Source organism: Coenobita brevimanus, chromosome 90 (genome assembly GCF_032717465.1).
Source record: "Coenobita brevimanus isolate Jiangsu-jjx chromosome 90, ASM3271746v2, whole genome shotgun sequence".
NCBI lineage: Eukaryota > Metazoa > Arthropoda > Malacostraca > Decapoda > Coenobitidae > Coenobita > Coenobita brevimanus.
The window spans coordinates 24,980,931-25,040,930 of NC_137043.1; the positions used below are offsets into that span (position 1 = coordinate 24,980,931).

The 60,000-nt window shown below is 42.4% G+C and overlaps 1 protein-coding gene across 1 annotated transcript; it reads left to right on the top strand.

Moving 5' to 3' along the window:
• The first annotated feature begins 6,704 nt into the window (after window positions 1–6,704).
• Window positions 6,705–56,446, top strand: LOC145411638 (uncharacterized). The gene is made up of 5 exons (XM_080281645.1): window positions 6,705–6,741; window positions 7,034–7,167; window positions 26,153–27,282; window positions 45,490–45,661; window positions 55,457–56,446. Exons 1-5 carry the CDS (start codon window positions 6,705–6,707, stop codon window positions 56,063–56,065), a joined length of 2,082 nt encoding a protein of 693 aa, XP_080137771.1. The 3' UTR covers window positions 56,066–56,446.
• The last annotated feature ends 3,554 nt before the right edge of the window (window positions 56,447–60,000 follow it).

The following is a 60,000-nucleotide window of genomic DNA, read 5'->3' on the forward strand; positions in this document are numbered from 1 at the left end:
TGCTAATAAATATCTTAACTGGGGTGAGGAGCAATGGTTGTCAGTGTTGTGGTCTGATGAGGCAACGTTTAGCGTCACCTGTAACAGAGGAGCATGTGTGTACCAATGCAAAGGTAGTGACCCACTTGACCCACGGTATGTAGAAAGCACAGTTAAACATCTTGATTCACTCATGGTATGGGCTTGTTTTTTTGGTCAAGGTTTGGGGAAGCTTGTTGTGCTTCCCAAGAACATAAGAGTGAATCAGGATGTTTACCTGGAACTTCTGTGTGATCATTTACCAGACTCCTTCAAGCTAACAGGTGCACGAGTGTTTCAGCAGGACGGTGCACCTGCTCACAAGGCCAAATTGGTCACCAATTGGCTTCGTGACTGCGAGGTATCATTCATGAAAGACTGGCCAGGAAATAGCCCAGACCTCAACCCGATTGAAAACCTCTGGTACCTCGTAAAGAAGAGTCTCCAAGGGAAGGACATGAGCTCTCTGCCTAAGTTGGAAGCCGCCATTCGTGACTCCTGGGAGAAAATACCCCTCCAGCACTTCAGGAGCCTCGCCTTTTCACTTCCAAGACGTCTCAGGTCCGTGAAGAAGCGTAAAGGATACCCTACGAAGCACTAAAGGTAAATAAAATGCATTATTTATATGTTTTTTCAATGTTGAAAGGTTTATTTCGTAGGAGGGACGCAGGGCACTCTATACTTCTGACGAGTACTGTATATATACACAGTCTATATAATTGCGATATATGAGGTGATACCCAGAAGTTCCAGTAGTTTGAATATTGTAGGGAAAAAAGTTACCTTACCTCTAAGTTCTCACTGTCGCCTTCGAAGTAGTCCCCTTGGGCATGTATACAGTGGTCTCACAATTTTTTCCATTAGTCCATGGATCCTTGGAAGGCTTCAGGCATGATGGTCTTGAGCACCTCGTGTAATTCTGTCTGGATCTCCTCAATTGAGTCAAATTGACACCCTTTCAGTCGTAATTTCAGCTTGGGAAACAGGAAGAACTCTCAGGGGGCAAGGTGAGGCGAATAGGGTGGATGGGGAATGACTACCATTTTAGTGGAAGCCAGGAACTGCTGGACAACAATTGATGTTTGGATAGGAATGTTGTTATGATACAGGACCCAGTCCTTGTTCTTCCACTATTCTGGATGTTTGTGGCAGATGTTCTCCCTCAGATGCTGCAAAACTTCACAGTAAAACTGTGATAGAAGAAAACGATCAACATTGACGACATTGCGGCGAACTTGACATGCTTTTTTCAGCCTCAGTGAATTGGGAGACTTCCGTTGTGATGACTGCTGCTTTGTCTCTGGGTCATAACCACAAACTCATGAGCATCACCAGTTATGACCTTGGAGATGAAGGTGGCGTCATCTCTGACCTGATTCTTGAGCTCCCCACAGACTGCATTGCGATGTGCCTTCTGCTTGTCATTCAGCAATCTTGGCACAAATTTTGCAGTGTTGTGTCTCATGCCCAACACGTCCAAGAAAATGTGTTGCACGCTCCTGTACAACAGTCCAACGATATCACAAACATCATGGATAGTTTGTCTACGATCTGCAAGGATAGCCCGATGAACATTTCCAATGTTTTCTGATGTTGTTGCCATTGACGGTCGTCCAGAATGGTCATCGTCTTCGACAGATGTTTGTCCTTTCTTGAACCGCTTGTACCAGAAAAATGTTCTGCTTTGGGACATGGCATTGTCACCAAAGGCTTGCTGAAGCAACTGGTGAGTTTCTGCAGCTGTCTTGTTGATCTTCAAGCAGAACTTGATGCAGATTCTTTGTTCTGTGAGGTCCGCCACTGCAAAACCGCCAAACCACCTACTGTACACACAACGTTACAATAGTAAGCATAGCTCAACAACATGTTCTCTTACAGACACAGCCGGGGCCACACTGACTCACAAGGGATGCTGCTGACTACTCCTAGCGGCAAAGGCAAAACTACAAACGGTTGACTCCCTCTGTTCAAATTACTGGAACTTTTGGGTAGCACCTCATGTGTGTGTGTGTGTGTATATACAGGAGATATACTGTATATATATATATATATATATATATATATATATATATATATATAATATATATATATATATATACAGTATATCTCCTGTATATACACACACACACACACACACACACACACACAGATTCCACACTATACGATCCATCACTATACTATAACCCGTCCTTGCAATGTGAAAAAATTTACACACTTCCCCACCTATCATGGCCAGTCCCCGGTTATCCAATGGGTTTTATTTATTTTAAACCGATTTTGATGATATTTTAAATTTAAATTTTGTGTTTAACTTGATTTATAAACTGTTTTTAGATTTAGATTACAGTAATGCACTTTACAGTGCTCGTCAGAAGTATAGAGCGCCCTGCGTCCCTCCTGAGAAACAAACCTTTCAACATTGAAAAAACATATAAATAATGCATTTTATTTACCTTTAGTGCTTCGTAGGGTAGCCTTTACGTTTCTTCACGGACCTGAGACGTCTTGGAAGTGAAAGGGCGAGGCTCCTGAGGTGCTGGAGGGGTATTTTGTCCCAGGAGTCACGAATGGCGGCTTCCAACTTAGGCAGAGAGCTCACGTCTTTCCCTTGGAGACTCTTCTTTACGAGGTACCAGAGGTTTTCAATGGGGTTGAGGTCTGGGCTATTTCCTGGCCAGTCTGTCATGAATGATACCTCGCAGTCACGAAGCCAATTGGTGACCGATTTGGCCTTGTGAGCAGGTGCACCGTCCTGCTGAAACACTCGTGCACCTGTTAGCTCGAAGGAGTCTGGTAAATGATCACACAGAAGCTCCAGGTAAACATCCTGATTCACTCTGATGTTCTTGGGAAGTACAACAAGCTTCCCCAAACCCTTCCCTGAGAAACAACCCCATACCATGAGTGAATCAGGATGTTTAACTCTGCTTTCTACATACCGTGGGTCAAGTGGGTCACTACCTTTGCGTCGATACACACGTGCTCCTCTGTTACAGGTAACACTAAACGTTGCCTCATCAGACCATAACACTGACAACCATTGCTCCTCACCCCAGGTTAGATATTTATTAGCAAAGGAAAGCCTACGAATTCTCTGGCTCTTGGTGAGAAGAGGCTTTTTCACAGGCCTGTGACTTGTGTAACCAAGCTCATGCACCCTACGAGACACTGTTCTCACTGACACCTCACCAAACACTTCCGGGTTGCTCTCCTTAATTTTCCTTGCACTCACACGAGGATTAAACTCCACTGCACGTTTTAAAACATTAACAGACCTTGGGGAAGTTTTCCTAGGCCTACCAGACCACGGTTTCTTTGTGGGAACTGCACCACTGTTTTCCTCCCGAAACCGCGCACACCAACGACGCACTGTCGATCGTGCCACACCAACCAATTCACTAATTTCCTTTGTCTGGTGGCCTGCCTCCTTTAGAGCAATGATCTGGGATGTGATTTCACTCGATAGTTCACGGGTAGGTGCCATAACAAAGTTGTGAAGGCCAGAACACTGCGGGACACTCGGTAAAAAATGGCGCAATTTGAGAGGGACACTCGGCGGAGTTCCTCTCTCTCAGGCAGCCCGTGGGCGACTGAGGCGGGAACCAACAAGCGCGTCGGAAGGCCCCAGGCTACTGTGACGTCATGCTCGGAGCTCAAACTTGTGGCTCAATTCTTACCCCCCAGAATGGGTGATTCTTTTTGGGCCATAAGTATTGCGCACCTGGCGGACAACGCTGAATACTTCTGACGAGCACTGTAGTCATAGATGGGGTGAACACTGTCATTTTGGAGTATAGTTGATTAAATTTGATTTTTTTTCCAGACTTACTGTTGATTTTTGGGTTTGTGTGAGTTATAAACTGCTTTTAGGCTTTGTTTAGCTTATTTTAAAGCTATTTGGGGGTTTAGGTGAGCTAGAAACTTGTTTTGGGGCTCATTTGGGTGGGTTTTGAACTTTGTTGGGGGAAGTTATCATGAGGCTCCCAAACTCATCCCTATACTGTACTTTCTATCTGTTCTATCTGTTTATCTATTGCCAGACGCCTCAGTCCCTTTCTGGGTGGCCACAAACAAATTGCCTCCACGTCGCCCTGTTCCCCGCTATTTCACTGCCCTGCTCCCATCTCACACACCCCTCTCTCATATACCTCTCCACCCCATCCCTCCATCTCATCCTCATCCTCCTCCTCCCTCTCCCCCCCTCCACCTCACTCGCATACACTCTCCTCGTCAGTCTCTCACCCTCCATTCTCTCCGCATGTGCTGTAATATCCCCGTTTCGTGATACTCCGGCTCAACGATGGGTTTTCCCAAACGCATCTCATCATTATAGCGGGGATGACCTGTATCTATCTATCTATCTATATATATATATATATATATATATGTGTGTGTGTGTGTGTAGATAGATGGATAGATAGATAGATAAATAGATAGATACAGTATACAGTACACCTTTGATATAACAAACTAATTGGTACTATACCCTTGATGTTAAAGCCAGTAGTTCGTTAAAGCCAAACACCATGCTGTTTGGTAAGTTTCCATGCGTCATGGCTTTTACCAAAGATCATTAAATACGGCATAGAGCGTCTTCGGCTGTACTCTCGTATGCAATAACATATGGCTGCTGTAAGTGTAAATGGCTCATTTTCTAACTTGTATATTTATTCTTATCTTTCAGGAGGTAATTGCTCTGCAAATAAAGACTACAAGTAGGCCTTGAATAAATCTTTGTTCATTTGTCACACCACACTGCTCAGTGTTTTCCATGCGTCCATTCTTCTACTGAAGAAAATTCTTTAAATAAACATAACGTTCGGCAAGGTTTAGGTGGTCGTTAAAACTGAAATTCGTTAGGAGAGGGTTCGGTATATCGAGGGTGTACTGTATTTTAACCCCTTGGCTGCTGCATCTGAGAAGGGCCAGTTGACAGACTGCTACAAACCTCTCAGAAGGCTCTTAATGAATGTTAACAGAAAAGGGCATGACTTAGCTCTGAGCTTTCAGCAGCATAGAGGTTAATAAAGTTTTGTATTTGCTTCCATATGCCAGCCTATTTACCTTGTGTCTGCTCTTCATGCTACCCAGCATCTGGCAGCATCTCTGTTCAGTCCCATAACCTGCGATCATTTTGTAGGACATTATCCCAAGTCTTCTTAGGTTTACCTCTTGGTGCTTTACCCTCCAAATTCATGCTTTCAGATGTTTTCATGTAGTTTTCGTCTTCCATTCTCCTCTTATGTCCAGACCACCTCAGTCGCTCCTTATGTACAGTATCAGATCACCAGTGTCTTCCATTCCCAGCCAGTCTCTCTGCTGCTCATTCACAGTTCTGTCATTTGCAGCTCATTCATTAAGGGAAGCACCAGCTGTACCATAAAGTATTACACCTCTCATGCATGGAGCTTAAAAATTTCCCTTACCGTAAAGGGAAAGTCGTCTCAGTGATAAGAGAGAGTATTGTTCCCAAAACTTCTTCAGCCTAACCCTAGCTCCCCATCCCCCACAGCACAGTTCATATCACCCAGGTAACAGTTCCTCTGTTCTTTTTGAAGACACGTTTGCTAGGTCTGTTGTGGCACATCTAGCCCACTCCATGGTCATCCCTGTGCATTTGAACACTCCCACTTCATACAGGATACTTTTAATGCCACTGCCCATCTTTGTTTAAAAATAGGGCCAGGTTTCTGTGTTAAGAAATACTGTTGATAAGAGGTTCTTGGCAATATAGTTTTAGTTTTACTGATTACTGGTGATGGTATAATGTACTGTATTTGTATACTGGACCAGATGATGAATAAATGAATAAAAAAATTATTATTAGCCTTTATGTAATGAAGTTAATCATCACCTTTATCATTTTCATAGAAGAGTTCTGAGTGTATATTCTACAGCACTCTGTCAGATAAGTGAGTGTGAAGCTTCGTGCAGAATGTTTTTGACACGTGAAGTGGAGCCAGGATTCTGGGGGCGTGAATGGTGAGTGAATGGATGTGTGGCTCATTTAATTTAATTGGGCCAACCTTCGTTAGCATCTGCTTCTGTCAAGTTTTCTCAGGTTCTTTGAATCCTGACTCACCTACCTGGGGATGGGAAAGGAGGTCTGAATGATGATGGCTTTGGTAGTAAGTTAATTTGCATACAGTATTTATTGTTTTCAGGTATGAGGTTGAAGCGGCTGCGTGGGTGGAGGTTGGTGCGGTTGAGTGGAGTTGTGCTGGTGCTGGTGTGTCTGTGGGCAGCACTCACATATCCCTCCAATGCACGTTCACGTGCCCACACCTCGCGCACTCACAGTCAGTCCAGCAGCCCTAACTATACTTTGTTTGTGGTGATTAAGGCATTTATGTACTGTTCATTATACATTTGGATAATTATTGAGTATCCTTTTTGCTCTCTGTAGCATCTCATGCTCTCAGTCAGTCCAACAATACTTACTCTACTGTACTGCTGTTCGCTAAGGCATTTATTTACATTATATTACTGTATTAAGTTTACTTATTGCTATCATTAATGTCTGAGATTTATGTAATGGGGAGTACCATATCCTTATGCATACGATTTATTATCAGAAAGTAAATTGATGATGATACATCAGTTTCCTCTGCGCTAATTGTACTATGAGAACCTGCCTATCTAATGCAAGGATGAATACCAGGTGCAAAATGATAAATATAATTAAAATGATAGATTCCATTACTCACTCAGCCAAATTCAGATGTATGCAGGAATGTGTAGGGCCTGCTTTCCATATGAGGGAAAAAAACATATTAGTTGGTTACCCATGGTAGTGCAGGTTTGCACTGTCCACATCATTGACTATTTACCGGATGGTTATCTGGTAAAGTTTCATTGCTACTTGTAAAGTTGATTTGACAGTGTCCCCCAATTTTCAGTTACTAGATATATGATTTTAGACACATTCCTGGCTTGGATTGAGGACATGTATATGCATTACATTGTTTTCGATAGGGTACTGTACCAGTACATTAAATAGAAATTATACCCACAGGTGATTATTCTTCAGTGGATTATCCTGCCCTTCACTTCCATGCACCATTCACAACATCAGGTTCTGACCCTGACCCCGCCATCTTCCTATCACGCCCTCATGCCCGCCCACACCCACTTCAGGAGCCATCCAAGGTCAGAGGGTGAATAGGTGTTTGTCAGTTTGGGATGTGTGTGGCATGCTTGTCAGTTTGGGATGGGTGTCGCATTTTGATATTTGTATATGAGATTTAATCTCTTATACAACAGATTCTTGTTGTAAGCAGTCATTTTTATGTTCATTTTTTCTTTGTAAGTTTACAGTGAAATGTAGATGAAGCACATTTATTTACTGCATGGCCTGTGTTACCCCATGAAACTTTTGAGGAGGGGGTTAAAGAAATAGTCTTAAGCAGGTATCACACGGAGGCGCTTGTGCATTGTGTGCAGCACAAATTGACATCGAAACTGAACTTCGATGTCTCTTGATAGCGTGGTCTCAAGTACTTTTAGGGAGATTGGGAAGTCAGTTGTAGATTGTCAAGCCCAGCCAGAGTAAAGTCATGAGACGTAATGTCAACGAGGTGAGTTACAGCACTCTTGGGTTACTGAGTTTTTATTGCTCGGTTATATCAATAGTGAGTTACAGCATAACAGAGTGTGACGGCCTAATGACCCTAGTGTCGGGCCTTGATTCTAGCCCCTCTCTCCCCATTTTCTGATCTGAAGGGAATCTCTCTGACATTATATACAGCTTGGAGAGGATGTGTGTGTGTGATGTAGTGTCTGGTAGATTCACGTGGACTAACCAACTAGGGCTGGTTACTTCACGTGTTTGAATACGTCATGAAATTCGTGGTCGTCTGGACTACAAAGAGATTGTTTAAGATACATCATATGTTATGAATTCTTGATGGTCTGGGACAACAAAATTGTGGGTGTACATTATGTGGATTGACATTTGTAGTGAGAAACTGCGTATGTCCCCATCAGACACTACATCCTGTACATTGTGTTATGAGATTTACACTAGTGCCTATATAATGCCTGCATATTGCTTGATCACGCCCACTGTTGTACCAACAACAGTAAATATTGTCATAACATATTGATGCATACCATATACACATTACAATAAGCTAATTAAATGAAATACATAATATTGTTAAAGTAACATAACTGTATGAATATTGTACAATTGCAGTTACATCGTGTTAATGCTATTGTAGTCACATCAGTTTAACCCCTCAAGACCGATGCTGCACGATCGTGCTTTTGTGTAATTTGACACGCCAGCCTATCCCACACGATCGCTAAAGACACACAAAAAACTGGGGGAGGGTAACTCTGCCCCTTTGGTGGCATACATAGGATCAGACCAATGAAAGCTAAAGTGTCTGGGGTAGTATGGTGTGATGGCCTCCTAAGGTGGGGGAGAAGGAACCACTCCCCCCACCACTGTCATTTTACCTCCCTCAGCCCCACTGTGTCATCTCCACATTGTCCCTTCCCAACCAACCATACCCCAACATACCCCCTACAGTGGTGTGTGTGCATAGCAACCCTTCTCCCCTCTCCCTCCTCCCCCTGCCTCCTCCTCTATCCCTCCTCCCCTATCCCTCTATCATCCTCCCCCCTCCAGTCTCACACACTCCACCTCCACTTTTCGCCTGGCTTGTTTTCTTGCTATGGGCGTATGTCACACTGACAGCTTGTCCTAGGGAACACTTCACATTGACATTAGTTTTGTATATATGATTATTTACCGTAAATAATGCATTTTCTGTACATTTTCTATTTTCGCCCATGGGGGATCGGTAACTTTTTTGCATCTTTGATGGGCGATTGTGCGATAACTATTTGGTCAATCTAGCTGAAACATACATTTTCAGGTGTGTAAATTCAGTCTCTTGAAATGTGGAAGCAAAAGTTTTACCTTGGTGAAAGTCGAAAAATCGACCCTGTTTTGCGGCTTGAGGGACAGACCTGTGAGCGTATTGCGTACTTTAGGGGTTAATGCAACTGTTATGCAAGTGTGACTGGAACATAACATTGTGTTACTGCACCCGTTACATAATTGTGTTGGCCATAAAATTGTGTTTACATCTTGTTAATGCAACTGTTACATAATTGTGTTGGCCATTAAATTGTGGTTACATCTTGTTAATGTATCTGTTACATAATTGTGTTGGCCATAAAATTGTGGTTACATCTTGTTAATGCAACTGTTACATAATTGTGTTTGGCATAAAATTGTAGTTCCATCTTGTTAACCCTTTAACTGCGGGCTTGATTTGCTTTTTCTTGCGACACCCGCGGGCATATTCGCGCTCCGACAGACTCTCTAAAAATATTTGCCAAAAATCAGTTATTAGTCCTAGAATATTAAAATCACATATGCTTATGGCACATACCTTCAGCTTTCTCCTGGGGTGTTTGTTGAGCCTTCGTTGAGTACCGTAGGACTTGTGGAGACCTCTGAAGTTGGGTAACAAAGTCTCCTCTTTACACTTCCCGACAACCTGTAATATGATTATCACAGCCTGATATTATCACTAGAAACACTATTCTATGATTCTCAAATAGTTTGGAATCCATATTCCCCCCAAAAAAACACTGTGAAAGCAATGAAAATTACGAGGGCGTATGACCTTCCCACTTGCGCTAGTTTGCCGCTGGTGTTGTCATTTATTATTCATAAAAACACACAGTTTATATTTCTATTACTGTATAACACATATATATATCTACAGTCTTTATCCAGAAGTTTCCTTCAGTAATAGTAGTTTATTGTCACTCTAGGCATTCAATTCTTTCAGTAAAATACGTAGCATTCACTTTCTCGTCCTGTATACTAGCATTGAGAGTGAATGTCACTTTCACCTTTGCTCTCATAACTCATAGTATTCATACATGCTAGAGTGAAACTTTCACTTTCATTACTCGTAGTATATATATATATACTCGTATTCTCATAATACTACTCATTTACATTTCTATTTACGTTCTTTATTTTATTTACATTTCTATTTTATTTACACTGTGTTATGCACTGTCACTTGAAGTAACTTATAAAACTATTTTCCGCTGTTCACTTATATTTACATTCATTGCATTCACTTGCTTTTTACACATTATTTACAGTTCCACTTGCACTGTTTTATTCAACAGAAAGATCATAGTCACTCTCAATTGTCAGCCCTTTACCTCTTTCCACACGAGGTTTAGTAGGGGGTAAAGGTCACAGGGCCCTTTGCATGGGGGTAAAAAGCGGCGCAAGTTAGCAGGAGCAAACAGACGTACCTTCACCTTGGAAGATGACAGTGAATTGATAGGGGTGGGCTGGGGTGGCCTACCTAGGGAAAGGCATTACTGCCAACGTCAGCCTCTTGACAGCTGCTAATATATAGCAGTGAAATGATTGGCAGGAAATCTAGACAATGCATTATAAATTAGGTAGTTCCAGGTGAATGTAAATATCACTTAGGCTTCTCCCTTCCCTCCTTATATATGTTTTTAGTACGAGAATAGATTATACGGCATATTTCAAGGGGAAATAAACAGCGAAAATTAGCAAACAAGTGCACGTGAGGTGTTGTCAGGTGATAATTAGCCAATTTCAGGTGTATGGCAATCTCACTTACCTTATTCCTTTTTGGTATATATTATTTGGTATAAGAATAGGGCATAGGGCTTATTTCAATGGATGAAGTCAGTGGAAAATTCCAGGGAAGATTTACTTAGCGTAGCACGGCCAGGCAGGCGAGAGGAGAGTGTAATGGAGGGAAGGTAGGGAGGGGAGTCAAGAACGTGGAGAAATGGCAAAATTGTCAACAATGGATGGGAGTACAGGTGAGATTAGGAGTGCTGACTAGTGTTGGACATTGGCAGTACTGATAGATGATACAAGCTACCACTTGAAAGCCCGGGTGAATTCAAAATAACACAGAATCGCAAAAGTGACGCCCCGCGGTATGATCCCTTGCTCCCAAGCGTCATGAAAGTGATGCCCTGCGGTTAAGGGGTTAATGCAACTGTTACATAATTGGGAAAATGTAGTCATTGTAGTTATAAAAATGTACATGTATAATATAACAGTAATATTAAAATAATATAATGGCAAGTCTACTGTAGTCAATTATACAATATATATGAGAAGGACTTTCTGTATATATTCATACAGTAATCCTTGTACTTTCCAGACGCCCACTTTCCGGACACCCCACTTACCAGACATTGTGGGCCTGGACCTTCGGACCCCCAAAAAAAAAACAAAAAACAAAAAAAACAAAACAAAGCCGAATTTTTTTCCCACCCGTAATTTGAAATTGCCGCATGGCACCGAAACAGCTGTTACACCACGGACCCTTCACCCCTTCCTGCCTCCCCTGTCAGGGTTGCCACTTGGTATTTTTCATTACCAAATGTTGGCCAATTTGGTAATGAAAAATTCGTTTGGTAATGAATCAGAATAATCCATTACCAAACAGATTTTTCACATGTATGAGGATACACAGGATGGAGATGGTGGATTATCTGCTCCCTCTTATTAATCTGCTAGCCAACATAGCGTGAAAATAATCAACATGCTGTTAATTATAAGGAGAGTGATCACATGTATTTCCACTTGTATATATAATTAGTGAAGAATAAATGCTTCCTTTAACCCCTTAAACGCGGATCATCGCGTTTGCGACGCTCGGCGAAAAGGACATAATGGCGGATTGTCGCGTTTGCGATTCTAGTAAATTTTGAATAACCGCGGGCAAGCAGGCTCCAGCTGGTATTGTCTATCAGTACCGCCACCCTTTAGCTACTTTTAGCACACTTGACCTTTGTACCACTGACCTTGGTTGTTGCCAAGTATCATTTTTTTTTTACCCACCCACGCACCACTGCCCGGCCCCCCATTGTCGTGCGATGTGGCAGTGCGCGGACAGCTCAGACGTGTCAATCTGCGCCTTCCTCTCGCAAGCACTTTATGCTAATTGGAAACGCTTGTTTCCCCAGTTGTCACACTAGCATTTTTTCCCGTGGTTTGTCCCTGTTTAGCGTCAGTTTACCGCAATCTTTGAAGGTGACACCATGTCTCACTCAAGCTCTTCCGAGTCTGTGCCTTCCAGCCCTCCGAAAAAGGGCTTTGTGACCTCTACCCCGTCCAAACCCTTACTAGGAAGTGCTAAGGGCCTTAGTGACTCGGCCGTAGGCATTGAATTGTTGAAAGCGTCAATGGATTATGTTAGTGACATAGGAGTGTTATCGAGCCTTGCCGAATCAGACACTGTATCGAGTGCTGAGTCTGAGGTGCCTGAAGTGACAATTCCTGTGCCCAGCACCTCAACAGGCAAGGCTCCAGTGAAAAGGGGAATAGTGTATGGTAAGGGGGCCAAGAGGAAGTGAAGTGGTAACCCAGTTCCCAGGCATTGTCTTCCTCAGACCGGCCATTGTCCCCTACACCAGGTCACGCTGCCGCCATACCGCCTCGCACTCCCAGCCCCATTCTCTCGTCGTCATCTTCTGCTGTGCTTTCTCCTGAGTCTTTGGAGTCTCCTTTACCACCTCAGAAGGGAAGTAAGCAGTCTGGTGTGCGTAGAGGTTTTAGTAGGCCCCGTGTTCGTGCTGGCAGGAGTAGGAAAGTGTCGCCTAGTGTTAGAGTTAGTGGTAAGGTTTCTCGCACTAGGCAACTCACCACTCAGGCCACTGCGAGTGACCTTGAACCTTCTCCTTATCTCCCCACCACCACCACCACCACACAGACACGACCTAGCACACCCTCTGCCACACGGCCTGCCTCACCCACTGCCACACGGCCTGCCTCACCCCTTGCTGCCCCCACCCCCTCCCAGCCTAGGCAGGGCACTCTGGATGCCTTCGTGTGGTCTGAGGGCTCAGATTTTGTGCCAGAGGATCTGTCCTTTGATGCCACTGGGTGAGGGATACAGGCTGACTGCCCTGTCCCTGAGGATGGTGAATGTCTGGACTACCTGTTGGCCTTCCTGGATAACGAAGTCATGGAGCAGGTTTGTACCGAGACAGACAGGTACGAAGGGCAATCTGCTGCAGTTCGTGAAGGTGAAGGTGAAGCTGCAACGCCATCCACGTCGCGGATGGCAGCATGGGTTCCTGTTACGATCCGGGAACTATTTGTATTCATCGGCTTGATGCTTCTCATGCCACATAACTGGAAGCTCAAGCTCGAGGAGTACTGGAGTGCTGACGATCTTTGCCCCACACCCATCTTCAACAAGTACATGAGTCGTGATCGTTTCAGGCAACTCATAACATACCTTCACTTTGCCAACAACGATGAGCCTTCCCAAACTGACCCCCTATGGAAAGTGAGGGGAATCCTGAACCTAATCAAGGACAAGTTTATGACGTTCCTTCGGCCCTTCAAGAAAGTTGTGATTGACGAGTCCTTGGTTTTGTTCGGGGGCCGTCTTCGGTTCGTGCAGTATATTCCTAGCAAACGCTACCGTTTTGGAATAAAGTTTTTCGTGCTGTACGACTGCAAGACGGGGTTCATCCAAGACTTCGTTATCTACACCGCCAGCAATGTGGACTTGGACAAGACTGACCCCCTTGGATTCTCTGGTTCTGTGGTGAAAGTGCTTCTGGATAAGTACTTTGGCGGGAATCATGTCCTGTATACGAACAATTATTATACAGCTTCCAAACTCGCCAAGTACCTTTCAGAGCACAGCATCGGATCCTGTGGCACTGTCCGGAGCAATAGGGCACACTACCCTGCCTTCCCCGAGGCTGAAGGATCAAAGCGGGGAGACGTGCACCTGAAAAAATCGGACAAGATGCTGGCGATCAGGTGGCACGACAAGAGGATCGTCAATGTGCTCACCACAGTTCACAAGGGGGAAATGCAAGCCACAGGGAAGGTCGACAGAAGGAGTGGTGATCCTGTGATGAAGCCTGATGCTGTTATTGACTACAACGTCAATATGCGGCTGGTGGACAGGTCTGATATGATGATCGGAGAGATAGACTGCCTGAGGAGGAACCGTCGCTGGTACAGGAAGGTGTTCTTGCACTTGCTTGATATGTGCATGCTGAACGCCTTCATCCTGTATAAAATCAAGAACAGGAAGCCAGCAAACTACTCTCTCCGGCGTTTTTCTAAGACTTGTGTGTACCAGCTGCTTCAGCGTTTTGGGCAGGTACTGCCATCAGGTCCCAGGCACCACTCACACACACCTCCAGACCACCTACAGTGCCAGGACTACCTTCAGCGACACCACCTGGAGCCACTGCCTAGCACTGCCAAGAGGGGAAAAGCACTGAGGAGGTGTCATGTGTGCAGCCACACTACCAGGCAAGACAGAACATTTAGGCGCACCTCCTTGCAGTGCAAAGAGTGCAAAATTCCCCTCTGTGCTTACCCGTGTTTCTTTGACTACCACAGCCTGACTAGATATTGAAAATAAGGGTAAGAATCTTGTAAATAATACTGAGAGTGACAGTGATACTAGTGTTTAGTTTTCTTGTACGTACTGACAGTGACAGTCTGTTGAATGTAAATTAGTGTATGTAGTTGTAAAAGCACTGACAGTGACAGTGATTTCAGTGTAAATAATTGTACATAGTAATAATATAAGTATTGAGAGTGACAGTCACTCCAGTGTAAGAAGTTGAAAGCATATGTTCCTATTCTATGTTCTGACAGTGACAGTTTGTTGTGTAGAAAATATTTTTTTTTTAACAAATGATAGTGACACTGATGAATAAGGCACTAAACTGACAGTGAGAGTGAAAGTGAGCGATAGAAATGAAGTGCGAGTGGCCGACAGGAGCGAGAATAAAGTGCCTGCCGTAAGGCAGAATAAAATCGCGCCGCGGTGGTCTTTCTCATTCCCGCTTCACAATACTGGCAGTGACAGTGATTTTTATGGCTGTAATAGTGCCATGCGAGCCTTTGCGAAGTACTATGAAGGAAAATAATGCAGTATACGTGTTTTTAGCTGTGAAAAGGGAAATGTGTGTTCAGTGACGGGAAGACCGCCGCCGCGCTGCATGTCGGACGTACGCTTTGTTGATTGTAGCCTTATTTTCAGTGCTTATTGTACAAATACGGATTCCAAACTACCTGTACGTTGTTATATAAAGTGTACTGTGACAGGTTGAGGCTGTGGTAGAGGGGAAACTGGGTTGCTGGAGGTGTGAAAGTGAAGACTTTGTTACCCAACTTTGCAAGTCTCCAGAAGTCCTTTGGTAGTCCACGAAGGCTCAACAAGTGTCTCAGGAGAAAGCTGAATGTAAGTACTATATGCCATAAAAATTTTAATGTTCTAGGGTTAATCTCTGATTTTTGGCAAATATTTTCCCACAGGTACTCAGACCCCGCTACAACCCCGCCACATGGGGGGGATCGGCTGTACACAGCCGCGTTTAAAGGGTTAAGCATTTGGTAATGAAAATTGAGGAGTTTGGTAATGTGGCCGAGTTCAGATCTGGCAACCCTGTTCCAAGTTACTGCCTAACCTTGGTTCAGGGAAGACGTCCATCGTAATCGATGCCGCATGTGCTTGTTTTTTGTGAATAAAAAGTGAATAAACCGCAGTACCTTGCCACTAGACTGCATGGGAATTTACTGTGTTTTGCGGTGTTATGAAATTAGAATTTAGAGTGCAACGGATTAACTGTGGAGTGAGTGAGGAGTGCAAAGTGGCGGTTGAAACTGGCGGTTCAAACTGGTGTGGTTCAGTTAAAAAGAATGTGCAGTGTTACACAATTATAACTCACAGTGCAAAGAATTAAGTGTAGCGCAACACTGGATTGCTGTATGTGCTTCAAGAGCATTTTCACAACTACCAGAGCCTTAGAGAGTTAGTGGAGGCGGCCACAGGCATGCTGTAAGTACAGTACAGTACCCTGAATGCTGCTAGGCCTAAATATTTTCCATACTCACTTGTAATTCCTCATTCTCTGGTTCCGTTTCATTTATTTCTTGCTTTATGTCCATTATTGGTGTGAATAGGGTCTTAAATAGGTTTAAATAAGTGCTATACATGTCTGATAGGGAGTTAATTAGGTGGCTTACAAAGTTAGGCTGGGTGAGGGTCCATAAGTACCAGTCCAGCAGTCATAGGCCCACTTTCCAGATGGGACCACTTTCCGGACATGCCTTTGGCTCTATTACATCGGCTAGTGGAGGGATTACTGTATATAAATGAGATATGATAGTATGATTAAAATAAGCCTATATTATGTGTAACCCCACCAATCTCGATGGTGTGTTTTATCGTTGTTCACTGCTGTCATCAGTCTCGATTGCGTAGTTTATCGCACTTGGTTCATCATTACTGCTTGCCACTAATCTCGATAGCATAGTTTATCGTAGTTGGATCGTTGTTGCGGCTCGCCACCAATCTCGATGACGTGTTTTATCGTTATCCCACCGTAGCCACCAATCTCAATAACGTAGTCGTAAGTACTTTTAGGGAGATAGGGAGGTCGGTTGTGGATTGTCAAGTTCAGCCAGAATAAAGTCGTGAGACGTAGTGTTAATGAGGTGAGTTACAGCACTCTTGGGTTACTGGGTTTTTATTGCACGGTCATGTCAATAGTGAGTTACAGCGTAACGGAGCGTGACGGCCTAATGACCCTAGTGTCGGGCCTTGACTTTAGCCTCTCTCCCCTTTTTCTGATCTGAAGGGAATCTCTCTGACGTTATACATTATACAGCTTGGAGAGGATGTGTGTGTGTGATGTAGTTTCTGGTAGATTCACGTGGACAAACCAACTAGGGCTGGTTACTCCATGTGTTTGAATACATCATGAGGATGTGAAGGAGCGTTGTGGTGTGGATGTGGATGTGATAGGAAGCATTAGGAGAAACACACTGAGGTGGTTTGGCCATGTGGAGAAGATGGAGAGTGAGAGACTGACGAGGAGAGTGTATGTGAGTGAGGTGGAGGGGGAGAGAGGGAGGGGAAGGCCAAGGATGAGATGGAGGGATGGAGTGGAGAGGTATATGAGAGAGGGGAGTGTGAATTGGGAGCAGGGCAATGAAATGGCGGGAGACAGGGTGATGTGGAGGCGATTCGTTTGTGGCCACTCTCTGTAAGGGATTAAGGTGTCCGGCAATAGATAGATAGATAGATGAAATTCTTGGTCATCTGGACTACAAAGAGATTGTTTGAGATGCATCATATGTTTAGAATTCTTGATAGTCTGGGACAACAAGATTGTGGATATACATTATGTGGATTGACATTCTTAATGAGAAACTGTGTATGGCCGCAGCGGACACTACATCCTATACATTGTGTTATGAGATATATACTAGTGCCTATGTAATGTCTTCATGTCCATTCCATTATCATATGGTGGTCGTCCACGGCCACCTTCTTCTTTATTGAGTTCACCCCATGCAACTGGGAGTTCACTTGTTCCAGCTCCCTAGCAGACGACGTGTTTATCCTAACAGCAGTGGACGTGAACCAGCTAGTGACTTTTGCAATGGGCATTTTTCCATCCATCCATTCATCCATCATCCAATCCTACCATAAAAACATAATAAGTCATATAAAAAGATTAGGCTGTACAAACTTTACTAACGGTATCGAATTAATCATAATATAAGATAGCAGATGACACACATTTCTTGGCCACAACTATGAATATACTGAATAGAGAAGAAGGAGACTACAGAGCCATGGACGTCCACAGTGAGCGTGTATGTCCACAAATGGGTCTGGCGGCCTTACACCCGTAGACGTCCATGACCCTCGCACGGCAGCAAATTTAGATGTCCACGGCCAGTTTGGACGTCCATGAGTCCCGGTGTGATAGCCCCTTTAGTGAGTGAAAGAAAGGTGTAATGGGCTGGAAATATGGCAGCCTGTGGGACTGCAACAGGAAAGTATACCATGAGAAAAATGGTGTTGTAGGTTATTGGTTTGAGTACAGTGAAGATTTATTTCAAAATATCATCCATGAATGAAAGTGTTAGTGAGATATAGAAATGGACTTGGGAGACAGAGAAGACTATTATACCCAGCTGAGGGTGGAAAAGTCTCACATAATCTGAATAAAATTGTTGTGTTGGCAGCAAGAATAAAATGTGAAGTATGTCATTGAAATTGAAAGGGTTAAGAGGATATGTGTAGGAACTGATATACAGTATGTATGGGAACTACTGTATAGTGTTTGATATTGTGTGTAGAATAGCATGTCTGTATTTTTGACAGACTGGATGTGTATATGCATGCACTGTGCAAGGCTGTTGTTTTGTTGCTCAAGGCATATTTGGGCATAAGCCTAGTGAACTGTTAGCTGTATATTGCTCTTTCATGCAGATGATGCAGCCTACCATTCTCCCTTCAGGGGATGGGCAGGGAGTCAAGCTATGTTTGTAAAACTGGGCAGTGGAACCATGTGGTTATATCAGCATCACCACAGGAAGGCATCCCTTTCCAGCACTTCTATATATGGTGTTAGAAAGGGGCACTTTTGCATGGTGGTACTGATACTGTAAGACAGCTCCATTTCCTGGTTATACAAATGTCTTTCACCTCCTTCTGTATCCCATGAAAAGAGGATGGTGGACTGGAGGAGGAGGGCAACTCCAGCCTGCAGTCTACCAGATCTGTGTCTAGATGAGCTTGGAGGAGTAACAACAACTGCAGCAATGTCCAAATATAGTCAGGGATTTGTCCCAAAATACCACAGTATGTTCCATGCATTTGTTGGTGTAAATTAGGAGACCTATACCCACTGCCAGCGTATGTGTCCTCTAAACCCCACCCCTCCTCACCCACTCCCCAGAGATTGGGTGAGGAGGGACAGGGCCATGACTTCAGGATGTGATTAGGGCTTAAGGGACAAGTTGCCTGGCAGCAGACACAATAGTGTAAATTGTCTTCATAGGTACAGTGAAACTTTAATGAAAATTCTTGTGTACTGTACAGGACTGAGAAATTAAAAACAAAAAATTAACATTGGACTCACTTGATGCAGTGCTGCTCTCAGGTGTCTGCCCTTTCCTCTCCTCCATCTTTCTTTCCTTCCATCCTCTTCTATCTTTCTTTCCTTTATTCTTTTCTCTTCCTTCTGCCTATGGGTGACTTTACACACCCTCTTGTGTTTTTTTTTCCTTCATTCTTTCCTCTTCATTCTGCCTGTGGGTGACTCTGCACTGAATGACAAACCAAATGGTGTCCTGTACATCAGGAAACCATTTACTGTGCTGGGTGGTAACCATGTAACCAGATTTTGGTGTCTGGTGGTTTAGTGGGTAATTACAGGGCTCTTGCTAACTGCCGATGGTTGCGAGCCATTTGGCTCCTAAGGTTTCAAATTTACGAGCCAAATAAATTTTTCGTAGCCAAACTGACTACGAGGGGAAATATTTTGCGAACAATATATTTATTTATTTACACACTGTGGTGATTAAAATCATATACTGTAATGAGGTTTTAAACATTCACAGTGGCGACAAGGAAAGACTTAATCGATCACAACCTGCTTTTTTGTTCATTTAAGTGAGATTTACCTATTTTGTAGTTTACTGGGTTTTGAAGTGGATGCATTTTCTCCTCGCCAAAAGGTGACTTGCATGTAAAATTTGTTTGCCGAAGGGAAAAAATACTGTACTCGTATTTGCGAGCTGTGGCTCGCCAAACGAGAGCCCTGAATTATGACGCTTCAATTGGACTGAACCGGTGAAGGTTTATATCCAAGGGATGGTTCTGGTTTCTTGCTCACATAATGCCACTTGGGGGTGAATGAGGCTGGTCACTGTCATCTTAAATGTCAGGATCAACTTGCCTAGCCCTGGGCTTCTACACTCCTCATGGGGCAACGTAGGATTGGATGATGGATGGATGGATGGATGGTGTACCAGGTATGTATGTGTAAGGGGTTAAGGGCATAAGTTAATATATTGGACTGTTTAGGTTGTCAGGGGCATAAAGATTATTATTAGGGCTGAGACCAAAATAAAATACACTGGAATTAACTTACCATGCTTGAACCAGATCAAAACTAGATCGGGAGGGTAACTGCGGATTGATAGGTGGGAAAAAAGGTTGTGGTGATTGTGATGATGATTTTACTTGTCTACATCTCTCTCTCTCGTCAGTGTATGAACCTAAACTGAATTAGTTAACCAGAATGAATTAATAGAACAGTTTACTTTGGAATTAGCTATGGGACCAGACCATGACATATGCTTCAGTTGTGACCACCAGAAGCAAACCAGATTTCTGGAAAAAATTATTAAACTGGATGGCTGGAATCAGATCATAACAGTTATTCAGTACCTGATCTCAGATCTGATAATTATATTACTGTTTTATTAGTATCATCTCTGATGCTTTCTCCTTGCTGAGAATCATGCTACAGAATGGCAGTGACCAAGCTGTCTCTAGGCTGCTTTGCCCACACATATACATCTTATTCCATCACTTCTTTTTTGTCTCAGAAGTTTATTGCTCCACTCTTCTCTGCCATATCTTAGCTGACACTTTCCAATGTCCATCATTGGCATCTTATGCAGTAGAGTATGTGTGCATTATTTGAATATGTCTATAACATCACAAACATTTGCTGTCCATTCTGTAATTCCACATCTTACTTCTGTAGCCCTTTCTTCCATTCCAGAATACCCATGAATTTCTCCATTGCATATACTGTTCATCCTGGTTATTTCTGCAACCATTATGAGAAGGGCTGTATGCTCTGATGGGTCATAGTTCATAGCTAGTAGGAGAGAAAAGTAAAACTAGCAATCGTAGTCCCATATTGCCCCTCTCCCCCATGAGGTGAAAGGGGTCAAGGTTAGGCTCTTGTAGTCCAGCACATTTAAGGGTAAATGGCCAGCCTAATTCCTTTGGTGGCATTACATGACTGGAAGCCCTCCAGTCACCTGTTAAACTTCGAACTCATGCAAGAACATCATCCTGACCGGACTTTTCTAACGGTTAGACCACCAGGTGAGGCTATTGACCTTAGTAGCTGATAGGGAAAGATATCATTCAGCATTCTATATCAACCTTATCCAAATGTCAAGGGGCTGACGTTATCTTGAGATAGCACCCAGGCTTGGTGGAGGTTGTAAAGTGCCATACAGGAAAAGGGTTTTGCAGGGTCTTACAGTGTGCTAGATCTAGTTTGATAACTGCTAGGAAGTAGATCACATAGTGTTTGATACTTGATTTTGACACTGAGGAAAACTGTACACAGCAGGTTTAAGGTGATTTAAGATGAACTGGAGAGACTTACATCAGAAATTGCAGTGAAACAAGATTTTAAACATAAACGAGTCTACAGTAATTTTTGTTGTTGTTGCCTGATGTATCATCATACAAGATTATGACCATAGCAAAAAGACCATAACTTCTGCAATGCAGATTATCTCATATGAGATGATAGCTAGCTCTACATGGGCTGCATTTACTGCCTTACATGAGACAGTGGATATTGCCATAATTTCAAGTCAGAGGGAGCAACAGGGCTGGTTTGAGCTCTCCCATTCGGGTCTCGCATCACAATCACTCCATAACCCCAGGGCATCAGTCCTATCACCCCATGTAATTTGTCTCAAAACCTGTCTTTCTCTTCCTCACTTCATTCATTACCATCCACCCATCATCTAATCCTAAGTTGCCCCATGAGGAGCATAAGAACCCGGGGCTAGGCAGTTGGTCTTGACGTTTAAGATGAGAGTGACCAGCCTCACTCATCCCTGAGTGGCATTACGTGAGCCTTAAACCCCAACCATCCCTTGGATATAAACCTTCACTGGCTCAATCCGATTGGAGCACGATAATTACCCACTAAACCACCAGGCGCCAAAATTTGGTTATATGGCTACCACCCAGTGTGGTAAATGGTTTCCTGGTGTACAGGGAACCATTTGGCTTGTCACTCAGTGTAGTCGCCCACAGGAAGAAGGAAGAGGAAAGAATGAAAGAAAGAAAGACAGAAGAGGGAGTGTAAAGTCACCCGTAGGCAGAAGGATGAGAAAAGACTGAAGGAAAGAAAGACAGAAGAGGATGGAAGGAAAGAAGGATGGAGGAGAGGAAAGGGCAGACACCTGAGAGCAGCACTACATCGAGTGAGTGGATGGTGAGCGCCCCCACCTACCACAAGATTCATAAATAGTGATCATTGCCACTTATTATGTTGAGCTTATCGTACATACACCTTGAGGTGATACATTCATAATCTTTCATTTTGCTTTGTTGTTCATCTCCTTCGCTCCATCCATGTTAACACAAACATGACTGTATACAGTTCACACCCTCCCATCTATCCTGTACGCTCCCATTAAGGCGCTGACAAAGGACTTACGTGTGATAGCACTGTGAACCCTGGTTGGGCAGCTGTGGCGTTCACTTGGGAGCCAGATCTTATATTTTCCTGTGCCTCGCCATGGGCAAGGACCCTGGTGAAGTGGTGTCTCACAAGGGGATGCTGATTCCCTACATGGTGTATGTACTATACTGTATTGTACCTGTAGGTTGGTCTCACAGAAGCAGTTGCCTACTTGTGATTAATGGGTCTGCTCAGCCAGACACACCAGGGTTAAGCAACAACAAGAACAACTCCCTATCAACTTCAGCCTCACATAATGCCATCACATCGCACTTCACATTCTTGAATGCATTCACTACTTCCACTTCATTACATTCATCATTCACACATCTCATGTTCCACTGTATGAGTTGCCCTTTTTTTTTTTCTGCAGGATTTTGGGCAGGCATAGAACCCAGGTTTGATGCTTTGTTCTTTTGCGTGGGATGTAAATAGAGGGTAGGGGATCCTTAACTTCCGCTGGGCTAAGGCTTTGTAACATAGCTTACTCCCCTGGGTCATTGCTTTTTATAACTAATGTAAATTGTACCTCATGTATGTGAAGCTAGTAGCTTGGCACGTGCAGACCTTCATTGTGCTTCATGAGGTCTGCAGCTTGACAAATATTAATATCTTACTTTTTTTTTTCCACATAATGCACACAAGGATCATGGTGGCATTATTCATTCTCCCCGACCCCATGGATTGGCTCTAAGGCTACCACTCTGATTATTAGTTTATTTAGATATTTGAGGTGGAAAGGATGAGAGAAAAAAGTACATTCCAGAAACCTGGCACTGCACAATAAAAAATTAACCCTTCACATTGATGACTTATTTTCTACTTTATTCTTGCAACTACCAGATAATTACATTAAACTTAAGAAGAACCTCAAGTAGTGAAGGGGTCAGTCAAGGCTATGTGTGACTCCACTTTGAAAAGTCTCTCCTGCTGGTAACAGCAAAAGTGAAATATCAGTGACATCCTTTGGTTTAAGGGGTTAGTATGGGGAAGTATTGATGTATAATGCTGTTTATTTCAGTGTGTAGTTAGCAAGGGGTGCATAATAGATGATGGTTTTGGGTATGGTGCATGGGTTTGTGGGTATAAAGAAGTTGCCATTGTTTTATTTATTTATTTTATTTTCACAAGCAGTTGATATTGACAATAGTTGGATTATATTAGATATGCCCTGTGTAATTAGAAGATAGCTTTATGATGAATGTTGCCAGCTATATAAACTGTGAGAGCTCATCATGATCATCATCATTTTTACATTTACCTTAAGATGAGCTGAAATGGGTTTTAGAAAGAAAGAGCTTGAAAGTGGGAGAGTTATCAACAGTGTGTCCAGTGAGATGGGCCACTCAGTCATTCCCTCATCATTGAATCCTTCTGAATCATGGTTCACCTCACAAAGTCTTCAAGTAAATCATCTTTGCATATTTGTTACATCATGGGGTCACCTCCCCCTATCCCTCCTCCCTTTTTTCCCGTCCATTGGTGTTGGAGAGGGACTATATGGTGGGACCAATATAACCAGGTGACTCAACTTTGTGTTTGTATGAATGTCCATCGACTACTTCCAAATCCCCAAAAAGGAGGATGGTGGACTGCAGGAGAAGGGCAGCTTAAGCCAGCAGTCCACTGGGTTTACATTTCATATGAGCTTGTAGCCACAACAGAAGCAGCCATATCCCATCATCAGTACATCACATCATTATTCTCATGGTACAGTACCTGGTTTTAGACATTTCCATGATATCCTTAGAGAGTTTTGGCTGGTAACTTTGAGAAAGAAATACCAGACAGCAAACAAATTAATCCCTTTAGTCCAGTCTTGGTAGTCTCTGCTGCTACTTTAAGATCTATCTACTTATCTATCTATTGCCAAACGCCTCAATCCTGTACGGGGTGGTCACGAACAAATCACCTCCACATCGCCCTTTCCCCCGCCATTTCACTGCCCTGCTCCCAACTCACACCCTCCTCTCATATACCTCTACTCTGCTTTATTCAAGGTGATAGGTGGTGGCAACTGTCATCCACTTGCTTGACATATTGATACCTACTTCTTCCTTCACCTTTTGCACCCCTTTTTTGTGTCTTGCCTCTTGTTTCTGCAATCTTTCCCACCACTTTTTATTACCGTTCTTTCCTTTTCAGATGGCATTACATTGAGTGACAAGCCAAATGGTTTCCTGTAAGCCAGGAAACCATTTACAGTGCTGGGTGGTAACCATATAACTAACTCATACATGTTCCCTGCGTGTCATCAAGTTGATTGGCAGAGGATTATTGCCCCTCCCCATAAAACTAACTCAAAATCAAATGGCCACCCCTCATGGGATTGTAGTATCTGGCTGTAGATAGATAGGTAGATAGATACTTTAACTTAGGAGAGACCTCTTGTATTGCAGGAATTAATAGAGGGTAGTATGTATGTAAGTGTGTACATTCAGCTTTGTAGTGCAAAGAAAATCTCTCCTTGGCTGAGTAAAATATGTCTGGAGATTGCAAGAATAACATATAAAATACAGCATTGAATTGGTAGGTCCAGACAGCGTCCTGATTGGAGTGGTCTGGTAAAACAGATACCTTTATTTGTCATCTTTGGCTAAGGGGTAAAGGTTTGTTTTGACTGCCCCTTTGGTGGTGGTGGCATCCTTATCTGTCTGCTGATATGAGACGCCACTATGTGTGCATAGTGATCCTGGGGAAGTAGCATTTCATATAGGATCTTAACCCATTTTTCTGCATAATAAGCCTCCATAGTTAGATATTAACAGAAATAATGTTGTTTTGTAGTATTTTTCACTTTGTTAATCATTCTAATTTAGTTGTGGTGTATCAGGTAGCTGTATGAATGAAGTACTTGCAGACAGGCAGGTTTGCAGTTTAAGATCATAAAAGAATACATCCCCTGATGATAGTGGTATCGTACTAGGAAAACCCTCCATTATGACAAAGATCACATTGTTACCTACATGACATTGGAAATGTTTCAGTATTTTGGAAAAGTTTTTGATGGTGAGATTTATTAATGCAAATTATTGGTGGAATAAGTGTACAGTTTAACACTTAACTTGTGGAATATCTGGAAGATGTGGATGGAGTAGTTTAATGATTTACACAAACATTGCCATCACTAAATACTCTTTTCTTATTATCATAATTAATCTCTGGTGATGTACGGTAGGTGGGGGTGCTCACCATCCATGTACTCGATATAGTGCTGCTCTCGGATGTCTGCCTTTTCCTGTTGTCCTTCCTTCTTTCCTTCCTTCCTTCCTCTTCTGTTTTTCTTTACTTCATTCTTTCACCATCCATCTGCCTACCGATGACTTTTACACTCCTTCTTCTGTCATTCCTTCATTGTTTCCTCCTCCTCCTGCCTATGAGTGACTCTACAGTGAGTGACAAGCCAAATGGTTTCCTGTACACCAGGAAACCATTTACTGCACTGTGTAGTAACCATATAACCAAATTATGGTGCCTGGTGGTTTAGTGGTAATTATGGTGCTGTAGTTGAATTGAGCTGGTGCAGGTCTATATCCAAGGAGTGGTTGGGGTTTATTGCTCATGTAATGCCAGTCAGGGATGAGTGAGGCTGGTCACTCTCATCTTAATGTCAGGACCAACTTGCTTAGACCCGGGCTCCTACGCTCCTCATGGGACAGAATAGGATTGGGTGATGGATAATAGATAATCTCTGATGATAAATCCATTGATCTCTCTCTCAGTTAAAACAGGATATAATAATATTTCCAATACTGCGGTCACAATGTTGAATTGTGTGAATTAAATACGGTATATATTTCTCCCATAGATTGAGGTTGATGAAGTGGCAGAAAGGAATGAAAATGAGGCAGGAAAAACAGGATCAAAAGCCAGCCATGATACCAACCCTCGGTATAACTTGCAGGCTGGAGCCCTGGATGATATTAGACCTAAGCTGCACCGGAATCGACCATTTTTCCAAGAGAAGCGACTGCATATCCCTGAAGATTATGGAGAGAGAGGAGAGAGTGAATATATTCATGATGACTATGGAGCAGGAAAGAGGGGCTATGAGGAGGAGAAAAATATGGCAATAGAGGAAGAGGATGATGAAGAGGGAAGACAGTATGAAAAGGATATGGCAGCTGAGGAAAAAGAATATCAGGAAGATAAAGATAAAAGAGGAGAAAAGGAGGAGAAAAATAAGGTTGTAGAGGAAGATGAATATGAAGTTAATAAAGGAGGAGCAAAGAAAAAAGGGAGAAATGAAGAAGAGCATGATATGGCAATAGAAGTAGATGAGCAGGATGAAGATAAGTACATATATGATGAAGAAGAAGAAGAGAAATATGAGCATAATGCAGCACTTGAGGAGGTTGATGATACAGATACCAGGAAATATGATGGGGATGATCCTGTTGTGGAGGATATTGGTGTTCAAGCACAAGAGGGAAAAATACAGAATAAAAGTAAAGCAAAGAAAAAGGTTGGGGATTTAGCAGGAGATGATGTACATTTAACCATCCAGGAGAATATGAAATTGGACAAACATAAGGCTGAAAAAGCCATAGCCAAAAGAAAACTTGCTGACCAAGAGCTGTATTTAGACCAGAGTCTGAACTTTGAGAATAATGGTGATCAGGATTTGAAGAGGCAAGGAAGTCTAAAAACTGGTAAAGATGAGAACATTCACAAGTCAAAGAATTACATTTTAGAAAAAAGTAAGTTAAATATGAAAAAAAAGGATGAGAAACCAAATACCAGAAAGAAGAGGACAGGAACTAAAGTCCTGGATGTTGATAATGATTTTGGCAGTGTAGAACAAGAAATGGAAGAGCGAACGGCAAGGGTACGTGAAGTGTGTGCGAACTATGGACTGGGACCACATGCACTCCCAGGCAAATCTCCAGCCCTCAAGCATCCACCCATGCCCAACTATGATATCTTCTACATTGATAGGTAAGAAAATGAAGGTTCATACAGGAAGTTTGTGTTGTAAGTTATTTATATATTTTGCAATTAAGTCCACCTTAATTTACAGAAAAACTGTTCATTCAAAATTTCTTACTACATTTTAAGTTAAAACTGATTTGTCCATTTCCCTCAGGTTACAATAGCTACCTGGTGTTTGGAAAAAGTTGTGATATTTTGTAACACATAACCAGTATAAGAGTTACTGCATTGAAACTGTTGGTATCAGAAGACTAGCCTACTGGTACAGTACAGTAGACCATCTTTCATTAGTATGGTACTTTTTCCCCTTTCATGGTACTTTTTCTTCTTTCAACTAAGTTTTTCATTACTTTTTGTTACTGAAATGGTTTTTCACCCACCTCTAGGTAGACAGTTCGTTTTCTAAAGATACCTCCTTCCCTAACACGCAAACATTGCTCTGTCCCAACACTGTAAGTGATTGCCACATATTTACCACTTTGTACACTCAAAGTAACCCTTTATTATGCCCAGTGATGTTGTTAGAGGTGTATATGTGCTACAGTGAATGTCAGATATGATCAGGAAGAGGTAGCAGTTTTAGAAGAGGGCCAAAAAGGGAACGTGGAAAAATTTTGGGATTTCACCACACCAATTATCTATATAACATGGGTTTCAGTGGAGCGATATGCAAGTTTCGATTTGCATGGCAAAATTTTTTGATAAATTAGCCAAGCAGATTAAAGGGTCTGCTTTACTTGTTTGTGGTACCCATAGCATGGCAAAAAATGTTGAAGTGTCATCATTTTATGTCAGTTTGGAGTGTGGAAGAAAATGTGAAGATGAAAGTGGAAAAATGATAGCACAAGGAAGAGAAATTAGAAGCTGATGAGAGGACTGTTTTGATAAATGGGTATAATGAGAGTAGAGTGGTGGTAAATACAATAGGATTTGGTGGTGTACAAAGAAGAAATGAATCTGACAGTGGCAGCAGTGAAAGTGCTGTGAGGAATTTGAAGAATGGGAAGGCAGTAGGTGTTGATGAGGTACGGGTATAGTTTGCAGAATGATAAGGCGTAATGAAGAGAGTGCAACGAACTGTGTATAGCGTTTGGAAATTTACCAGAAGACTTGGTTAAGTGAAGTTGTAGAATGAAAGAAGACTGTGATTGTTCCTTCATATAAAAGTAAAGGTGAGTGAAGGGAGTGGAAAACTGTATTGGAAGAAGTCTGCTGAGTGTTATAGGAAAGGTGAAAAATATAGTAGAGAAGTGAAGGCAGATACCAGATTGTGTGCAAATTGATGAACATTGTGCTTTTAGGTGTTGTGGGGATATGTAGGCGGATAGTTGAAAAGCACAAAAAAATAAAAAAATAAAATAAAAAATAAGTTATCTTAAGCCATTCATTGTCTTTGTGGATGTAGAAAAGACATAGTACAAGGTGGAGAGAGAGGGATTGTGGAAGGTGCTACTTGTACAGTCGTGGCCATAAATAATCACTTATCCTCTGGTACCCTGTGCCTCAGGCTGGCTCCTTTATGTGTGGCAAGTCACACTAGAGTAAGAGCGGCTGAGAGCGAGGGGCCAGAGAGAGAAGGGAAGGTGGGTGGGGGGACGAGCAATGATGCGGGGGTGGATTTAGGGAAAGGAGGGAGAGTGGCTAGGGGAGGGAGAATGAAATGTGTAATGGTGGTCACATTATTTGTTTATTTTCTTTCACTCAGGGCATGATATAGAGTTAATATATGTTAGATAATCCTGCATTACATCTTGTATAGTAGTATCAGATAACAAGCTTTAGAGTGGTGATATCAAGGGCTGGCTCGTGAGAGAAATATACTGACATGACAGATCAGACATTAGTGCAGAGCCAGACAGTTGACTTCAGACGCAGGATGTACTGTACTCTGGATGATTTTGACTTTCTTAATGTTTGTGTAAGAAAGGTCCTCCACCATTACATGTGTTAATTTTTGGAACTAAATATCATATGCAACCTCTGACTTGGTTGTGTCCACAGTAAATACGAGCATTGTCTCGGTATATACTCCCTCTGTTCAGTCACCATCATGTCAACTATTTTATGGCATCTATATATGAAAATGTTATTTAAAATAACTGCATGAAAGGTAAATAAATTTGATGTTTGTTCACAAGGGTAGATATAAAAATGATATCTCTCATTATCTGTTAGAGGGAAAATGAAACAAAATCCTACCCAAACTCCCAAAATTTATCTGTGTCAATGTTTACCAACATTGTTCAAGCCAAACCAACCAGGAAAGCCCTAGCAAGTAGTCCAGTGGCCTCCCGCCTCAATAACCTCTTGCAGTCTTCGCGGCACCAAGGAAACAGTGTTGTTGATTGTTTACTGGTTTCGTCTGAACAGCTCCCACTCATCCTTAGTGTGTTGGAGGTGGCGGGCCCATGTCCTTTCATTCTCTGGCTTCCACGTGTTGACAGGCTGGGCCCACACAGTCTCGATGGGATTGAGATCAGGAGCTGGAGCTGGCAGAGGCAAGAGCTCAGTCTGTCCATTCCTCTCCTCGAACCAGTGCATGACCACTCTGGCATTGTGGATAGGACAGTTTTCCTAGTATTGAAAGGGAAAGTAAGCGTGGATTAGGCAAACAATAAATTTAAGTAAGCGCAGATTAAGAAAATGTTGCATATAGTTTTACCAGTTACACATCTGTGCAGATGGAGATCATTTCAAGATTTGTCTCATACCTGCATGAAAATAATTTTCACTGGATAAGGGAGAGACATCGCCCGGACAGTTGGTAGCATAACCTCTTCCAATATTTCTAAATAAACCTCAGAGTTAAACCTTCCCTCTGTGTCAGTCAATTCCCCCAGGCAATTGAAGTTCACCCAACCCCAGACATTTACTGTTGTCCTACCACTTCTTTCTTTGGTATATATATATTTTGGTGCTCATAACGAGTGTTGTTTGGGCGCCAGCAGTGGATGGCTTCATGATTGGTGGATGAGAATGTCTTCTCATCACTGATAATAGTTTGGTCCCAAAATTCTAAGTCTTTCATTACATAGCTTTGTGCAAGTGCAAGCCGCTCCCTCACATGCTTCTGTTCCAGATTTCCCTTAGTAGCTGGAACACGATGGTGAACGCCTGCATCATGTAGACGGTGCCTGACTGTCCTGGCAGACACGTCCAGCTGGAGCTGTTCCCTCACAGCCACCGAGTTGGTGAAAGGGTTACGTTCGATGTTTGCGAGGATTCTAGCGGTGTCCTCTTCGCTCGTCTGTCTTGGTCTTCCTGGGCTAAAATGTGATAATAAATGAGAAAATAATAACACTGAATAAGTAAATGTGTTAAGTAAATAGATATATCAAATACTTAAGGAAAGAGTAAAATACACAAATAGAGAAGTAAATAAGTACCGTATTTCGCGGCATGTAAGACGCACTGTTTTGTCTCAAAGTTACCTTAAAATATCCCCATGCGTCCTGCACACTTGACTAAGGCAGGTTAGTTTGGCTCCATTGAGAAGAAACTCTTATAAAGATGATCATCTCACTGCTTAGCAACCACAGGTGTTTTCTACAGTATGCAGACTTGATTTTATTTTTAGAAATAATATACACTAGTGTGTATATGCAGCAGATTTAAGAAACACGCGAGATCAGAAACACACAAAACTTTCGCGGGTTTGTTTACAGCTCAACTGGCTAACATCGTGAAGATATTTAGCGGTTTAGCAATTTAGCAGTTTAGCATCCGCACTATTCCAGCAAGCTAACGTACGTGATCACTGGTGAACTGTCTGCTAACCTTCTGAAAGGCAATCATGACCACTTTGCTTGCCATCCATTCACTAACTAGCAAAGCAATCATACTGGAGAGATGCTGGCTAGTGAAACTGCCAAGTCATCAAAACAGACTTTCGTTATGTATGGAAATTCAGTAACCCTAATTAGGTCAGTTACTTTTGTGACATTTTGTGAGTGTATATATGCAGCAGATATTAAAACACGCAAGTTCAAGAACACAAAGCATTCACGGTTTGTTTTCAGCTCAACTGGCCAATACCATCAAGGGGTTTAGCGGTTTAGCAACTTAGCAGTTTAGCGTCTAGCGTACACCCTACTCTAGCAAGCTAACATGCTTACTGGTGAACTGTCTGCTAACCTTCTGAAAGGCAATCATAACCACTTTGCTTGCATCCACTTACTAACTAGCAAAGCAGTCATACTGGAGAGATGCTGCAAGCGAACCTGACAAGTCATCAGAATTGATTTTTGTCGCATATGGAAATTCAATCACCCTCATATGGTTGGCTTCTCTTAGTGACATTTTGTTTCATGCCTGACAAGAGTATCATAGAAGTGAACAGTCTTATTATACCAATAGCGAAAAACAGGAAAAACAGTTGTAACGTTAAACAGTACTGCCTGAAGTTACAGCTTCACTTTTTCAGCCAAGTGAAGTACTTTAGCAATGTCTGTGCAACTCAGGGCACACCCAATTACAGTATTTTGTTATGAAAATAGGATAAAATTCACTGAGTAGTATAGCTGATACAATATCTGAAATAGCAGTGCCTGACGGGCATTCATATCAGCGTCCGCCATTTCTGCTGTATTGTTAGCAGTTGAAACGATCAGAATGATTGACAACGTTCACTCTCTGCATCTCTGCTGCCTAAGCAAAGCTCTCATGATCGGCAATGGCGATCATTTAGGCCGTAACGTCCAAATTGGTTAAGTTAGGTTAGGTTGTAAAGTCGTTTGCCATTTTGGACGTTACGGCCGAAACGACCAGAATCCTAAGGTGTGGGTGAGAGTTTGGTGTGGGTGTAGTTAAGGAAGTAGGAGTGGGAAGAGTCGGGCTAGGGAACTGATAATCCGCTTATTATAATCCCTTCCGCCCTGCATTTTATTTTATAGGGTAGTTTATTCATGCTCGCCATATGATTTTATTCAGTTCAGGAAACATGTACTGAGGAGGTTAATGTGGGCTGTATCAATTGCCCCAAGTCTGAATATCGCCTGTGTTCAGTTAAAACGATTGCCAAGTTAAAGTCGTATGAAGTGTGGTATAAGCAATTCAATGGATGGTACTGAGGACCATTTACTGTATGAGAGTGACAGTGAAACAGTGATGATGACCATGGTGATGACTTCCAGTGATGCTTCAGGACTTGGGGAAAGTAGTGATGAATTCTCAGGATTTGAAGACGAGTGAAATTTTCACCATGTCAGTAATATGAAGTGAATATAGGTTTTAGGTGATCATGACAGATGCAACCATGGAAAATTTAGGATCAATGGTGCTGTACACCTTTAGTCTTGCACTGACGATGTTTGGATGAATAAATTGTTTGAGATGTTTCATGACCTAAAGTGATGATATTTATATTGAACAACCAAATACATTTTGATGTTTTTGGCATATAATAAAGCCACTGGGTACTCCAAAACGGACTGATGTAAATGTTTCAGAGGCAAGCGAATGTTGCATGTGGTGTGTACATATGTGCGTGTGTGTGTGTGTGTACCATAGTGACTAGGAGGCAGCAGTGTTAAGACCAAAAATGGATGTTTTCACAGTACTCGAATGTTTTGAGATGGATGTCTGTTTTTAGCAAATTCTGATAAGAGAAATATGCATTTTTAATTGTTGATGCTGCAAGGAAAACAGCTGACAGTAAGGGAGTGATACTGGGAGAAGAGGGTAGAGACAGTTGTCTAGCGCTTGGGATGCAGCAGTGTTGCTAAGGGATAGTTTCACCCTTCTCGACATGTTTTGAGATGAATGTCTGTTTTTAGTAAATTGTGATCAGTGAAGAACGTATTTTTAACTGTTGATGCTGCAAGGGAAACATCGCTGACAGTGAGGAAGTGATACTGAGAGGAAGGGGTAGAGACTGCTGTCTAGCGACTGGGAGGCAGCAGTGTTACCAAGGTGTAACAGTGGATGTTTTCACCATACTCAGTATGTTTTGAAATGAATGTTTATAGTAAATTATGATCAGTGAAGCATGCATTTTTAATTGTTGATGCTGCAAGGCAAACATAGCTGACAGTGAAGGAGTGATATTGAGAGAAGATAGTAAAAACAGCTGTCTATCCTGTTCCCAAGCAGCCTTGCTATATTGAACTTTGGTTGTAAAACATTGTAATTTGTGTATTTACAAGTGCTACTTTTTTATTTTATTTGTGGAGGTAATTACAGGTTAGTTAGAGTGCATGATGAATGATGGTAGTAGTCTGATATTGTGCTTTAGTCAAGGCAATTTGAGGAAATTCCGTAACAGGTGTGGAATATGACGGGGTTCTTTTAGGATAAATGAACTGATGTGAACATTTATTGTACCTTATGTTTTCGTCAGTGAATGAAAGAACAGAGTTTATTGACTTCATTTGTGGTTTTAAATTCATAAAATATTAAAAACAGTGTTTATATCAGTTTACTGATACATATTTATCAACAAAGTTGAGATGGCCTCGTGGTTTGAAGTCACGTTTTGTTAAGACGGGGTTTTGTTTTCTCTTTTCCTGTATCATTCTTTGTACATAAAAGAAGAAACTAAAGGATGATGAGCAGTACTGAATAGATTTTGAAAGGTGAGTGTGTATCTAAGTGATAGTGGCTCATATCAGTCACGTTTTGTCAAGAAGGGGCATTGTTTTCTTTTCCTTTACCATTCTTTGTATATAAAAAAAAGAAACCAAAGGCTGATGATCAGTAATGAATAGATTCTGAAAGGTGAGTGTGTATCTGTGTGGTAATGGCTCTTATCAAGAAACTTTACTGCAGTCTTGGTTGGGGCAAACTTTTTTTTCACAGAACTGGCCTGCCAGAATTAGGGTGCGTCTTTCACAATGCTGCGTCTTACATGCCGCGAAATACGGTAAATAGGTTTCATAAAACATCATATAGTAAAGTTGTAGCTAAATTGAAAGATAAGCAAAGGAGATAACAAAAACAAATGCACAAACATATAAATGAATAAATATATAAAACAAACAAATTATATGCATAAATAAACAGCTGCAGGGAGAGAGAAACCAAATAATAACAATATACTGTTTATCATAAGTCTAATTCAATATGTCAAAAAACAGCAGTATAATTATGTGATATCTTTCCGTCACCGGTCTTCCAATTTGCCAGACTCTTCCCAGTGGATATCCAGCGCTTAACTGTTTGCCTGGTCAACCCGAGGTCTCTCACAATGTCGGCTATGCTGTGGCCGGCCTCACACATACGAATAATGCGGTTTCGTTGCACTGGACGGCGTTGCCTGGACTCCATGCCGGTATAGGTTTGCATGGTCGTCCAACAACCCCAACCCCTTCTCATCACCTCAAAATGATATTTTCCTCCAACAAAAAGCAGCTAGTTATACAAATTGGTGGACAAGACAATAGTGTGTTGTGACGGAACTGTCTGGCTCCACACTAGTGTTTGATCTGTCACATCAGTATATTTTTCACGATCCAGCCCTTGATATCACCACTCCAACGCTTGTTATCTGACACCGTTATACAAGGTGTAATGCAGTATTATCTGCCTTATATTAACCCTTTTACATCATGCCCTGAATGAAAGACAAAAAACATACAATGTGATCACACTTCGCATTTCATTCTCCCTCCCCTACCTACCTTCTCTCCCCTCCCTTCCCTCACTCCACCCATGCATCATCACTTGTCCCCCCACCCACCTTCCCCTCTCTTTCAAGCCTTTCCCTCTCAGCCCTTGTTACTCCAATGTAACTTGCCGCTCATAAAGAAGCCAGCCTTAGGCACAGGGTACTGGAGGATAGGTGATTATTTATGATCGCTACCATACATATGTGAGGTGTGAATGGAAGCTTCTGTAATGAGTTTTTATGATGGTAGGTGAACTTGTGTCATGGTTGATGGATATAATGAGTGGGTGGGTTAGTATCGCTGCTGTCATAATACAGGAGTATGTGATGTTCATATTCATTGATTGTTCAGTTTTTGAGAGATGAAAAAGAGTGATGGAAGGAGTGAGCAAATTTAGTAATAAATGAGTGGGGATAGAGTATTTCTTGTCTTATATATGTGTATGGTCCGGTTCTGTTTGCTAATATTAAATGGGATCATTCAAATTGTTTCAGAGTTTTGTAAATGTCTGTGAGAAACAAGGTCTGAAAGCACATATAGAGAAGATTGAAGTAATGGTTGCTAAAAGAGAAGGTGATTCACAGTGTGAGGTGCTGAGAAACTTGGATTGGTTCGCAGTACAGTGCAGAAAATATGTAATTATATAAAGCAAGTGGAGAGTAGAGTGGCCTTGACACAAAACAGAGGACTGAGTACAAAGGTTGGAAGAGGATTGGATGAAGGTTTATTTATACCAGCATTAATGTATAGGTGTGAAGCTTGAAGATGGAAGTTAGAAAAGTAATGAGTGAGAATAGTGTAAGTGACAGTTAAGGGGTATGTGTGGCCAAAGATGGCCACCTGGTCCTCAGAAAGGAACAATGGCCTTGTCCCAGTCCTTGCCTCAAAATGGAGTTAGGGAGTAGTCTGTAACACCAGTGGATCAGGGTGGTACTCCCAAAAGGAATAGGAATGCTGGTAAATAGGGAGAGCTTGAGCTCCATCCATCTTGATTCACTAATTATCAGAATATCTGATCATCCTCCTTTGCTGACCTTTTCTGTGTGACTTTAACATGGAGAGTGGGCCAGCATACTCTCCCAAACACTTTCCTCTAACTATCTCGTGCTCTATCCTACATGCGCTTTACATATCACGCAACATACCCCACTACAGTACATCACAGCGGTTGACCCCAGCAAGGGAATGCAGCCAGAAAACTTTACCCTCAGTATCTAGTGGCAGACATATTGAGGGGAGGTGTGACAAGGACTCCGCCAACATAGATTTTTAGGCCAGGATGGAATGGAGCTTGGATCAGTGCTAGAGGGTACAGCGCATTGCGGTTCCCAGGCTGCTACTTCCTCCCAGTAGAGAGGGGCCCGAACCTGGGAGTAGTGCCCCAGGAGGCTGCCCTATCAATTAGTGTATAATGATGGGGCAGTTACAGTGCTAAGGCACGCTTGGAGGGTGTCCCTATAGCTGCCCTGGCAGGGTGCCCCAAGGCCACTGCCATAGCCACTGGTCATGGCTGCTGGACAGTGGGTCCCAGATCCCATGCTTGGACTTGGGACTGTACAGGTGGGTGGGGCCTGTGGTCTGTTTTTCCCTGTTATTTGTACTGATTATGACAAAAAAGAAAGGGAATCAAAGCAAGCCTGAGGAAACTAAATCACCCAAGGGGATCAGAGTGACATCATGTAATGTGGGAAGCTTGAGGGGTAGAGCAGGGGAAGTAGTGAAGGCGTTGAGTAGGAGGTGGGTGGATGTTGGATGTGTGCAAGAAGTCAGATTTAGGGGAGGATCAGCCAGTTTGATTACTGGGAAGGATTGTCGTTACAAGTTAAATAGGGTAGGGCAGATGGATATGGTGGTGTGGGTGTGTTGGTTAAGGAGAAATGGGTGGAATATGTCATGAATGTAATGAGAGTAAGTGAAAGGATAATAGTAGTGAAGATTATGTACGGTGGGATAATGTTTTCATTTATTTTGGCGTATGCCCTGCAGGCAGGCTTGGATGAGGTAGAGAAGGATAGATTCTTGGATGATTTAACCCCTAAATGCTGGGCTATTATTAACGTAGTTGTCATCTCACTACGGGCATTTTCCCAGAAATTTTCTGTTTTCAAACTTAAACATCTCTTAAAGTATAGCACTTAGGGAAACAAATTAAAGACCATATTACTCAACATCTTTTTCTCTTGTGAAAAAATGTATCCCCAGGTCCGTTGGTAATTTCTTTGATGAATAGTGACGTGAGAAAGAGAACTTATTTTCAGTGCAAGAGCAGACCATGTTCATGCATCTGCCCATGGCACCGACTGTGGCTTTGTTTTCAACGTGATAACTTCTCCACTACTAGATAAAGTAGACCCTTTTGCATCCAAGGTATGCCTTATGGCACAGTCACTAAGCCCCTTTCTAGTATCCTTGGAAAGAGGCTTGGCAGGGGTGGATGATACAATTGGCTACAGGCAACACGGATGGAATCAGACAAATAGGAACCTGAAGACATCGTTGTACACCTGGCAAAAGCATGGGACAGACTGACTCACCTGTGTGCTATGGAGGGACTCCCTCCCTTCCCTGTGGTGCCGAGACGAAATGGTCGGTTCATGTGGTGGCGGGAAGACACTTGCGTGTATTGCTACTACTTGGAGGCCCCCTGGAGGCCAGATTGTGACACATAGACGTTACCCAGTGGATGAAGGCTAATTCGTGTAGTAAGTGATATGGGGGGCGATGAGTTAGTAGTTTTGGGAGGGGACATAAATGGTCATGTAGGTGAAGCAGCTCAAGGATATGAAGGAGCACATGGGGGATGTGCATCTGGTACAAGAAATGAGGAAGGGGAAAGGATACTTGAGTTTGGGGAGGCAGTGAGCATGATTGTGCAGAACACATATTTTAGGAAAAGAGAGAGAAGGTTGATTACATACGAATCTAGGGGAAATAGTAGCCAGATAGACTATTTCCTGGTCAGAAGGGCTGATAGGACTTTTTTGAGGGATATTAAAGTAATAGAGAGCAAGGAGTGTGTCCAGCAATACAATTTATTGATATGTGACATGGTACTTAAGGAGCGGGTGATGAAAAGGAAGACCTTTGCACCTAGGAGGAGAGTATGGAAGTTGAAAAACCAAGCACTAAGGGATACCTTCCATAGCAAAATGAGTAGAGTATTCGCTGAACAGGGAGCCGTTAATAGAAGTGTTAATGAACAGTATAGAGCTCTCATGAACCACCTCCTGAGAGTTACTGATTCAGTTTGTGGATGGACAAGGGGTCCCCCCAAGACTTAATGTAACTTGGTGGTGGGATGAGGGTGTAGAAATTGCAGTTAAGGAAAAAATAAGGCATTTCCGTGAAAGGAAAACGGGTGGTAACAAAGAGGAATATTTGGCTGCCAACCGTAGGGCTAGAAAAGAGGTTTACGGGGCAAAGTTTGAGTCTCAGAGACTTTTACTTGATAGCCTGAATAGTCTTGAAAGGAAGAATGTTACTTAAGGAGGCAGATAAGTTGAAGAAGGAAAATGGATATCATAGGTGAGCAGTGTGTGAAGAATGTTGAAGGGAAGGTAGTGGTGACCAGTGAGGATATTAAAAACACCTGGAGAGAGCATTATAACCAGTTGTTGAATGAATAGTTTGACTGGGACAGGGAAGATTTGGAGCCAGCAGATCCAGCGTTTGACCCGTGGCCTTGATTGACGATGCTACTGTGAATAGGGCAGTAGACAGGATGCAAGTGGGGAAGGCAGCAGGAGTGTCTGGGTTGACAGCTGATATGTTGAAAATCTCAGGAGATACAGGAGTGGGTGATGAAAAGGAAGACCTTTGCACCTAGGAGGAGAGTATGGAAGTTGAAAAACCAAGCACTAAGGGATACCTTCCATAGCAAAATGAGTAGAGTATTCGCTGAACAGGGAGCCGTTAATAGAAGTGTTAATGAACAGTATAGAGCTCTCATGAACCACCTCCTGAGAGTTACTGATTCAGTTTGTGGATGGACAAGGGGTCCCCCCAAGACTTAATGTAACTTGGTGGTGGGATGAGGGTGTAGAAATTGCAGTTAAGGAAAAAATAAGGCATTTCCGTGAAAGGAAAACGGGTGGTAACAAAGAGGAATATTTGGCTGCCAACCGTAGGGCTAGAAAAGAGGTTTACGGGGCAAAGTTTGAGTCTCAGAGACTTTTACTTGATAGCCTGAATAGTCTTGAAAGGAAGAATGTTACTTAAGGAGGCAGATAAGTTGAAGAAGGAAAATGGATATCATAGGTGAGCAGTGTGTGAAGAATGTTGAAGGGAAGGTAGTGGTGACCAGTGAGGATATTAAAAACACCTGGAGAGAGCATTATAACCAGTTGTTGAATGAATAGTTTGACTGGGACAGGGAAGATTTGGAGCCAGCAGATCCAGCGTTTGACCCGTGGCCTTGATTGACGATGCTACTGTGAATAGGGCAGTAGACAGGATGCAAGTGGGGAAGGCAGCAGGAGTGTCTGGGTTGACAGCTGATATGTTGAAAATCTCAGGAGATACAGGAGTGAGGTTAGTCACTGACTTGATAAATATGATTATATATGAGTGTGTTGTCCCAGATGATGCTGAAGAGTGTAACTGTAAATGTGTACAAGGGTGGTGCCCTGGAAAGAGGAAGTAATAGAGACAGAAAGCTTTTGGACTGTAATGAAGGTAATGGAGAGTTCTAGAAGGTGTGATTAGAGAAAATGAATATTGATGAGATGCAGTTTGGGTTTTATGCCAAGCAAAGGGACCACTGATATTATATGCAGTGTTTGACAGCTTCAGGAAAAATACATAGGAAAGAAAAGGGATCTGTACTTTGTTTTTGTTGATTTGGAAAAGGCCATTGACAGAGTCCTTAGAGAGGTGTTGATGTAGTGAGAAATCTTAGGATCAAATAATGGCAAGGTAGAGTGGTTATGGCTGTGTATGTGGGTGCTCACACCCAGTTAAAGGTGAATGGAGATTTGAGTGATGAGTTTTCTGTGAATAAAAGTGTACATCAGGGGTCAGTCTTGAGCCCTATATTGCTTATCATGGTATTTGAAGCCCTCTCATGTGGCATCAGAAATGGACTCCCATGGGAGATGTTGTATGTTGATGATTTGGTGTTGATTGCAGAAAATGAAAGGGAAGCGGAGGAAAGTCTTATGAAGTGGAGAGATGGTGTGGGGCAAAAGGGCTTAAGAGTAAATGTAGATAAAAGTGATGGTATCTAGGCCTGGTGGCAGTACTGTCAAAGAAGAGGGAGAGTGGCCATGTGTGATTTGCCACTAGGGCATGGGAAATAATTCCATCTTGTGCAGTGTTTGTGATAAGTGGTTGCATAAGAGATGTAGTGGTGTTAGAGGTAGGCTGTGAGCTAATTCTGATTTCATGCATGCAGTGTGTCGGATATGAAAGGATTGATCTTGCGTTTGTGAAAGAGTTTAGTTATTTAGGAGATATGTGCTGGAGGTGGGGCTGGAGTGAGGAGTGATTGGAAAAAGTTCAGGGAGCTGTTGCCTCTCCTGACATTGAGAGAGCTCTCCCTCTGTGCTAAGGGATCTTTGTATGTGATATGTGTTAGGAGTGTAATGCTGTATGGTAGTGAGACCTTGACAGTAAATTAAGAGGTTTTTCGAAGGGTCAGTCATACACAAATGACAGTGATTAGGTGGATGTGCAGTGCGCCTCTGAGTGCTGGGACTGAGGGGACTAGGTTTACAGTGGAAGAGTTGAGAGGTGGGATGGGACTGGAGTGTGTTGGTGCTATGATGAAGAGGGGTAGATTGAGATGATTTGGGCATGTGAAGAGAACAGGGGATGATAAATGGCTGCAGAAAGTGACTTTTAACATTAGGAGTAGGGTTGTGAGAGGTACACCGAAAAAGACATGGAATGAAGTCAGGGATAAGGAGCTGAATAGGGTAGCTGCCAGAGATCAAGCAGCATGGACAGCGGCCATTAGGTGACCAAGGCTGACACGTGCAGGCATGCTGGAACCTTTAAAAATGAAACAGTGTGAGTCACAGTCCAAGGTCCTTTCTGAAGAAAGGACCTAGAACCAACTCAGTCTTTGGTCCTCAGTCCATTTATGTAATTTGTGAAAATTTTTATGAAAATGAAAAGTGATATTAAAGACACTGGATATCTTTAGTTTTATTAACTTAAATTATAATTAATATGATACATAAACCATAAAAAATATAAGTAAAAAGTAAAAATGTAAAACTGCTCAGTGACAACCATTAAAACTTGGGCCTGCCCTGAAAAGATTAATAATAATAATAATAATAATAGGTGGGGGCACTCACCATCCGATCACTTGATGTAGTGCTGCTCACAGGTGTCTGCCATTTCCTGTCCTCCTTTCTTTCCATCCTTCCTCTTCTGTCTTTCCTTCATTCTTTTCTTGTTCTTCTGCCTACGGGTGACTTTACACTCCCTCTTCTGTCATTCCTTCCTTCATTCTTTCCTCTTCCTTCTGCCTATGGGTGACTGTACCCTGAGTGACAAGCCAAATGGTTTCTGTACACCAGGAAACCATTTACTACACTGGCTGGTAACCATATAACCAAATTTTGGCACCTGGTGGTTTAGTGGGTAATTAAGACACTCCAGTTGGGTTGAGTCGGGGAAGGGTTTATATCCAGTGGGTGGTTGGGGTTGATTGCTCATGTTTTGAGTCATGTAATGCTACACAAGGATGAGTGAGGCTGGTCACTCTCATCTTAAATGTCAGGGGAGTGGAAGAGGTTGAGAGGCAGAAGAGAGAGTTATATGTAGAAAGAAAGAGAGAGGTGAAAAGATTAGTAAGAAGAGAGTGGATGAGGAATTTGGAAGGAATTTGAGTGTAAAGTGGAGGGACTGTAAGAAAATGTTCTGGAAAGAGGTGAAAAGAGTAAGACAGGGTGGAAGTGAAGTTATCAGGGGAGTGAAAGATAAAAATGGTAGATTACTAGTGGAGAAGGGAGAAAAAGTGAGCAGATGGAGAGAACACTTTAAGGAATTGTTGAACACAGAGGATGGAAGTAATGCGAGTATAAGTGTCTGGGGAATGGCTGGGGGAAGGAGGGAGGTGAGAAGACAGGAAGAAATCAGTAGGATAGAAGTTGTGGAAGCAATGAAGAAAGTTAAATCGGGGAAAGCCCCAGGAATTGATGGAGTGTGTGGTGAAATGCTGAAGCATGGGGGAGAGATAGTAGTAGAATGGATGTGGAAGACGTGCAGATTGGCCTGGGAGGAAGGTAGAGTCCCGGAGGATTGGAAATCAGGTATAATTATTCCCTTGTACAAAGGAAAAGGGGAAAAAAAAAGTGTGTGATAATCATAGGGGCATTTGTCTTCTTAGTATAATAGGAAAAGTGTATGGTAGGATACTTATTGACAGAGTTAGAGAAAGAACAGAGAAATTAGTTGGAGAAGAACAGGGAGGCTTTAGGAAGGGAAGAGGTTGTGTAGATCAAATATTCATTCTTAGGTCTTTAGTGGAAAAGTTTCTAGAGAAGGGAAAGAAGTTGTATGCGGCTTTCATGGATTTGGAGAAAGCTTATGACAGGGTGGATAGACAAGGATTGTGGAAAGTGTTAAGAATATATGGAGTAGATGGGAAGTTGTTGAATGCTGTGAAGAGTATGTACGATGGTGCGAAGGCTGCAGTGCGTGTGGATGGTGAACTAAGTGAATTTTTCTCTTTGAAAGTTGGGTTGAAACAGGGATGTGTCATGTCTCCATGGCTGTTCAATCTGTACATGGATGGGGTAATAAAAGAGGCACAAGGTAGGGTAGTGGATGTTGGAGTGGCCCTAGTGAGAGAGGATAGTGTTTGGAAACTCCCTGTACTGTTGTTTGCAAATGATAATGTGTTGTTGAGTGAAGACGGAGGGGAGCTGCAAGGCTTGGTGGATGAGTTTGGGAGAGTGTGTAAGAAATGGAATCTAAAGGTGAATGTAGGGAAGAGCAAAGTGATGGTCTTTGAGAGAGGTGAAGTCAGTGAATGTACAGCGAGGTTGGTTGGTGAAGAATTGGAAAATGTGAGTACGTTTAAGTATTTGGGTAGTGTGATGAGTAAGGATGGAGGTTTGGAGGGTGAAGTGCTTGAAAGGGTACAGCAGGGAAGAAAGGTTGCTGGTTCTTTGAAAGCAGTGATGAGAAACAGGGAAGTGAGCATGGAAGTGAAAAAGTTACTACATGACAGTATTGTGATACCATCTCTAACATATGGAAGTGAAGCTTGGACGTTGCTGGAAGGACACAAGTCAAGAGTGAGAGCAGTGGAAATGAGTTATTTAAGAGGAGCCTGTGGAGTCACATGGAGAGACAGGCTGACGAATGAAGATATAAAGGAGCGTTGTGGTGTAGATGTGGATGTGATAGGAAGCGTTATGAGGAACACACTGAGGTGGTTTGGCCACGTGGAGAGGATGGAGGGTGAAAGACTGACGAAGAGAGTGTATGTGAGTGAGGTGGAGGGGGGAAGAGGGAGGGGGAGGCCGAGGATGAGATGGAGGGATGGGGTGGAGAGGTATATGAGAGAGGGGGGTGTGAGTTGGGAGCAGGGCAGTGAAATGGCAGGGGACAGGGCGACTTGGAGGCGATTTGTTTGTGGCCACCGCATATGGGATTGAGGCGTCTGGCAATAGATAGATAGACCAACTTGCCTAGCCCCGGGCTTCTACGCTTCTCATGGGGCAGCTTAGGATTGGATGATAATAATAGTAACAATGATAATAATAATTTTAATAATAATAATAATGATGATAATAAGTTAAATGACCAAGTTTCCCTTCAGCAGTACTAGCATTTCAATATGGCTGTCACAGAACCCTGACGATTTTGGCTTGAGAACGTCCTTTCCCAAAGAATGACCCTTTCCACGAGGACACTGGGTGATATTGGCGTGTTGAGCTTGATGAAGAAGTCTTTCAGCAAGTCCTTTTCAAGCATTATGTAAACTAAATCATAACATTAAGCATCAGCTTCATGAATTTTACATTTTAAAAGCCACTCACTCGACGTAGTGCTGCTTACGGGTGTCTGCCCTTTCCTCTCCTCCATCCTTCTTTCCTTCTATCCTCTTCTTTCTTTCCTTCATTCTTTCCTCGTCTTTCTGCCTACGGATGACTACACCCCTCTTCTGTCTTTCTTTCCTTCATTCTTTCCTCTTCCTTCAGGCTATGGGTGACTCTACACTGAATGACAAGCCAAATGGTTTCCTGTACACCAGGAAACCATTTACAATGGTGGGTGACAACCATATAACCAAATTTTGGCACCTGGTGGTTTAGTAGGTAATTACGGCGCTCCAATCAGATCCAGCTGGTGAAGGTTTATGTCCAGGGGATGGTTGGGGTTTATTGCTCACATAATGTCACTCAGGGATGAGTGAGGCTGGTCACTCTCATCTTGAATGTCAGGACCAACATGCCTAGTGCCGGGCCCTTACACTTCTGATGGGGCAACATAGGATTGGATGATGAACGAATGAATGATGTTGTAATGAAATGTCTACAGTCTGTTATAATAAATTTCTAACAAACAACCATGCATGATTTTCTTAGGCAACGTTGGATTGATTCGTATCGACTGGATAAACCTTCTTTATTTTTTACAGTAAATAGTGTTGTTTATTTTTCCAACAAATTTTCTACATTATGGCCTACTTTTGTTTATTTTTTATTTTATTTATTTTTTTTTTTTGTAAACAATTATTGTATCATTGAACTTTGAAATGATTGATGAGTAGCTGCTAACAGATGCCTATGTCTGACTGTTAGACGATAAAAGAGTTTTTTGGTGGACTGTAAAAGAAAGTTGTGCTGCATCAACAAAATTTTCCTCTGTCATCTACTCTTTAAAAGGGGGTGGGGGACGAGGGATGTTAGACAGTTTGGAATTACAATACTTAAAATTGGATTGTTGGTCCTCATTTCGTTCCTCACTGAAAAAAGAACCGATGTAGTAGGTCATGGCGAAAGGAACAATTTCCTGAAACACGGTCCTTCCCACTGATGTGTGTGGGCTGCATAGATTGAATAGGGTAAGAAACAGATGTTCCTTTAAGATGTAATGATGCTTTTCCCAATACTGTAGATCAAGAGGTACAAATAGATCTCAGAGGTGTCATGTATTGTGTTTGTTAACTTTAAGTGTGACTCATTGTTGAATTATGTCATGTGAGAGCAGGACAAACTGAATTTCCCCCAACTGCAAAAATTATTAAAAGCCAATAATTTTCTGATTCTTTTAAAGCAGGGTTTCTCAAAATCACAGCTACATTTCTAAGGTAGAATTTCTGTATGTTGTGTTTGGCATCAGGCTGGTATCCTGTTCAGTCAGGGGTGTAAGATCACTTATTGTTCCACCACTTCCATTTCTCACTGCCTTCCGGTGGCATAAATTCTAAGACTGAGAAAGGTTTGGTATGTTTTTCTGCCCATAGAGGCTGTCTTTGATATATTGCATCAGGGAGGAAAGTGATGGACAGATGGACATGCCCCTAAATGTGAGGTGAATGTTGTGGAATAGTACCATAAGCAAACTTTTGATCCTAACTGCACATACTGTGTTTCTCAAAGGCCAAACTATCACTGTAAACAATCATCCTATACATCCACAACAGAGCTGATGGACTAGCTTGGTGCCCTGTCTACAAGGCTGCATCCACATCCTGGCTGTACACCTTCCTCACTCTGGCAGGGGTATCAGAAACATATGTACGCAACACACGTAAGCAGGTGTCACACGTGGCCAGGGAAGTGTGGCCGGCACTGGAATACTTTGAGGCTGAACAGGTAAGGATGAATGGGCAACAGGGATGGTTAGGTAGGTAAGGAGGCAACATATTAATAAAGAGGAAGAGGGGAAGCTGAGTAAGGGTGTATTTGTGAAGAAAGCACGTAAGTAATATATGGGATGGTAAATTAGTAGATAGTAGAATAATGAAAGACAGCAGCAGATTAGTAAAGAGGAGAAGGGAAAGATGAGTAGGGCTGTAGATGTGAAGAAAGAGAGGTATGGGATAGTAAACTAGCTGATAGTAGCATAGTGAGAGGCAAAGATTAATCTCTTCTATTCAGTGATATATTTAAAAAATATTATTCCTGCTATCTCCTTCTTTTTTCAGCTTAACCATTCCACTTTGGATGTTTTTTTTTTTTGGCTGGATGTCCCACACCCAGGGGTCTTGAGGTATATAAAAAGAATTGTTTTGATAGAATATTCCACACCAAAAAATAGACTATAATTTCCTGAGTAAAATGATGTCTAATATTTTTTTTTTTACTCCATGTCCCCTTTTGTCAATAAGGGCTAAGGTGTTGCCCCTGGGTAGAGGACTTAGGTTTTGGAGCGTGTAGCACTTTATGACCGGATTCCCTTTATGATGTCTACCAATGACTCTTAGGTGGACTCAAACCTCCGACCCTTTGGTCAGAGCACCCTGACCCACTGAGCCACGATTGCTATAACCAACTAGGTGACAGAAGAGCACTACCTCTCCCGGCATGACAGCTTACCTGGGTGCAGTGCGAACTCACGACCCTTCCGTCCAGAGTCAGGCGCTCTTTCGCTGAGCCACCATGTAAAAAAATTAATAGTAATTACCTGTGTGGTGAGCTGTCAAAACCTGTAGTGTTGGAACTTCTCCACTGCAAGTCTTATGCCATTCAGTAAAATGAGTGTCTCAATTTTTTTTTTTTTTTTTTTTTTTTTCCCCTAATAGCACTTTATTTCCACTCACTTTCATGTGACAACATAATATGAGTCATCAGACATCGTTTCCATCAGATCCAAGTAGGCGGCCATGGCAGCAAAACATCTCGTACCTCATGCCTCAACATACTGTACTTCTAGTACGTTACGAAAATTATAGACAGTAAAATAGTCCTCCTGTGATGGCAACATCTCAGTCTTGCCACCTCCTGATACATGAACCACTATTGGTCCCCCAGTACTGGCATGCAAATATAAAAAGTCCAGAACATGTTTACGTGCCTATGGCTGCAGACATTTGCTTAGTGGCACATCAACATGCCACCCAATGTGAAAGCACTAAAAGAGACTTTTCAGAACATGTTTACGTGCCTATGGCTGCAGACATTTGCTTAGTGGCACATCAACATGCCACCCGATGTGGAAGCACTAAAAGAGACTTTTCAAGTTGGAGGGGCTGGACAATGTCCTTCATTAGGCCTTTTCATTGCTATGGTGCTTTCCCAAGCTGAATATTATCATCTAGTAATAGGAAGAACAAAATATTATTAACGCCCTTTGGGCTGGAGGAGTTTAAAAAGGCAGCTGAAGAGACAGTGTAAGTGAGAAGAATGACAGCAAACAGTTTTGGATTAATAATGATGTATATCCAGTATAGTACAGTACAGTACAGTATAATCGCAGTGAAAATGCTGTAGGCTTTAGCATCGGCCAGTCAGAGTGGTACTTCCAAAGAGGATGGGAATACTGACCATAGGGAGTACTGGAACTCCTATTTCACCAGCCCTCAAGAAACCTCTTTGCTGACCATTTTCAGTGTGACACTAACACGGAGAGTAGGACAACATACTCTCCCAAAACACTTTTCACAAACAGTCTTATGCTTTACACACATACCACACAGTGCGCCCTGCTATGACACAGGTTGGCACTGGCATGGGCATGCAGCGAGAAAGCTATGCCTCACTTCCTAGTGGCAGTGGGGAGGTGTGATGCAGGCTTCGTCAGCACAGTTCTGGAACCAGGATAAGATGGGGCTCGGATCTGTGCCTGAGGGTACAGTGCATTGCAGTTCCCAGGCTGCAACTTCCATCCAGTAGAGAGAGGGGCCAGAACCTGGGGGTGGTCCCCTAGGAGGCTGCCCTATCAGTGGTTGTATAATGATGAGGCACTTACAGTGTGCATGGAAAAGTTTGAAAGGAATGAGAGAGTGTTTTGATTGGGGATATGGATGGAAAAGTAGGGAATGTGATGGTGGATGGAGTAGTTGGTGAGTGGGGTGTGCCTGCGGAAGTGGATGAGAATGGCAGTGCTCTAGTGGACATTGTGCAGGGAGGGGGTTGGTGATAGTCAGTACCCGCTTTAGGCACAAAGTGATCCACAGGTATATGTGGCGAGTGATGAGAAGGATGGGTGGTGAACTGAATAAACAGAAGGCGATGATTGATTATGAGTATGTAGATGATAAAATGAGGTGTTTAATGGATGCAAGAGCATACATAGGTTTGGGGAGTGGAATTTCTGATCATTGTGTGGTGGTGGTGAAAGTCAAGGTTCAGTTGCAATGGAGGAATGGAAGGAGGGAAGGACAGGAGGAAGTAGTCCTAACAAGGAGGGTAGAAAGGTTGCAAGAGGATGGAAAAAAGGCAGAAAATAAGAGAGAAGTGGAGGAATGATAAGGTAAAAATGATTTGGAGCACATGGGGGAGGTGGAAGGTGTGTACAAGATATTCACAGAAGAAATCTATTTAGCATGTTAGGTGGTGTGTGGGGTGAAGAGAAGATGAAGAGGGTGCATGGAACAACATGGTGGAATGAAGAGGTGAGACAAGCTGTGGCATAAAAGAAGGCATATAGTGAGTGGATGGGAAGCAGAGGCATGGAAGAAGTTGAGAGATGGAAGAGAGAGTTATATGTAGAGAGGAAGAGAGAGGTGAAAAGGTTAGTAAGAGATAGTAAGGTGAGAGTTGATGAGGATTTTGGAATTAGTTTGAGCATAAAGTGGGGGGAATGTAAGAAAAAGTTCTGGAAAGAGGTAAAGAGTTAGACAGGGTAATAATCAAGTTAGTTGTGGGGTATAAGTAAAAATGGTAGGTTGCTGTCGGAGAAGGGGGAAAAAGTGAGCAGATGGAGAGAGCAGCTTAAGGAACTGTTAAACATAAAGAATGAAAGTAATGCAAGTACAAGTGGCAGGGGAATGGGGGAAAGCCCCAGGAATTGATGGAGTGTGTGGTGAAATGCTGAAGCATGGGGGAGAGAGTAGTTAAATGGATATGGAAGATGTGCAGATTGGCCTCGGAGGAAGGTAGGGTCCCAGAGGATTGGAAGTCAGGTATATAAAAATTATTCCCCTGTACAAAGGAAAAGGGGAAAAAGAAGTGTGTGGTAATCATAGAGGCATTTGTCTTCTTAGTGTAATAGGAAAAATATAAGGTAGGATACTAATTGACAACATTAGGGAAATAACAGAGGAATTAGTTGGAGAAGAACAGGGAGGTTTTTGGGAGGGAAGAGTTTATGTAGATGAGATAATGGTTCTTAGGTCTTTAGTGCAAGAGTTTCTAGAGAAGGGACAAAAGTTTTATGCAGCCTTCATGGATTTGGAGAAAGCATATGACAGGATGGACAGACAAGGAGTGTGGAAAATTCTGAGATTATATGAAGTAAATGGGAAGTTGTTGAATGTCATGAAGAGTATGTACAAGGAGACTAAGGCTGCGGTGCATGTGGATAATGAACTGAGTGAATTTTTCTGTTTGAAGATTGGATTGTAATAGGGTTGTATCATGTCTCAATAGTTGTTCAATCTGTATGTGGATGGGGTTCTAAAAGAGATACAAAGTAGGGCAGTGGATGTTCGAGCATCCCTAATGAGAGAGGGCAGCGGTTGGAGACTCCCTGTACTGTTGTTTGCAGATGACACTGTATGTTAAGTGAAGATGAAGGGGAGCTGTAAGACGTGGTGAATGAGTTTGGAAGAGTGTGCAAGAAACAGAATCTAAAGGTGAATGTAGGGAAGAGTAAAGTTATGATCTTTGAGAGATGACATTTCTGGATGTACAGTGAGGCTGGATGATAAGGAAATGTATAATTTGGGTCCATTTAAGTATGTGGGTAGTGTGATGAGTAAGGATGGAAGTTTGGAGAGTGGAGTGTCTGAAAAGGTACAACAAGGAAGAAAGGTTGCTGGTACTTTGGAAGCAGTGATAAGAAACAAGGAAGTGATCTTGGTAGTAGAAAAGTCACTATGACAGTATTATGTTACCAACTCTAACATATGGAAGTGAAGCTTGGACTTTGTTGGAAGGACACAAGTCAAGAGTGAGAGCAGTGGAAATGAGTTATTTGTGAAGAGCATGTGGAACTACATGGAGAGACGAACTGACAAATGAGGAAGTGAAGGAGCGTTGTGGTGTGGATGTGATAGAAAGCATTCGGAGAAATACGTTGAGGTGGTTTGGTGATGTAGAGAGGATGGAGAATGAGAGACTAACAAGGAGAGTGTATGTTAGTGAGATAGAGGGCAGGAGAGGGAGGAGGAGGCCAAGGATAAGATGAAGGGATGGAGTGGAGAGGTATGTGAGAGAGGGGTGTGTAAGCTGGGAACTGGGCAGAGAAATGGCAGGGGACAAGGCAACATAGAGGCGATTTGTTTGTGGCCACTCCTTCTGGGATTAAAGCATCTGGCAATATATAGGTAGATACTGTAGATAGACTTACGGTGTCATGCTGCACTTGGAGGTTGTCCTTGTAGCTGTCCTGGCAGCTTGCCTCAAGGCCACTGCCACAACCACTGACCACGGCTGGTGGGCTGTGGGTCCCTGATCCCCTTCCGGGACTTGGGACTGTGTGGGTGGGCAGGGCCTGTGGTCCATCTCCTTTATTTACCCAACTTGTCAAAAATGAAAAACAAATGCAAAAACAAGCCTGTGAAAACCAAATCACCCAAATGTGGCATCATGGAATGTGGGTAGTTTGATGGGTAGAAAGGGGAGAAGTGGTGGAGACTCTTAGTAGAAGGCAAGTGGATGTCTGCTGCCAACAGGAAGTCAGGTTCAGGTGAGGTTCAGCAAGGATGGTTGTTGGGAAGAACTCTTGGTATAAGCTGTTGTGGCAAGGAAGTTTAAACTGATTTGGGGGTGCAGGTATGCTGGTGGAGGTGCAGTGGGTGGAATATGTCATAAATGTCACGAGAGTACTGTAAATGAAGGGAAAGCGATGAAAATATTGTTTGGAAATCAGTTATACCAGTGTATGCTCCCAGGTTGGGGTTTGGATGATGAAGAAAAATCTGAATTCTGGGATGGTGATATGGTTGGTGGTATGGGGGATGATGAGATCGTAGTTTTGGGTGGGGATTAAAATTGTCGTGTGTGAAGCAGCTCAAGGATGTGAAGGGGTGCATGAGGGATGTGCACATAGTATAAGGAATGAGAAAGGAAAAGGATGCTCGAATTTGGGAAGGCAATGAGCATTTTTGTGTCAACATGCATTTTAGGAAAAGAGAGAGTAAGGTGCATACATCTGAGTCTGGAGGTAATAGTAACCAGATTGGATATTTTCGGTCAGGTTGGCTGATAGGGGTTTGGGAAGGATATTAAAGTTAAAGGAAGCAAAGAGAGTGTGTGTAGCAACAGAAATTACTGCTGTATGACATAGAAAGTGGTGAAGAAGAGGATGTGTGCACCCTGGAGGAAAATATGGAAGGTGAAAAATAAGCAGTAAGGGATGCCTTCAATAGCAAGATGAGTAAAGGGATGGCTGAATAGGGAGCTGTAGACAGAAGTGTTAATGAACAGTACAGATCTGTTAAGAATAATCTCTTGAGAGTCACTGATTCATTGTGTGGATGGACAAGAGGCCTTCCAAGTCATAAGGTAACATGATTTTTTTTTTTTTTTAAATGCGAGGAAGTAGGAACCAAAGGTCATGAGCCTGCAATAACAGTTCCCTCCAAGAGAAAAACAAAATACAAGAGAGAACCAAATTCAAGATCCAATAATTCTGAGATGCTTGGACACTCTGCGTTTGAAAGACTTGAGATCATAGGAAGCAGGAAATACAGACAGAGGGAGACAGTTCCAGAGTTGACCTGTTGCATAAATGAAGGACTGGGAGTAATGGTTAACTCTTGCATTAGAGAGTTGGACAGAAAAGGGATGAGAGTTTGCTGCTAGAGACGGGTGCTATGCGCCCGTCGTAGAGGTGGAAGAATGCATGCAGACAGTTCAGAGGAGCAGTGACCAATGAAGTAGCGATAGAAAAGAAATAAAGATGCAACAGTGCAGCGAAGAGACAGAGGTTGAAGGGAGTCGGTAAGAGGAGGAGAGTTAATGAGATGAAAAGCCATTGACTCCACACTATTGAGAAGAGCTGTGTGTGGGGAGCCTTCCCACACATGAGAGTTGTACTCCACACAGGGGCAGATAAAACCCCTGTATAGAGTCAACAATTGTGCAGGGGTAAAGAAGGAATGGAGTCGGCTTAGCACACCTAATCTCTTGGAAGCAGATTTTACAAGAGATGTAATATGATCTTTCCAAGATAAGTCTCGATTAAATGAAACCCCAAGCATGTTCAAGGATGATGCAAGATCAAGCTGAATATTATTAAACTTTAGTGGGTATACCTGTGGAAGATTTTGTCGGGTTGATAGGTGTAAGAACTGAGTCTTAGATGCATTAAAAACAACCAGATTATTTTTACCTCGGTCAGAGATACGAGCCAAGTCAGACATCAGGTGTGCCATAGCCTCATCCCTTGTTTGTTGAAGTAACTGCTGAGATGGGCGTTGCGGGAACCGAATGGAAGGTGAAGGGTGGAGTCATCAGCGTATGAGTGGATAGGGTTAGATGTACAGCTTAGAAGGTCATTGATGAATAAGAGGAAGAGTGTTGGTGATAGGACAGAGCCATGAGGAACACCACTGTTGATAGATCTAGGAGAAGAACAATGGCCGTCTACAACAGCGGCTATAGGATGACCAGAAAGGAAGCTAGCAATGAAGGCACAGATAAAAGGATAGAAACCGTAAGAAGGCAGTTTGGAAATTAAAGATTTATGTCTGACTCAATCGAAAGCCTTTGAGATGTCAAGTGCAACAGCAAAGCTTTCGCTAAAGTCCCGAAAGGAGGATGACCAGGAGTCTGAAAGGTAGGTGAGAAGATCATCTGTGGAGCGTCCCTGACGGAACCCATACTGATGATCAGAAAGAAGGTTGTGATGGGAAAGATGCCTTAAAATTTTTCTGTTGAGAATTGACTCAAAAACTTTTGAAATACAGGATGTTAAAGCAATCGGACAGTAGTTAGAGGGTTGGGAATGGTCGCCCTTCTTTGGGACTGGCTGAATGAGAGCAAACTTCCAGGAAGAAGGAAAGGGTGCAAGTTGACAGACAAAGGCAAAAGAGTTTGCCTAGGTAGGGTGTAAGCACAGAAGCACAGTTCTCGAGAACAACAGGAGGGACTCCATCAGGCCCATATGCTTTGTTAGTTTTGAGGCCAGTGATGGCAGAAAATACATCAGCTGAAGATGGTGGGATGAGGGTGTAAAGTCACAGTTAAGGATAAAAGAAGACATTTTCATGAATGGAAAAAGGATGGTAACAAAGAGGAATACTTGGCTGCCAAGCATAGGGCCGGAAAGGAGGAGTATGGGGCAAAATCTGATTCTTAGAGAGCTTTACTGGATAAACTAAATAGTGTCAAAAGGAAGAACTTGGTATATATGATGGCAAATCAGATGAAGAGGGAAAACAGGGATATCATAGATGAACATTGTTTGGAGAGTGATGGAGATAAGGTAGTGGTGGACAGCAAGGATATTAAAGAGCCTGGGGAGAGCATTATAACCAGTTGCTGAATGAGGATTTGACTGGAACAGGGAATGTTTGGAGTCAATAGATCCAGTGTTTGACCCTTGACCTTTGATTGATGCTGCTACTGTGAACAGGGCAATAGGCAGGATGCAGTTGGAGAAAGCAGTGTGTCCACATTGACCGCTGAAATGTCGAAGGCCACAGGAGATAAAGGAATGGGTGTAGTTACTGATATGATAATTTTGATTGTAAATGAGTGTGTTGTCCAGATGACTGGCTGAAGAGTGTGATTGTAAATGTGTATAAAGGGGAGGGTGATGCCCCAGAAAGAGGAAATTATAGAGGCATAAACTGCTGAACCAGATTAATAAAGGCAGTAGAGAAAGTCCTAGAAGGCATAATAAGGGAAAGAGTGAATTATGATGAGATGCAGTTTGTATTTATGCCAGGAAAAGGGACCACTGTTGCCTTATTGTCCAACAACTTCAGGAAAAATACATGGGAAAGAAACAGTGGCTGTGCTTTGTATTTTTTGATTTGGATAAGGCCTTTGATAGAGCTGCTGAGGGGGTAGTGAAGTGGTCATTGAGTAAGCTTGAATTCAAGGAGTGGCTGATTAGAGTGGTTATGGCTGCAAATATGGGTGCTCACACCCAGGTATGCTGAGTGGAGGTTTGAGTGATGAGTTTTCTGAGAATGTTGGCATGCAACAGGGGTCAGTCTTGAGCCCCTTGTTTTTCATGGTGCTTGAAACTCCCACAACTTCAGAAATGATTTCCCTTGGGAGATGTTGTGTGCTGATGGCTTGGTGTTGATTGCAGGGTATGAAAGGGAGTCAGAGGAAAGATTAAGGAAGTGGAAAGACATAGTGGGGCACAAGGGTTTGAGAGTAAATGCAAATAAAACCAAAGTTATGATGATATCTAGGGCTGGTGGAGGTACTGTCGAAGCAGAGGGAGTGTGGCCATGTGCAGTTTGCCACAAGGTTGTGGGAAGTAACTCCATCTTGTGCAGTGTTTGTGATAATTGGGTACATAAGAGATGCTGTTTAGTGATATTAGAGGTAACAGATTCGTGCATTTGGTGTGTCAAGGAGAGCTTGAAGAGATTGACAGGCATGAAAGGGATTGATCTTCCAGAAGAGTCTCTTCAATGTGTGGAGGAGTTTTGTTGTTAGGGGGACTTGTTATGTGCTAGAGATGGGGCTGGAATTAGTTCTGTGGCTTGGTTAAAAAGTGATTGGAGGAAGTTTAGGGAGCTGTTGCCTCTCCTGACATTGAACTCTCTCTCCATCCATGTTTAGGAATCTTTGTGTATGGATGTGTTAGGAGTACAATGCTGTTTGATAGTGAGACCTGGGCAGTAAAGGAAGAGGATATTCTTAGGCTCAGTCATATAAAAATGGCATTAATTAGATGGACGTGTAGTGCATCCTTGAATGCAACGCCTTGGGGGAACTAGGGTTGTGATTGAAGAGTTGAGAGGAGGGATGAGACTGGAATATGTCGGTGTTGTGATGAGGAGGAGTAGATTGAGATGGTTTAGGGATACTGAGAGGATGGAGGATGACTGTTGCGTGTGGAATGTGAGAGGTGGGAATATCAAGAGTAGGGTTGCAAGAGGCATACTAAAAAAGACCTGGGATAAGGTCATAGAGTGTGACCTCAGGGATGAAGGACTGAATAGGGAGGCTGCCAGAGATCGAGCATTGTGGAGAGCTGCTGGTAGGTGACCAAGGCTGACGTGTGCATGCATGTTGGAGCCATTATAAATGATACAGTAGTGTTTTGGTACTAATTATCTCTTTATATTTGCCGTCATTGATGTAAATGCTGTAGTTTTTAAATCAAGATTTTTTCTTTTCTTTTCTTTTTTCTTGTATTGTCTAGCATCATTTCCAGGGAATTCATCGGGGGGTACTCTGTCTAAAAACTTGCATGTCATCTTATTCTAATTTGACATCAGGTGTGTTGTCATTCCACTGCACTCTCCATCATATACTCAGTTTATTTGATTTTTTACCAGCAATAAATCGTGCTATATGCTGTAACCTTCCCAGGCAGCAAACAAATGCTTGAAGTTCCTCATTGTCCGGCATCCCTTTGAGCGCCTGGTGTCTGCATTCCGAGACAAGCTGGAGAACACCAACATAGGGCAGGAACATGGTGTTGAGCACTTCTACCAGAAATATGGAAAGAAGATTGTGGCTAAGTATCGAAAAGGTGGTGAGCTGGGTGAACTACCAGCCCTTCGCTATTCACAAGACATGGATGACCCCAGTATTCCTAAACCAAAGGGAACTGAACCAACATTCCCTGAATTCATAAGATACCTTATAGATACAGATCTTATTTACTATTCTGATGACCATTGGATGCCCTATTACCTCCACTGCACACCCTGTCTTGTAGATTATGATGTCATAGCAAAGTTTGAGACTCTAGAGAGGGATCAGAATTATGTGATACACAGAGCTGGGTTGGAAAATAAAGTGAAGCCATCATGGAAGCATCTGACAAAAGGTAGGAAAACTGCTGATACAGTGAAAAAATATTTTGCCACCATTACCAAATCAGAACTTATAAAGCTTTTTGGCAAATATAAGCTGGACTTTGAGTTATTTGGGTACTCAGTAGATAAATATCTAGATTATGTCATGTCAGGGTGAATGAGAAATGCCTGAGTGTATTTTTGGATTGATATACAGTGTGACTGGAAAATCTTTGATTTTCTTACTTTGCACTGCATAGTAAATCACCTTGACCTATTCTTGTTATCCATACTTGGTTTTGCTAGGAACCATAAATACCGGGTTGTCTGTTGATAGAGAGCTGATTTGGAGATATGCCTCACACAGAGTGCTTCAAATCTAGAGGTGATTGGGGATTTCTGTATCATGTAAAATGCTGTTGGGAGTAGTGATCTAGTGGTAGAGGTAGGGGGGATTTTTACATAATATAAAATGCTGACAGGGATAGTGGTTTAGTGGTAGAATGCTTCATTGGAGACATCATGCCTTAAACAGGATGCTTCAAATCCAAGAGGTGATCAGGTATGTGTATATCATGTAAAATACTATCAGCAGTGTAGTTTTGCTTCCTATGACTTCATTATTCTGAACTTAAGGGTACCTGTGCTTCACATGGGTAATGTGGTATTAGGTATTGTTTTAGAATCTGGATTTTATGGTTTTGCCTTACAGTTGCAATAAGATATTTCTGTTTTATCCTTAACCCTTTCAGCATTGTCAGTGCAGTGCACATTTAGAACATGTTTGTCTTTCTTTAAGGATTAGTGATACAGGGTTGTATTCTGATATATTGTACTTTAATTTATTTTACTTTTGGTATGATTACGGAGTTCAGAAAAATCATTTTTAACAGTAAGACACTTGTGATTATGCTACTACGGAATATATCATGGATATATATACTTTGATCTCAGGAATTCCATAAATGTATCTGCCTTGCAAAGACTTATTGGAGGTATCTATAGATTCCTGGCAGTCGAATGGAAGAGCACTCAAACTGGGGGTGAAAGTTATGCCCTAAGTGCAGACCATTTACCCAGGTGCACTGGTTTGATCATTCAAAAGGTGACTGGAGATTTTTCTTTCACGTAAAGTCCTGACAGGGGAATAGGATGCTTTTTTAACCTGGTACAAACTGAACCACAGTATCCTTGCCCTGGGTCCCCCTAGGCCCAGAAATAGGTAATATGTGATTGGCAGTTATTGTCATCATAATTTAGATGAGCTAAAGCAGTGATGTTTGGAGGTTGTCTATGCTGTAATAAAGTTCCTTGATGAATTGTCAACAAAAAGATTAGATTAAGAAGCCTGAATTTGATGCTTACATTGAATCCTATATAAAATGCAAGGAAGTTAATTGACAAATATACAGTACTTTGTTTATTTTTCTGTTTGGCAAGAGGTTCTCGGAGTTTTTTCTGTCATAAAAAAGTGTCAGGAACATAGGATTTCTCCAGTGATGTATATGATCTGTTTTATGATAGCCAGGCCTCTGGTTTTCCTACCATAAAAGAATCAATAATTATGAGATTGGCTGTTACTGTTTTCTATCTAATATATAAAGTAGTATTGAGTACACTCAACCCTCGGCTATCACTCCCAATTGGTCCCGCTATGGCTGCGCAATAGCCAAAACCTTGATAGCCGAATTGAAGAACTTATGGTAATAATTCTAATTGGTGCCATGACCTCAATATTTACCCCTAAGATACCCTTTTTTGTACCACATATTAATATATAATAGTCTAAAAATGAGCATGATTTATGATGTGATCACGATTCTTATAAATACCCCTCACAGTTGATTCATTGATGTTATATTTCTTCCCCACACATCGCTTGGTCTTGCCGTTCTCTGTAAGTTTCACATTTCCAGTTTATCTGCATAACTTAGGTTTTTCCTCTTCTTTATTTCCTTGCCAGGTGCCGCAGCATTATGTTGGGTGATGGTAGGGGGACGGGGAGGGGGTACGTTGACCATGGTCATATCATAAAAAAGGTTATTGTTCTCGCTATCACTGTTCACGGTCTGAGGGTGCGCACTTGCATGGTTTGGTGGGCAGGAGACTCAGTCGGGCGGTCAATCAGCGCTCAGCTGGCGCTGACGTCACATGACCAGTCACGGAGTGAAGCTTTTGTTGGCTGAGCGAACCACTGGAGCATGGCCTTTTTGAAATTTTCGAACATTTGCGGTGGCGATAGCAGGCATTTAGTGCATGATAAAGGTATTTGGGTAGGTTTTTATATAGGCGCGATAGCGAGATACGCTATAGCGGAACCCGTGATAGCCGAGGGTTGAGTGCATATGGGAATGCTTAACAGGCATGCTGAATGGTTAGTGTATTGTTTGCTGTAATTGTAAACAAATAATATAATTTTATGGTCATTCATAATGTTTATGTTGAGCTGTTTAATTGAGTTCAAGGACCGTGTGGTAAACTTATAACCCCGGCCCCCCTGCTACATTGAACCTGCATTTTCTAACAATGCAATATGTAGAAAAGGGTCCATTGTAAGTACTAATGAATCTGAGTATCTCACTGATGCCATGTTCCATCCTGAGAGCTCCTCTGCAGTGTGACTATGACAGAAGAGTCTCCAGGCATGTATCTTTTGCTTTTTCAGATATATCCACATATTGATTAACACTCTCCTGTTTAGCAAAAAGTCATTTTTCCTGTGCTCTTTAACCATGCCTGTAAGTTTGCTAACTCTCGGCTGTTTAATGTTCCTTTCTCGTGTGCTCTTTCAACCACATTTATCTCTCATTTAGCTGAATTTCATTTCCTCTTTCAGTCATATCAGTAATAAGCTTAACTCTTTTCTCCCATTTACCTGAAGGATTTATTTTTTCCTCCTCATTCAGCCATACTGAGGAGTTGGTTAGGTCTCATCTCATGAAGGTCTTAATTGCTTTACAAACGATACATAAGTTGTTGAATCTTCCCATTTAACTATTTTTTATGGTCATTCTGCCACATATGATAATGGGTCAACTCTCCTTTCCCAGTTACCAGTAATCAGTGGTCTTCCCCTAGCAGCATCACAAGTTATTCTCACCGTGTCTCTTTTCCTTATTACTCTTTTGCATTGTTGTAGTGTAACGAAGTAAATTTACTTGAGTTCTATACTCGGGTAACTTTTGAAGTTATCGAGTTTTTAAAAAGGTCAGTTCTCATTTCTTTTAATACTTTTTACGTTTACTTAAGTATGGTTTTTAGATACAGCAGTTTTACTCCAATACATTTGAAGATAAACAGAAAAGTACTCAATGCATTAATAATGATGGGGATTGTAGCCACTGGCCAATGACAGACCACATAACTGTGCAAATATGGATGGTGGCTAATCACAGTCAGCTCTTTATTTTTGAACCAATCATTGTGTGTTCTTTTATTTTTTTTCTGACTGGTTGGAATGCTTCCTTCCTGCAATATCATTGCCATTACATCTCTCACTTCATCATCATCAACATTCCGACCCCCTTTTGCTCTCAAAGGGTGGGGTAAAGTAGGGTGCAGAAAACAAGAAAAGTGAAGAACCACACACCATTCATTTGCCATTCAAGCTCCTGGAATGGAATCATGATTCTTCCTCACAGGCATGATTTTATATATATATATAAGTGATTTATATTACCTATCAGACAAGGTCAGTCTGAAAACTCCTGTCAGTTCACTTACCTCAGTTCCGTTCTAATTTACCCTGTGAGTCCACCATCTTCTTAATCCTACCACGCCCTCTCGTACCATCAGACTCTATCACAAATACCTATCACACTATTTATATCATTTTTCAACTTACCATTTCATCTGAGCACACTCTCTTCAGCTCTGTTGTCAAGACACGACTCCATGTCTTTCACTGACACTAACATATGCACTTCACATAGTGGTATGTTACTCAGTAACCCCATTTCCACTGCTCATACTCATGTCTTTTCATTCTCCTGCCACACAAAAATCTCACATTCATACCTTATGGGCACCCAGTCAACTTTATGCAATCCTCTTGCAGCCTCCACACTCAGACATCTATTTTGTATCAAGGCCCTCAAAGCACCAGCCAATTTC

Coding starts and splice junctions, on each gene's coding strand:
- LOC145411638 (XM_080281645.1), top strand. CDS start 6,705: ATGATAGATTCCATTACTCACTCAGCCAAATTCAGAT. Junction 7,168..26,152: donor CACTTCAGGAGCCATCCAAG/GTCAGAGGGTGA, acceptor TTTCTCCCATAG/ATTGAGGTTGATGAAGTGGC. Junction 27,283..45,489: donor GATATCTTCTACATTGATAG/GTAAGAAAATGA, acceptor CATCCACAACAG/AGCTGATGGACTAGCTTGGT.